At 41.1% G+C, this 72,089-nt stretch overlaps 2 protein-coding genes across 2 annotated transcripts; both read left to right on the forward strand.

Annotated features, from left to right (window-relative positions):
• The first annotated feature begins 23,709 nt into the window (after positions 1-23,709).
• On the forward strand, positions 23,710-53,135 carry LOC136881147 (hemolymph lipopolysaccharide-binding protein). The gene is made up of 5 exons (XM_067153811.2): positions 23,710-23,825; positions 27,668-27,764; positions 31,682-31,763; positions 38,521-38,766; positions 52,696-53,135. Exons 2-5 carry the CDS (start codon positions 27,678-27,680, stop codon positions 52,851-52,853), a joined length of 573 nt encoding a protein of 190 aa, XP_067009912.2. The 5' UTR covers positions 23,710-23,825; positions 27,668-27,677; the 3' UTR covers positions 52,854-53,135.
• Positions 41,383-47,428, forward strand: LOC137502180 (uncharacterized). The gene is made up of 3 exons (XM_068229225.1): positions 41,383-41,932; positions 42,328-42,622; positions 46,445-47,428. Exons 1-3 carry the CDS (start codon positions 41,828-41,830, stop codon positions 46,705-46,707), a joined length of 663 nt encoding a protein of 220 aa, XP_068085326.1. The 5' UTR covers positions 41,383-41,827; the 3' UTR covers positions 46,708-47,428.
• Positions 53,136-72,089: the final 18,954 nt, after the last annotated feature.

The raw sequence follows: 72,089 nt of genomic DNA on the forward strand, positions 1-72,089 counted from the left end.
TCAACAGCTGCCTCTTTTCTTGGACAATGTTCATTACCTCAGTGCAGGTCTTCTTCTCCACCCAACTTATCCATTGCAGCCGACGCCAACACCACATGTCAAAGACATCTACCCTCTTAATATCACTCTTGGTTAACGTCCAGGTGTCAGCACAATACAGTGCAAAAGACCACACAAATTTAATTTATTAAGAAAGGCTTTCCTTGATTGTGATAGCCTGCTTTCTATGTCCTCCTTATTTCTGCCATCGTTTGCTGATCTTTATTTAAGTAACAATATTCCTCTAGCTCCTTTAAGACTTGATGACCTAATCTAATGTCGTACATCAACAGACTTCGTTCGGCTGCACTCCATTACATTTATTTTGGATTTATTTACTTTTATCCTTTAGAGTTTCTTCGAAATAGCATGCGTACCATCCACATCTTCCGCGAAGTCAGATAAAATAACAATGTCATCAGCAAATCATATTGTTTGCTAAATACAAACTATTGTTATATGCCAGTTCTAAAGGGAAATTTTATATTTTCATCTACGAACAATATTTTCATTGCCATCTCCGAGTTCAATCAGTGCTTGCAAATAAAAATATTTTGGCTCTGCTATAGTACACTGGGACTGAACACTGGTCAGTCAGTTTTGTGTATACGCTACTGTCCACAGACATAGCATTAGTTATGCTTGGAACATGATGACATTTGACTTCGAAGGATTTTAAAAAGTCTGTCAGTTTTAACATTTACATCAAATTGATTAAGATGGATTTGAAGTTCAATGGAGTGCACGGAATTTTTCGGATTTGTTTATGTTGGTAATGGATTGTTTGTCCCATTGTATAGTAATTCCTTTACGTCGATTGGGAGCTTATGTTCGTGTTCGTTGGATACAAGATGTAGTCCAACGAGATCGGTTAATCATACAACAAACAAACAAACAAACAAACAAACAAACAAACAAACAAACAAACAAACCCCACGGTGCACCCCTGTGGGTTGAGGCGGTAGAATAACACCCACGGTATCCCCTGCCTGTCGTAAGAGGCGACTAAAAGGGGCCCCAGGGGCTCTGAAATTTGGAGCGTGGGTTGGCGACCTCGGGGCCCTTAGCTGATTCCTGGCATTGCTTCCACTTACTTGTGCCAGTCTCCTCACTTTCATCTATCCTATCTGACCTCCCTTGGTCAACTCCTGTTCTTTTCCGACCCCGACGCTATTAGGTTTGCGAGGGCTAGGGAGTCTTTCATTTTCACACCCTTCGTGGCCCTTGTCTTCCTTTAGCCGATGTCTTCATTTTTCGAAGTGTCAGATCCCTTCTATGTTTTCCCTCTGATCAGTGTTATATAGAGGATGGTTGCCTAGTGTAACTTCCTCTTAAAACAACACTCACTCGTCACTCCGGTGCTGTGACAGCTGGTCTGACAATCGCTCTGTCTGCCCGTGCTGTTGCGGCCCTCGGTTGACCACTGCCGTCCTGACGCTGATGCCTGCCGTTGCCGACCCACACTTGCCAGCACCGTCTGATCGCCGCATCACTTCGATCCAAATGTCAAGCGACAGCTCGATTCGACCAACCAGCTTCTTTCAACCCGATCGCACAATCTCTTTCAAACTCTGACATCTGCTCGTAATGAGCACGAATCCTTCGGCGTGGCATTCTTACAGCCGACGTTAAGATAGCGCAGTCGAATGCAACAGCTACTTTGAGCATGCGCTTCATATTCGCGCCTTATATACTGTACACCTGATGCATGCTCCTTTCGGATGCGCGGGAGTTCTCGCTATCCATTCATTGGACACGAAACTTTAATCATTTGCATGTTCGGTCCGAATGTCTTTGCATACGTAATTTCCTTACAATCGGACAACGCCTTCCCGGTGCGTCTTTTTTTTTTTTTTTTTGTTATAGAGTGTATTTTGAAAAACTTTATAATGAGAATGACTGCTCGGAGGAAGAAGGAAATACGAAAATGGAAATAATAAATGGAGAAAAAGAAGAGAACCCGATAACATGGTTGGAACTTGAAAGGGCAGTGAAAACAATGACCAAAGATAAAGCAAGTGGAATAGACTAATTCAACGCTGATATGATTAAGGCAGCAGGAATCAGTGAACTACAGTGGCTATACCGAGCTCTCAGTGCCATATGGAAGGATGAAAGGATGCCTGAATATTGGCAACAAGGAAGCACTGTACCATTGTTCAAAAAAGGATATAGAAGAAATATGAAAATTATAGAGTTATAACCCTATATCAGTCTAGCTCGAGCGGTCGAGGAGAGAGGTTGCGTAGTGAAGTGCGTGCTGTAAACATGGTCGGCATTGAACAGTACCGGGCCGCTATTGGGAAATGGCAGGCAAGGCAGAAGAAGGAGACCAGGAGTGGATTGGTGATAAGTACGGACGGATTGAAAATGAGTGAAGCGGTGCTGGTGGTGACAGTGATAGCAGTGCTACTGGTTATTGGGGGGGGTGGAAGTAAACCCAGGCCCAAATACCAGTGGAAAATATAGTACGGAGGATTTGGCCGCACTCAGGGTGGTTGTAAGTGAAGTTATGCAGGAAAAGTGTCAATGGGATAAGGTGCAGGAAATAAAGGACATGATGGAGGAGCAGAGAAAGGAGATAGGGAACATGAAGAAATGGCTTGAAACGAAGACAGAGGAATCGAGCAGGAGAGTGGTCAATAACGAGAAAGAAATCGAGTTATTGAGAGGGGAAGTGAAACATCTGAAAGAGGAGGTGATGAAGATGAAGAAAGAAGCGGAGGGGTACAGGCAGGAGAGATTGAAAAAAGCCATATTTATATATGGAGTTGAGGAAGGGGCGAGAGAGAGCAAGATTGAGCTGATATATAAGGTGGTGGAAGTTATACGTGATGCAATGAAGATAAACTTTAGTGAGATAGACATAGATGATGTAGAGAGAGTTGGTAAAATCAAAGGTCGGAGGCCAATTAGGGTTAAATTGTTCTCAACCTTAATGGCAGAAACTGTGTTAGGTAACAGCAAGAATTTACAAGGGCTGAAAATAGGGGTGAAAGGAGACATGGGAAGAGAAGGAAGTGAAAATATGAAGATCTTGAATAGGCACCTATGGAGAGCGAGGAACCAGGGGCTAAAGGCCCGAATAAGAGGTCTGAGGTTGGAGGTGACAAACGGGCGATGGGTTAGAGTACATGCAGTGACGAAGCTAAAGGAAATGGACGAAAACGAGAGGGTTGAGGGTGGTGAGAGGACAAGGCAAGATGGGAAGAAGAAAGAAGAAAAGAAGAGGAGGAGGGACGTGGCAGGAGAGCAGAGCATCTCGGAAGAGAATGGGCAGTGCAGCCGGGAGACAGAAGATCAAGATAGTGAAGTGGACGGTGAGAGTGAGCAGCAAGAAACTGGGAGAGTAGAGTGTAGAGGTGCAGTGAGCAAGAAAGGACAAAGGAAGGTGGATTCAGAAGTCCAAAATAGTGAGGGGGTGAGTGGGGGTGAGCAGCAAGAAGGGGTGAGAACAGGGTGCAGTGGTGTAGTGAACAAGAAAGGTCAAGAGGAGACAGATCGACAAGAAGGTAAAAAAATTATGAGTAAAGTCAGAAGTAAGAGCTTAAAAGACATATGGGGAAAAGTACGTAAAGGGATGGAGTATACAGAGGAAGAGAGGTCGATAAATACAAGAAGTAAGAATAGAGGGGGAGACCTAGAAGGGAGGGAGGGAAAGTTATAACTATATTGGAAGATAGGATGTGTGAATATTGAGGGACTAAGGAACAAATTAGGAAACAAGAAAGTTCGGGAAGTAATTGAAAGTTTTGATGTTGTGGCACTCTTGGAGACGTGGTTGGAAACAGGGAGGGAGATTTCATGGAAGGGGTTTGAGATAAAATATAAATATAGAAGAAAAGAGAGGAATAAGGGACGAGCACCAGGAGGGATGATAGTTCTAATTAGGGAAGAAATTAGTGAAAGAGTAGAGGATATAGAGACCGATATGATGGAAACCATATGGCTGAGATTGAATTTGGGAGGGAGTGAGGGAAGGAGGAAGAAAATAAATCTAGCTTTTGTTTACTGCCACCCTAGTAATTCAGCATATGCAAATAAATATTTTTTTGAAGAGTTATTGGTGGATATTGGTAGGATAAGGGGAATGTATCCAGGTGAGGAGGATATGTTGTTATTTGGGGATTGGAACGCGAGAATAGGAGAACAGAGCCCAGTTTATAGTAGGGAGGATGGAATGTGTTTGTTGGAAAGTAGAAGGAGTGAGGACAAAATTACAAATAGTTATGGAGAGAAGCTCCTAGAGATGTGTGCTGTGGGAAATTTGTATATTCTGAATGGGTGGATAGAGGGTGACAGGACGGGGAAATTGACATATGTTACGGAGAAGGGGGGTAGTGTGATAGATATGGTTTTAAGTTCGGAAGGGATGATTGAGGAAGTTGTAAGTATGGAAATAGGAGATTGGATTGAATCACACCATTTCCCGGTGAGGGTTATGCTGAAAAGGGAGGAAGAGAAGTGTTCAATGAAGGAAGATGAGACAAAGGATAAACGAGGGAGTGGTTATAATAAGTATAAATGGACAGAGAAGGTGGGCCGGGATTGGAATAGGGTAGTAAAGGAGGAGCTACATCTTCTGAAATATGGGTGGGAAGGGGCGTTAGAAGAGAATAATACTGATAAAGCCTTGGAATTGTTGCTACATCTAATAAAGATGATAGCGCAGAAGGTGAAAGCTAGAAAAGGAAATAAGAAAGAAGGAGAAGAATGGTTTAATAGGGAGTGTGAAGGATTGCGGAGGAAGGTGATGGACGCGTTAGGAGAATATAGAAGGAAAGGTGGGAGCCAAGAAAGGGAGTTTTTCTGTAGATTGAGGAAGGAGTATAAAAAGAAAATCTCTGAGACAAAAAAGACGTGGTTAGAGGAACAAATGGAAGCCATAAATAATGACTGCAAGACAAACAATTTTGAGAGAGTTTGGGATAAGATTAATAGAATTATTAAGGGTGGAAGGAATATAGAGAAAACGAGTATTGAGGAAGTGCAATGGGTCAGGCACTTTGATGAATTACTAGGAAAAAAGGGGGGTGTTAGATGGAGAGGTTCGGGAGAAGAAGTAATTTGGAGGAATAGGGGAGTGGCAATTTATGACCTGGATAAAGAAATCACAAGAGAGGAAATCCGGAGAGTGATAAGCAGAGCCAGAGCGAAGTCGGCCGGGGGGTGTAATGGTATAAATAACAAGTTTTGGAAGGAAATTAGTAAAAATGAGATAATGATAGAGGGCATGGTTAAACTATTCAATAGGATATTTGAGGGAGGAAATTACCCTAAGGAATGGGAAACAGGAATTATATGCCCTATATACAAGGGGAAGGGTAGTAGGAACAATGTGAACAGTTATAGAGGTATATCTCTGTTGGATTCTTTGAGTAAAATATATACTGGGGTGCTAGCGAACAGAATAAGCGGGTGGGCGGAAGAAAATGAAAATTTGACAGATTACCAAGGGGGATTTAGGAAAAAGAAAAGAACAGTGGATAATATAATGATAGTAAAGACTATTTTAGAAAAGTATAAGAATATGGCTAGAAGTACGGTTTATGTAGCAGCAATAGATTTTGAGAAAGCTTTTGACAAGGTGAATAGAGAGGCCCTACTAGAGAAATTAGGTAGGTTAGGGATTTCGGAGAAGATGTTGAGGGCAGTGGAAGGAATATATAGGGACGTCAGGTTTTGTGTAAAATTGGGAGAAGGGAGAATGAGTGGACCATTAGAGTCCAAGGTGGGTTTAAAACAAGGATGCAAGTTATCGCCAATACTGTTTATTTTATTTATCAACGATATTTTAGAGGGGTTTGGGGCAGAAAATTGGGCTGTACCAGTAATTAATGGTTTGGAAGTACCAGGACTGATAGTTGCGGATGATGTGTTATTGATGACGCTAACTTCAGGGGCGATGAATGGGGCCTTAGAGTCAGTGATGCTATTTGCGAGGAAATGGGGATTGAAAATTAATGGAAATAAGTCTAGAATATTGGTAGTACAGGTGGACAAAAGAAGAAAGATAGAAGGGAATTGGGTAATTCAGGGAGAAAGATTGGAACAGGTAAGGAAGTTGGAATATCTAGGAGTTATTTTTAATGATAAAGGAACTTGGAGTGACCAGATCAAAAGAGTGAAATATAGAGGATTGGCAGCCTTAGCCTCAGTCAGAAATTTGCTACTCAAGTACCCGGGGATCAGTTATAAAACACTGAGACTCGTGTTCAGGTCGGTAATCGTTGGGAGGGTATTATACGGTGCAGAAGTTTGGGGGCTGGATGAGAAAAGAGAGGAACTAAGAAGGATTGTTAGTAGTTTTGCTAAGTTAGTGATGGGCTTACCGAGGTGTACAGCAAATGTAGGGGCGGAATTAATGTGTGGGGAGGATTTGGAATCAGAGGGTGTGAAAAGAATAGTTAGATACTGGATGAATTTAAAAAGACAGGAAGGTGGGAGAGTATTACAGGCAGCATATGTACAGCAATTTAAGAGCATGTATAAGGGTGGATGGTTAGAAAAAATAAAGGGATATTTGGAGAGGATAGGATTAGGACACCTGTGGGGGGAGGTTTGGTCAAAGACAGAAGTGAGAGGGATGAATATACTGGAAAGGAGAATTAGAGATATCCATAGGCAGAAATTATTGGGGGAAAGCAGACTAAGAAATTCGCTGACTGTTTTGACGAAAATAGAGGAGATAGCAGGGTTGAATATTAGATACGTCGATAGGTCAAAATGATATGGGATGATGTGGTGGCTTTTAGGTTTGCCAAGGAATACAGGCTGGTTACAGGGGAGGGATAAGACAAGGTGTGTACTTTGTGGAGATGTGAATGATGAGTTTCACTTGCTAAGAGACTGTGAGGTAACGAGGGGGTTAAGACATGGATTATTGAGTGCCGGGCATCGGGAAATATTGGGGAGAGGGGATGAGAACGCAATACTGAGATGGATTATTAAACAATGGGAAAAAGGGGGTGAATTGAACAGGTATTTTTGTGAGACAAAAAAGGCCTGCGAGAGTAAAATGAAGGAGAGTGAGATAGAGGGTGGGCAGGGGAATAGGGGGGTGGAATAGTTATCTGTATAAGGGAAGGGGATAGTATGTTAAAATTCTAATGGATTAGGGAATATAGGGACTGAGTACTTAGTTAGGTGGAGTTGGGTAAGAGGACAGGATTGCATGGTCTGTTTGTTTTAAAGTTAGCTGGAATGCAAGTGCTGAAATGCTGAGTGTTGTTGTTTGATTATTGAGCAGGTGTAGGTCAGTAACAAGAATGTGACGCAAGTACAGAGCATAATAAGGACACTGGATGAACACTGAGTGAGTGAACTGCTTCAGCTAATGACTGCTAATTATTCTTATTATTATTATCCTTATTATTATTATTATTATTATTATTATTATCCATTTTATTATTATTATTATTTATTATTCATTTTATCATTATTATTATTATTATTATTATTATTATTATTATTATTATTATTATTATTATTATTATTATTGCATGTGAACATATATAGGGGCGAAGTCGCCTGTTATGTTCAATAAATGTATGTATGTATGTATAACCCTATAATCACATGGGCTAAAAATAATGGAGAAAGTCATAGACCAAAGACTGAGGGATATAATAGAAAGGCAGTTAGAGAAAGAACAATATGGCTTTAGACCAAACAGATCAACAATAGGCTTGATATTTAGAATGCGAACGACAATGGAACAACACCTGGAAAGGAACAAGAAATCATCGTCGTATTTTTGGATTTGGTAAAAGCTTATGATAAAGTTAAGGGAAAACATGTATGGGAATGCCTACTGGAAAGGAATGTACCAAAATCACTAATTAACAAGATAAAAATGTTGTATCATGAAAGTAAAAGCAGCGTACAAGTGGGGAGTGGTGACTCTGAAACATTTTATACAAAAAAGGGTCTTAAGCAAGGAAGTGCACTGTCGCCATTATTGTTTATTATATTGATGCATGAAATCATAAAAACGTTTAAAACAGAATATCAATCCTGATGAAGTGAATGCTTTGGTATTTGCAGATGATGTGGAGATTTGGGGAAAGGGAGGAAAGGAAGTACAAAGGAGACTGGACATTTGGAAGGAAAATCTGAAGAAGTTCGGAGTGGTAATTATAATTAGTAAAAAGAGAACTGTAGCCATTCACTGTGGAAGAGAGAAAAAGAGCAGCCAAGTGAACATGGACGGAGAACGGTTAGAGAATGTAGAACAGTTTACATATTTGGTTAGCATTATTAATGGAAGTAATTAAATCAACCCTGAACTTAATAACAGATAAGTAAAGGTACAGCATTTTATCATCAAGTCGGAGAGCTTTTATGGGATGACAAAGTACCCAGGAGAACAAAATTAAAATTAAATAAACAGTATTTCATACCATTTGTAACATACGGACTACAAACGCTAGAAAGTAATAAGAGACAAGATAGTAAGATCCAAGCAGTAGCAATGAAATTTTAAGAACATCGGTTAAAAAGACAAAAAGAGATAGAATCCAAAATATTAAAATCAGAACATGCAGAAAGCCAGATTGAGATTGTTCACACATGTAAAAGAATGGGAAAGAAACGGGTAGAAAGAAAGGAATTAGAAAGAGAAGTTAAGGAAAAGAGACCAGTTGGAAGACCGAGAAGAAGAAGGATGGAACAGATTTGGAAGGACATTAGAGAAGCTGGATTGGATGTGGTGGAAGTAATGAAGCATTAAAAGTGGAAGGACAGAAAGGAGTGGAGGAGGCTTGTTACCCACACCCGGGCGACTGGAGTGGGACATTGATGATGATGATGATGATGATGATGATGATGGTGATGTTGATGATGACGAACACTCCAGGTACTAAAAGTGTTGCATGAATGTGGATTTGTTGTTTTGTCACTGATATATTGTCATAACAGAATGAACCCTAACAGATTTAGCCTGCACCGTGATGGTACTATCACACCATATATTGACAAGCCTTTAAATCGAACATAAAATAATTATATTATTTGATACAGTACACCTATTAAAGAGTGTTAGAAATAATTGGGTAAACCAGGGTAATGAAGAACAGAGATTCATTTTTCCATACATTGAAGACACAAGAATAGTTCTATATGCTAATTTGAAGGATTTAAAAGTTCTTCATTTTTCAGAAGAAATAACTTTAGTGAAGTTTTGTCAAAGAAGGTCTTGTATCCTTCAAATATCGAACGCCAACATGTCTCACTGGCTGTCCGTCTTTTTGACGAGAAGAAAATTGTGGCATTGCAGACATTAAGGAACATTGCATTGTGGGTCCAGCAGAACTCATAAAGACTGTCCTCACATGGTGAAAAATTATCAATGTAGGAACCCCAAAAACAGCAAAACAACTTAGAGATCCATTACGGACGCCAATTCAATGTGCTTAAGATGAAAGTGTATTATTTCGTAAGAAGTTCTGGAGTTATGGCAGAGTTTGAGTGTACAGACGTCTTCTAAGCATACAGGGAAATTAACCCAGGACAATTTTTTCTCATTAAGGCATACAACAGAAACTCTCATTAGATTGACTGAATATGTCTTATAACATTTCAAGACTGAAAATATTTGCTGTTAAGGAAATTTCAGACTAACCCACTTGAAGCCAGATTTGGTCGATACAGGCAAATGTGTAGCTCTTGTTACCATGTCTCTGTTTCTGAAGTGCTTGATTCAGAAAAAAACCGGAGATCTAAATGAATCTGTGAAGGAAGTTTCATACAATGAAGATCTAAATTTGGCTATCACTAAATCAAGGGAGAAATTGATTTCAGTACTGCATCAGTATTGTTTTACATAGAAGGGTACATTTCACACTGTTTATTAAGAAATGTCACAGGGTGTGCTGATTGTAAAGCACTTATTACATTGGACAAAGAATTGTCAGCAGTAGGAATGAATGATGAAAGAAATTCATACTTGCTGAAGCTCTGCAAAGGGGGGTTGAAACAGCCTATAGATTTTGTTTTTCAAATTGCTGTGGAGGGCTAAACTTTATTTCAGGCATTGATATCTAATTTTTAAGATTCCTTTTTGTGCCACCGGAAGTCACAGGGATTTTTTTACAAACCTTTTGAAAATGAAAGTTGATGAAACTGGCAATTACTGTGATAAGTGTGTGTATGTGTGTGTGTGTGTGCGTGTGCGTGTGTGTGTGTGTGTGTGTGTGTGGTATAGAGTCCATTAGTATTGTGTCCATGATCTGCCACATTTTGGGAAACATTTTTGGTAACAATTATTCAAAAATAATTAAATACAATACTGTGCGAACGAACAAGCATAAGATAATGACATTTTAGAGGTAACAGTTCACCTAGTGCAAATAACCTCAATCATTGCGGGTGGGTTAACTTCCCATAAGTAACCAGGGAAACCTGATCCCTACAAGAGCGCGTCCCCAGGTGGCGGATAGGGGGCCCCTGCAGTACGTAGAGCTGCTTGAAATACCCAATACAACCCGCGGACCAACAGGTAGCCCCATTCCCAGGGGGTTTAAAATACTGGAACAGGGCCCTTGCCGTGGGTTGTGGGTGAAGACCTCAACAGCTTCTACGGCGGAGAAGATGGACTGCGGAACGGTGAAGATGGCGGAAGGGGCAAACCCGTAGCTCCTGTACTCCAGATAAGGGGCGGCCTAATTTGAACCTGGCAGAAGGTAAAATGCCTTTGGGACTACCCATCGTACAAACAGCCTATAAAATGAGTGCGAGTGAATCAAGGCCTCGGAAAATGCTAGGGCGTCACCCGGACATGATGCGCACTTCCCGGTGCTCTGGGGAAACTGTGAGAAGTGGGCTACCAAACATCACAAGAATCAGTCTCATCAATGTCATGACTTTGAATGGCAAGGTAGAAGAACTGATAGAGTATATGAAGAAGAAGGACATAGCAATGATGGGAATAAGCGAGGCAAAATGGAAGGAGAAATGTCAAAAAGAATTGCAGAAAGGGTATGGATTATATTGGAGTGAAGGAAAGATGGCAACAAATGGTGTTAGTGTTATTTTGAGAGAAGACCTAGCGCAATATGTGGACAAAATTAACCAGATCATTGACTGGAAAATTAAAGTTAGACTTGGACTTGAGAGTGGAATCAAGGATTTTATACAGGTATATGCTCCCCAATCGGGTAATGCAGATGAATGTTTAGAAGAGTTTCTAGAAGAACTGGAAAGTTGTATTGAATAATAATGGGTGACATGAATGCACATGTTGAAACACACAGACAGGGAAAGGAGGAGATAATTGGCCCCCATAGTTATGGAAACCAAGATGAAGAAGGAGATTTGGTAATAGATTTTTGTAGAAGGAATGGTTTAATAGTTAGCAATACGTGGTTTAGAAAAAAGGAACTCACGAAGAAATAACTAGATATGTTTTGGGAGATAGAAGGACAAAGACAATGACTGATCTTATTCCGGCGGAGAAAGAGGAACGCAGACAGCAATGCCAAGAGCAGCTTTCGAAGGAGACCATAAAGTGGTTGCAGCCAAATTAAGACTTGGAGATATAACGAAGTTTATAGAAAAAATGGAAAGAAAAATAAAGGGATGGAAGTTAAAAGAGAAAGAAGTAAGGGAAAAGTTTCAAGAGGATCTGAAGAAAGAAATTACCGAAGATGACTTGAACAGTGTGGAAGAGGAATGGACATGTTTCAGAAATGGAATTGTAAAGTGTGCAGTAAACACCTGTGGAAGACTCTCAGGAAGGAAAAAGGAAAAGGAGATTCCTTGGTGGAACACCAAGGTAAAGGAAGCAGTTAAAGAGAAACACATAGCTTGGAGGAAGTGGATAGGCAAAAACAGTACAGAGAATTGGCAGAAATATAAAGAAGCCAAAAAGGTGTGTAAGAAAATAGTACAAGAAGAGAAACGGAAGAGCTGGGAAAGTTTCACAGAAACTTTTCAGGAGTATATAAAGGGAAGTGAAAAATGTTTTGTTTGGTTTGGTGAAGAATAGTGTACGAAATAGGGAAGATACACAATTTGTAAAAACTGAAACAGGGAAGATATTGATGCAAAGAGATGACATACTAAAAAGATTGGAAAAATACTTCTCAGAATTGCTAAATATTAAATACTGTGAACTGGTTGAGGAGAAGGAGCAAGAAGAAACTATTGGGAAAGAAGAAGAACAAGAAAAGGAGATGTCGATGTTAGAAATAGAGGAAGCCATACAAAAGATGAAGAGCGGCAAATCAGCAGGAGTGGATGAAGTAACTACGGAAATGATAAAAGCAGCAGTACCAATAGAGCTACAGTGGCTGTATAGATTATTTGGAATAATCTGGAGGAAGAAAGAGATCCCAGAAGATTGGAGAAAGGGTTTAATTATCCCGATATTCAAAAAAGATGATAAAAAGGGTTGCAATAACTATAGAGAGATCACCAGTTTTGCGCAAGTAGCTAAGATATTTATTGGAAGAAAGATTGAGGAGGAAGCTAGAAGGAGAAATGGAAGAAGAACAGTATGGTTTTAGGAAAGACAGATCAACGTTTGACCTGATCTTTACATTAAGACATATAATGGAGAAAAGATGGGAGTTTGGAAAAGACCTAGTGATGATATTTATTGACATTGAGAAGACTTATGACAGTGTGCCCAGACAGTTGGTATGGGACACATTAAGGAAAAACATTCAAAAACAAGTAGATGTATGGAACCAAGAAATGGAAAACTTTGTGATGAAAGTAAGCACATAGAAAAGTAAAACAATAATGATGGGAAGGGGAAGGAAGGAAAGAAGGAAGTAAGAGGAAAGATAAAACTGAATGTTAAAATTCTGTAAGTGGTTAAAAGTTTCAAGTACTTGGGAAGTGTGATCACAGGAGGTGGAAAGATTACCGAGGACGAGCAAACGGCTTCTACCAGAGTGTACGGCGTATTTTTTGGAACTAAGATGTCCCGAAAGAATGTAAAAGAAAAGTATTAAATTCAACCTATTATTTGTTATGGAGGGCTACATGTTAATTCAGGCGTTGATGAAAAATGAAAACCTACAACCTGTTTTCCATTCATTTACCGGGTCAGAGATGTACATCCTAATGAATGAAACGTATATAGGCTGTTATTACAATGGGGTCCCAAGGTGATTAATTAATGAGTGATAAATGCTATGAAATGATAATGGAGAGTGTTTCTGGAATGAAAGATGACAGAGAAAACCGGAGTACCCGGAGAAAAACCTGTCCCGCCTCCGCTTTGTCCAGCACAAATCTCACATGGAGTGACCGGGATTTGACCCACGGTATCCAGCTGTGAGGGGCCGACGCGCTGCCGTCTGAGCCACGGAGGTTCTCAGGCCTTGATATCTGATTTAAAGATGCATTTTTATACCGTGGAAATCGTAGGGATGTTTCTTTCAATTGTTTGTTAATGAAATTTGAAAAACCCATTACAAGTGTCGGTATGTGCTGCTGAGTTAATGAGTGTTGTGACCAAGATCTGTCATATTTTGGAAGATACGTTTTTTTAACAATTATTCATGTACTCAGACAAGCATAAAAGAATGACATTTTTTCGAGAGAAAACCATTCGCCTAGTCACCATTATCGTACAGTCCAGGTGAGTAGCCTTCAGTCGAACATTTTACAATATGTAATATACTACCTTGAGTGCATATATTTATGTATTCGTATGTATTCTTTTGATAGTGTTTCTTTGGTGTTATGTGTCATACGCTTATTCTGCATTCTCTTTGTCACACTACGATAAAAAGTATCGTATCAGCAGTGTAGCAAATACACGCGAAGACGGAGACTCAGCACTACATGCGTGACGTCACAACTGTTGATAGCAGGCCTCTATATATCAAGATGGCCGTGACTGGGAGCGATTGTCACCCGTTTTAAGCTGGGAGCGATTGTCACACGTTTTAAGCTGGGAGTGATTGTCACACATTTTAAGCTAAGAGTGATTGTCACACATTTTAAGCTAAGAGTGATTGTCACACGTTTTAAGCCAGGAGTGATTGTCACACGTTTTAAGCTGGGAGCGATTGTTACACGTTTTAAGCTGGGAGTGATTGTCACACGTTTTAATCTGGAAGTGATTGTCACACGTTTTAAGCCGGAAGTGATTGTCACACGTTTTAAGCTGGGAGCGATTGTCACACATTTAAGCTGGGAGCGATTGCCACACGTTTTAAGCTGGGAGTGATTGTCACACGTTTTAAGCTGGGAGTGATTGTCACACATTTTAAGCTGGGAGTGATTGTCACACGTTTTAAGCTGTGAGTGATGTCACACTTTTTAAGCTGGGAGTGATGGACACTGTAGCGAATGAAATGTATTCCTGTTAAACAACTCTGACGTGTTAGACAAATGGCAATAGCCAGACCGTGCGCAGACCAATGAAGAAAAGCAGCAGCACAAGAAAATTAGTACCGTACATTTTCTCTGCTACACGGAAAAGCATAGAAACGTCGAGATGCTTTTGAGCTTAGAAGACGGGAGAGCACAATACTAGAGCGGGTTTACATGGCAGACGAATTATAGAAAACAGGTTCTTCTTCCGCTGCATCGAGTGCTGTACCGAATTGGGAATCGGTTTGAGGAACAAGAGATTCCGCTCGATACAGCCCTGCAAAAGGGAGGGAAAGGATAACAAGTTAATGCCATTTGGAGCGTTTGCAGAGTTGATTATAGGATGACAGGCTCAAAGGCGACCCCACAGTGTTCAAATCAAAATCAAATCAAAGTCTCTTTATTTGCAAATGAGATGTCTACCTCGGTGGCAAATGGTACACTAAAATACATTATTGTCAATCACTAAATTTTAAATTAACAAGACCGAGCTGGATAGCTGCAGTCGCTTAAGTGCGGCCAGTATCCAGTATTCGGGAGAAAGTGGGTTCGAACCCCACTGACGGCAGCCCTGAAGATGGTTTTCTGTGGTTTCCCATTTTCACACCAGGCAAATGCTGGGGCTGGACCTTAATTAAGGCAACGGCCGCTTCCTTCCAACTCCTAGCCCCTTCCTGTCCCATCGTCGCTATAAGACCTATCTGTGTCAGTGCGACGTAAAGCAAGTAGCAAAAAAGAAAGAAAAAATGAACAAGAGAAGAAGAAAATTTTTCTAGAAAACAATATTATACAATTTACGCTAACATTTTTTCTATTAAACACACAGCTCATCCTTAATAAATTTATATTGTTTACAAAATTCTACTTATAATATCTCCGGTACTTACAAACATAGTCAACTCATATACAGTATGTGGAATTACTGCAAATAGGGAACTGGTATAAGATAAAAATTTACTTTTTTTAACCCATTTTGGAACCTAAGTAGGGTTAAGATTTCTTCTTGCTCCAGGATATCAGAGGTCAAGCTAGCCCAGGCATTACTCCCTCCTTTTATGACCCCACTTTTATATTATTATCCACATTTCGATGGCAATCTTCATTGTATTCTTGATCAATGTGAGTTCGTTCGAACTCCACTCTCGGCAGCCCTCAAGGTGGATTCTGGTGGTTTCCCATTTTTACACCAGGTAAATGCCTTCTCAGTCCTAGCATTGCCCTATCAAATCATCTCCATAAGATCTATCTATGTCGATGCGATATAAAACCGATATCAGCATAAGACATTATTATTTCTTCTTCTTCTTGCGTTCCGGCCTTCTAAGGACCACGTTACAATTTCAATTGTTCCTCCTTAGTTGTTCTTTCCTTTTCTTCCAGTATTCTTTCATTGTTTCACTGTGTTTCTTTTTCCTGTCTTCAGTCCACTTTGTGGCTGTTTTCCTTTACTTCCTCCCTTGGAATCCTTCCATTTGTAAGACTTTCTTCCTAAAAATCTTTCTTTCCAATAATTCTTCTTCTCGTATGTTGTTCCTTTCCAGGTCTTTCTTGACTTCTTGAATCCACGTGGTAGTTGATTTCTTTTCCCAAAGGTACTTGAAGATTCGTTTAGTTAGTCTATTGTCATCCATGTGTCCAAGAAATAGCAATCTCCTTTTTCGTATTGTTTCTGATATGTTTTCTAAGTTCTGGTAAATTTCATTGTTACTTCTTAATTTCCAAAACTCCGCAATTCTTAGAGGACCTAATATTTTCCTTACAATTCTTCTTTCTAATATTTCTAATTTATCAAGCTTGTAGTTCAGTGCTAGACATTCGCTGGCATAAAGGCATTCTGGTTTCACTACTGTGTTGTAGTGCTTTATTTTAAGTTTTCTTGATAAGCACTTTTTGTTGTACGTATTCTTAGTTATACCGTATGCTCTTTCCATCATTTGTATCCTCTCCTCTATAGCAGATTTATCTAAACCATTTTCTTGAATTGTCTCACCCAAATATTTGAATTTCTTTACCTTTTCTATTTGACCAATATCCGTTACTAAAACTTTGGAGCACTCTTTATATTCGTCAAAAATTTTGTTTTCTCGGCAGAGATTCTCAAGCCTGTCATGTTGGCTGTCTTTTCAAGGAGATTGACTTGCATTGCTGCATCTGTGAGGCTTTCTGAAAGTATGGCAAAGTCATCTGCAAATGCTAGGCAATTTATTGCAACACCTTTGTTCTTCTTCCCCAGCATGAGTGGCAATATTTTAGATTCTTTCAGTTTTTCATTCCAAATTCTTACAATTTTCTCCATGACACAATTGAAAAGGAGTGGAGATAGATCATCGCCCTGCCTGACACCTGTATTTATTTTGAAAGGTCGAGATACTTCACCCATAAATTTTACTTTCGAGATAGTGTCTAAGTGTTTCACGAATTAGGTTTGCCAATTTAGTTTTAACTCCAAATTCACATTATTATTATTATTATTATTATTATTATTATTATTATTATTATTATTATTATTATTATTATTGAGATACAAGACTAAGGAATGGTTCATCGAAAGGGGGTGTAGCAGCATTTCGGAAGTTGCAAGGACAGCAGTCTGGATGATTGACTGATATGGCCTTGTAATAATACTCGGTTTAGCTGTGTTGATACTGCTACACGGATGAAAGCAACGGGAAACTACAGCCGTAACTAACTCCCGAGGACATGCAGCTCTCTCTGTATGAATGATGTACTGATGATGGCTTCCTCCCGTGTAAAATATTCCGGAGGTAAACTAGTCCCTCATTCGGATCTCCGGGTGGGGACAACACGAGAGGGGGTGATCGTCAGGAAGATGGATACTGGCATTCTGCGAGTCGAAGCGTCGAATGTTAGAAGTTTGAATCGTTCTTGTAGATAAGAGAATCTGAAAAAGGGAGATGGATAGACTAAAATTAGATGTAGTTGGTATAAGTGAAGTACGTTGGCAGGAAGAACAGGTTTTTGGTCAGGCGACTACCGAATTATCAACACAAAATCAAACAGGGGAAATGCAGGAGTAGGTTTGATAATGAATAAGAAAATAGGGCGTCCGGTAAGCTACTACGACCAGCATAGTGAAAGAATTATTGTCATCAAGATAGACACCAAACCAATGTCCACACACAATAGTGCAGGTCTATATGCCTACTACCTCAGCGGATGATGAGGAAGTCGAAAGAATATTTGAAGAGATAGGCGATTTAATACAATATGTAAAAGGTGACGAGAATCTAATTGTGATGGGAGACTGGAATGCAGTGGTAGGCCAAGGAAGAGAAGGTAATACAGTAGGAGAATTCGGATTGGGACAAAGGAACGAAAGGGGAAGTCGGATGGATGAATTCTGCACTGATCATAATTTAGTCCTTGCCAATACATGGTTCAAACACCACAAACCACGGCTTTATACGTGAACGAGACCTGGAGAAACTGGAAGGTATCAAATAGACTTCATTAGGCTATGATTGGGCAGAGATTCAAAAACCAGGTGTTGGATTGCAAAACTTTTCCAGGAGCAGACGTGCACTCTGACCACAACTTGTTGGTCATGAAATGCCATCTGAAGCTGAAGAAATTGAAGAAAGGAAAGAATGCAAAAAGATGGGATCTAGACAAGTTGAAAGAAAAGAGTGTGAGAGATTGTTTCTAGGAACATGTTGCACAAGGACTAAATGAAAAGGCTGAAGGAAACACAATAGAGGAAGAGTGGATAGTCATGAAAAATGAAGTCAGTAGGGCTGCTGAAGAAATGTTAGGAAGGAAGTAAAGATCAACTAAGAATCAGTGGATAACTCAGGAGATACTAGACCTGATTGATGAAAGACCAAAATACAAGAATGCTAGAAATGAAGAGTGTAGAAAAGAATACAGGCGATTAAATAATGAAATGGGTAGAAAATTCAGGGTAGCTAAGGATGACTGGCTGAAGGAGAAGTGCAAGGATGTCTAAGGTTGTATGGTCCTAGGAAAAGTATGCTGCATACAGGAAAATCAAGGAAACTTTTGGAGAAAGGAAATCTAGGTGTATGAATATTAAGAGCTTAGATGGAAAGCCACTTCCAGGGAAAGAAGACAAAGCAGAAAGATGGCAGGAACAAATCCAACAATAGTATCAAGTTAAAGATGTAGATAATTTGGTTCTGGAACAAGAAGAGGCTGTTGATGCTGAAGAAATGGGCGACCCAATTTTGAGGTCAGAGTTTGACAGAGCTGTGAGTGACCTAAATAGAAACAAGGCACCTGGAATTGATGACATTCCCTCTGAATTACTGACTGCCTTAGGAGAAACCAGCATGGCAAGGTTATTCCATTTAATGTGTAAGATGTGTGAGACAGGAGAAGTCCCATCCGATTTTCAGCAGAATGTTGTTATACCTATTCCCAAGAAAGCCGGTGCTGACAGGTGTGAAAACTGCCGCACCATTAGTTTAGTATATCATGCCTGCAAAATTTGAACACGTATTATTTACAGAAGAATGAAAAAACAAGTTGAAGCTGAGTTGGGAGAAGATCAGTTTGGCTTCAGAAGAAATGTAGGAACACATGAAGCAATCCTGACTTTACGTCTGATCTTAGAGGATAGAATCAAGAAGGACAAGCCCACGTACATTGCATTCGTGGATCTATAAAGGGCATTCGATAATGTTGATTGGACCAAGCTATTTAAGATTCTGAAGGTGATTGGGATCAGATACCGAGAACGAAGAAATATCTACAATCTGCATAAAAGTCAGTCTGCAGTGATTAGAATCGAGGAGTTTGAAAAAGAAGCAGCAATCCAGAAAGGAGTGAAGCAAGGTTGCAGTTTGTCTCCCCTCCTTTCCAGTGTTTACATAGAATAGGCAGTAAAGGAAATCAAAGAGGAATTTGGAAAGGGAATCACAATCGAAGGAGAGGAAATCAAAACCTTGAGATTTGCCGATATCATTGTTATTTTATCTGAGACTGCAGAAAATCTAGAGAAGCTGCTGAATGGTACGGACGAAGTCTTGGGTAAGGAGTACCAGATGAAAATAAATAAGTCCAAAACAAAAGTAATGGACTGCAGTCGAACGAAGGCAGGTGATGCAGGGAATATTAAATTAGGAAATGAAGTCTTAAAGGAAGTAGATGAATATTGTTACTTGGGTAGTAAAATAACTAACGATGGCAGAAGTAAGTAGGACATAAAATGCATATTAGCACAAGCAAGGAAGAGCTTTCTTAAGAAAAGAACTTTACTCCTTTCAAACATAGATATAGGAATTAGAAAGGTGTTTTTGAAGACTTTCGTGTGGAGCGTGGCATTGTATGGAAGTGAAACATAGACGATAACTAGCTCAGAAAGAAAGAGAATAGAAGCTTTTGAAATGTGGTGTTACAGAAGAATGCTGAAGGTGAGATGGATAGATCGAATCATGAATGAAGGGATACTGAATCGAATTGGCGATAGGAGATCGATTTGGCTAAATTTGACCAGAAGAAGAGATAGAATGATAGGACACATCTTAACTTTTTTTTTTTGCTATTTTGCTTTACGCCGCACCGACACATATGTCTTATGGTGACAATAGGATAGGAATGGCCTAGGAATAAGAAGGAAGCGGCCGTGGCCTTAATTAAGGTACAGCCCCAGCATTTACCTGGTGTGAAAATGGGAAACCACGGAAAACCACCTTCAGGGCTGCCGACAGTGGAGTTCGAACCCACTATCTCCCGATTACTGGATACTGGCCGCACTTAAGCGACTGCAGCTATCGAGCTCGGTGGGACACATCTTAAGACACCCAGGACTTGTTGAGTTTATTTTTGAAGGAAGTGTAGGTGGTAAGACCGGTAGGGGGTAGACCAAGGTATGAATATGACAAGCAGATTAGAGCAGATGTAGGATGCGGTAGTTACGTAGAAAAGAAAAGGTTAGCGCAGGATAGGATGGCATGGATGGCTGCATCAAACCAGTCTATGGACTGATGACTCAAAGAACAACATTATTATTATTATTATTATTATTATTATTATTATTATTATTATTATTATTATTATTTCGTTATGCCCATTCATAGAGATCGTTGGAACTTTTTAATTGGCTTGATGGAAAAAATGAAATAGCTTATGGCTTTTAGTGCCAGGATGTGTCGGGGGACTTCGGCTCGCCAGGTCCAGGTCTTTTGATTTGACTCCCGTAGGCAACCCGCGCGTCGTGATGAGGATGAAATGATGATGAAGATGACACATACATCATGTCCCCGTGCCAAGCGAATTAACCAATTGTGGTTAAAATTCCCTACCCTGACGGGAATCGAACCCGGGGTCCCAGTAACCAAAGGCCAGCACGCTAACCATTTAGCCATGGAGCCACTGGCTTGATGATTTTCGTTCCTATTCGTCCAAAATCTCTTCATGAACTCAGTGTGTTGCCTCTTCCGTTCTTCTGACCACTTTGTAGCCGTCCTGCTGCTAGTTTTCACCACAAATGTGTGTTTATTTACTGAGGTCTTGAAGACTTTCGCGATTTTTCATGTCGTCTTCCCCGATGTTCAATTGAGGTCTCCTCTTGCTTACTTCAGCCAATCGATTCTCCTGTTTTGGGAATTTATTACATTGAATAATCTTTTCGTGAGTCTCTTATTATCCATCCTAATGGATATAGAGCTTCTAGTAGAATAACTGTTTTGTAATTATTATTATTATTATTATTATTATTATTATTATTATTATTATTATTATTATTATTATGCCCGCCTTGTGGCTATGATCGTTAAGGCGCTGAAGTCTAAAGGTCTGACACCGAGGTTAGCCGGTTCGAGCCCCGTTGGTAGAAAAAATTTCACCATCAGAATGTTGGGCGGCAGGGTAGGGGAGGTGGTAGTATACAATTTCTAATCACCAGATTGAGTACCAAAAGCCTGGATTAAATTCCAAACCTCTACGCAGTGCTCATATGGAGTGAGGGCATATGACGCTGTTGATGGTGATTCGTCCGTCGGATGGGGACGTCAAGCCTTGGGCAGACCCCTTGGTGCTATTCGATAGGAGTAGGCTATGTGCCGGCACCGGGTTTCACCCTCTCCCTATTACCATATATCACGTCATTCATTTCATCTCATTAATTCCTCTGATGAGGTTGAAGTCAGGAAGGGCATCCGGTCATAAAAACCCGCCAAGACAGATTCACCTCATCTCATATCCGACCCGTAGTGTGACCGTACCGGTCATATACATTTTATTAATTATTTTAGGCAGTGAAAAACCTTTGTTAAGCTCCCTCGTACATGTTACAGAAAGTTCCATTAGGTTGCACATGCTTACACAACCTTTCTAGCCTGGTAAACACCACTCCGTCTTAACTAAAAGAATCAACAGATAGAGAGAGAGAGAGAGAGAGAGAGAGAGAGATGACAAATGTCAAGCCAGAAAAATCGATAATGATACCTCCACCCGTTGAAAAAATGGCCGAAACGCAGCGATGCCAGTATGCAAGCTTCATTTGTATGATAAGATTTCGAGATATGGATAACAACAAGTATGGGAAACCTCGGGATGTTATATGGTTTCATAATAGACATCTGCCAAAATTCCATTTTTTATAATATATTAACGTGTGAAAAAATTGGCGATCATTTGCATTATATAACAGCTAAGCGTCAGCACGCTTGATATGTACGCAGCACCCTCATGGAGAACTCTGTAGGGGCATTATTTTGATAATTAATTTTAAATAAACGGCCGATCGACGCAGGTTGCGTACATAACTAGACTACTTAAGAATCTGAGTCACACGTTTGAGTGCATTACCGATGTCATACGACACGTTGAACTATTAATTTAAAAAAGTAGTGGGGATTTGCTACTGTCTCTGGCGTGAGTGGGCGAAATCTTTTAAAAGGGATGGCGGTGATGACACCAGTATCCACTCGACGCGAAGGATTCAAGGCAGAAGCACGGTTTGCTGGTGTTCTTATTTTATTAGTATTTCAGACTGGAAATATACATTTTACATCTTCGAGACTGTTGTAAGTATCTACACATGATAGTATTAAAAGGGTTGAAGTAATGTGACCGCAAGAACAGTGTTATATTAGTTTTTTTAAAAAAAGTCACGCAATATATGTTAATATCATTAAAGTGTTACAGTATTTTTTTTGTTAAAGTGATGCAACATATGATATCATCAAAGTTGTGATAAGTGTAGAAGAGGACCATGGATTATGAACGCGCTCAGCAGGACTAGCAGTGGACACGAACCTGTGACCAACGCCACTGCCATGGAAGCTTAAAAAGAAAATGAGGGCCTTTTCTTGGGCTCTAGCCTTGGATTTCACGACATGATGATAAGTACTAAAATGTACATGCTACAAGTATGATCTCATCGACTAGTATTCACTTATTCTTTTGTTTACTTATTTGTAATATAATTCATTTAGCTAGGTGACCACTTCCAGTTATCTTCAATTTTTGTTCTTGTATAGATAATTGTTTCTTCTGATAGTGAAGAAAGTTCTTAATGATAACCGTCGCATTTATAAGGATATTTCTGATTTTAAAAAATATGTTATACAAATTTTAATGTAATATTTATCATCATGTCGGAAAGAGGGAAAGGAGAAATCAACTTTGACTTTTCACAACTTTGTATTTAGTCCATTGGACATTGCATATTATATTAAGATTATATTATAAGTATTCAGGGTCAATTTTAATTAATTTGATTTATCAAGGATTAATAAGTAGGTAATTAAATTTTGTTTGCCTGTTATTTTGCTGAAAAATATTGTATCCCAAGTTTCCTTCCGTTCACTTATGCCTTTAAGCTAGTTATGTGTTATTTTCTTCGATCTTTTGCCGCGAGCGCACCATGGCCCTGGGAGGTCGATGGTTTGATTCTATGGAACGGAAGGGTGCAGTAGATCCTTGCACGGTCGGAAGAGCTTTTGCTCACCCATCATTCTAAAAAATTTCTTTTTCGTTCTTTCCAGATGAGGTGGCATTTGACTCTAGGCTAAAAATGTCCCTTTCCAACGAACGCCTTGGCGTATGGTGCTATATGACGGTATCCCGATATTTTAGGGATTTTCATGCAGTCATTTGGTTCTATGGGGCAGATGGCCTGGGGTGGAAAGGTTGCAGTAGGAAAACGGGACAAGTGTTGGACAAACATTATTGTTGTTATTGTTGATGTTGTTGTTTTCTTGCTCCATTGGCTGTCGTATTTGTTCGTGTTGTAACACAATCGTAATTGGCCACGTCTGGCAAAGCTGCTTTTCAAGGTTCAGTGCTGCAATTCACTCCTGGTCTTCAATAATATACGGTATGACCTTCTCATGTTAGTGACATGCTATAGCGTGTTCTTGATCTTCGTGCCAGGCACTTAGAACGCATGCATTTAATATACCTCATTCTTCATAGTACCTTTAGTCTGTCTACACCATTTCTTGTTAAACAACGTGAGGCGTTACCAGGTAATTAAATTGTTGAAGTTTTAATACTTTGCAAAATATTTTCGAACTGCAGTTGCTTTGTTGTTGTTTTTATGTACAGTAAACTAATAAGGGTTCCATTCAATTTGAATCGTGTGGAACAACTGAATTACTGGAGATGCTACTGCTCAATTAAGGGGCTGCCTGGTCGAGGCGATAAAGGCATGCTCGGTTCACCTGGAAGGACACGGGTTCAAATCCCCGTCAGAAAGTCGAAAAATTAAAGAAACGTGATTACCAACTTGGGAGGGGAAAATGGCCCTGAGGTGCACTCAGCCTGTACCAAAAATGAGTCCCATCAAGTGCCGAGGTTACGGATACTGGAAGTCTTTACCTTCCACCCCTCCAAGGGCCTTCAATGCCTGTACGAAGATGACTTTACTTTTGCAATGCTTTGCCACTGTTCAGTTGATACATACGTGTTTATTTACCGAGCGAGGTGGCCCAGTGGTTAGGGCAGCACAGCTGTGAGCTTGCATTCGAGAGGTAGTGGGTTCGAATCCCACTGCCGGCAGCCCTGAAGGTGTTTCTCCGTGGTTTCTTATTTTCACACCAGTCATATGCTGGAGCTAATTAGGGCAACGGCCGCTTCTTTCGCACTCCCAGCCCTTTCCTATCCCTTATGACCCACCTGCCTTCATTATGGACTGTTATGTCTGTAAGAGTTCAGTCTGCAAGGCCTTGTGAATTTACTAATAGCCTCCACAATCCTCTATTTGTAACTAGCTCTGTGGCTTCGTTTAATTCCATATTCCTTATCTTTAAATCATTAGAAACTGAGTTTCACCATTGTCGTCTTGGTCTCCCTCCACTTTTTTACCCTACTAGGTAACCTCTATCCTCCTCCATTCCCCTCATAAGACCTCACCACCGAAGCCAGTTTCTACGTATAGCTTCATCAATCGAATAAATTCATTTCTAACTTAGCCTTGACCTCCTCATTCCGAGTACCCTCCTGCCATTGTTCCGACCTATTTGTACCAGCGATCATAATTGCTACATTAAAGTCTGTTACTTCTAACTTATGAATGAGATATCCTGAGTCCACCCAGCTTTCACTCTCGTACAGCAAAGTCGGTCTAAAAACAGATCGGTGTAAAGATAGCTTCGTCCGGGAGCTGACATCTTTCTTACAGAATACTGTTCATCGCAACTGCCAGCTCACTGCATTAGCTTTGCTTCGCCTTGACTTAATCGCATTTACTATACTACCATCCTGGGGGACTATACATCCTAAATACTTTAAATGATCTACCTGTTCATGCTCTGACATAGTTGAGTACTGGAAAGGCTAATTTTCTTATCATACTCATTATCAAGTTTCACGATATTAGACTGCAGACTTTGAGCACAATCTACTGTTAAGATCAAGTCGTCAGCATAGGCCAAACTGCTTACTACATTTCTAGATAAACATAACTGTCTATTTCTCTCGTAGCATTTTTCAGTCACCAGAAAGTTTGATCCTGACAGCCCCTCTGTGTTCTGAAACCACACTGGTTTTCATCCAGCTTACTCTCAATGACTGATCACACCCTCCCTTCCAAAATACCTTTGAACACTTTGCCTGGTGCACTTTTCAGTGAAATACCTCGATGCAATCCTTCCTGTTCCTTAGCTTATAGATAGATGCAATTACCGCTTTCGTCCATGCTAATATTATTCTACAAAACCGTTGCATCCCTGGCTTCCCACTCTATTTCATCTTTTCAGTCTAATTTCATCTATTCCTAATTCTTTGTGACTATGGAGTTCATTTTCCACCTTTTCTACTTTTTCAAGCATAATTTCACCAACATCATTGTCCTTCTCCCGGTGAGCTATGTTATTCGCGACGTCACCAGCAAGATTTCCTTTTACTTTGAGAAGATTTTCAAAATATTCCTTCCACAGTTCTAGTGATACCCTGGGATCTGTTATGAGTTCACTTAATTTGCCCAAAATACTATTAATTTCCATTTTACCCTCCCTATCTAAGATTATTATTGCCCAGGAAGGCTTCTTTGCCGCTTACTTCTTTCACTCTGATTCTTTCATCTGCATTAGTCCTCGTTTCGAGCTATTCCTTTTCAGTTTACTAGCTTCATCATTCCACGAAGATGTTCGCTTTTTTCCATCTTTACACACAGTTTCCTTCTAGGTATTCTCATGTCGTTTCTACTACCGCATCCCTGTATGCCACCCATTCTCTTTCTATATCCTGAACTTGCTTACTGTCTACTCTTTGGAACTTTTCACTAATCATATCCGTGTACTACTGCCTAATTTCTTCGGCCTGGAGAATTTCTACCCTAATTCGTCTGCAGACACATTTCACTTCCTCTAGGCCTAAAATGCTTAGTACCGGGCGAGTTGGCCGTGCGGTTGGGGGCGCACAGCTGTGATCTTGCATCCGGGAGATAGTGGATTCAAACCATACTGTCGGCAGCCCTGACGATGTTTTTCCGTGGTTTCCCATTTTCCCACATGGCAAATGCTGGGGCTGTACCTTAATTTTGGCCACGGTCGCTTCCCTCCCATTCCTAGGCCATTCCCACCCTATCGTCGCCATAAGAACTATCTTGGTAAACAATCGATAGGGGATCTGTCACCTGAAGGACAGTCCCAAATGCAGATTGATTGATTGATTGATTGATTGATTGATTGATTGATTGATTGATTGATCCAAACCCTATGGCGCAACAGCCTCGAAGGGCCATGGCCTACCAAGCGACCGCTGCTCAGCTCGAAAGCATGCAGATTATGAGGTGTCGTGTGGTTAGCACGACGAATACTCTGGGCCGTCATTCTTTGTTTTCTAGACCGGGGCCGCTACCTCACCGTCAGACAGCTCCTCAATTGTAATCACGTAGGCTCAGTGGACCTCGAAACAGCCCTCAGATTCAGGTAAAAATCCATTACCTTGCCGGGAATGGAACCCGGGTCCTGTAGGTAAGAGCCAGACACGCTACCCCAACACCGCGGGGCCGACACTGAACAATTCAGCACTTCTCCTTATTATTATCATTTTGGTTTTTGACTCTTTCCCCGGCGTGTTGGGTAATAATTTTAGAGTAATTTGACCTAGTGTTACGCTCGGATGCCCTTTCTGCCACCAACCCAATGTGGAGGGATGGACTCACAATTGCGTGCTACTATGGTGGTTTGTTGTGAGGTATATTACGTGAATATGAAAAGAAGTGTATTCAACGCTCAGTTTCGGAGGAAGGAGAGGAATTAACAACTCCAAAATTCTGAACCCGGTCGAACTTCTGACCCTCTGGACGAAGGAAAGAATGATGACTATTTCAGCTTAGGAGCTGGATACACACACACACACACACACACACACACACACACACACACACATCTAAAATTATAATATTTCACGAGGAAAATGTTAGAAATATCACAAACATGTTCCTATAGTCAGGAGCTACCATTGTGTATTTGGAACACAGCACCATTGTATACTATTTCCTGAAGCTTCCTGTTGCCAATCACTTTAGTAAACTAATGGTATTTATTTAGCCCTGCGTTTCACATCACAAAACAGAACACCATGTCAAGCTGTAGTGTCAACACGTGACAAAACCAACAATGTCGTCAGCTATTTATATATCTCAACGAGTGAAGTGTTCTCTGCTGTGATTGGCTGTTTGGTAACTCTAATGGGAACAAATTACAGAAATTAAAAATACATTTTCTTTCCAGTATTTAGTTACGTGCCAGTGAAAATAGAAATTCAAAATGGTAGGGTTTTCTCTCTAAATATCTAGAATTAAAACATCAATGCCCTATTATTATTTATCAATATCTACCTTAAAGTGGTTTGCTACTTTCAGGAACAACGAGATGGTGAAACTTTGGATCGCTGTACTCGTCATCGGGATGATTATTTCCCTTTCTCTTTCCACAACCCAGCGGCCAGTACGAGATGGTGTAAGTATACCTTCAAATATAAGGTACAGGATATGCCGACTATGAAATGTTTACGATTGCGTACGATGGCGCAACAAGAAGTATAAGTGCCTTACAGACGCAAAAATTTGTTGATGAACAAGTTTGTGCCTACCGTGAATCTCCTAATCAATAATGTTTAGTCTCTTCATATCTCTTCAGATACATAGAGTCGGGAAACATATCTTCACGAATATTATATATGATCAGTTACGAGGGAATATGGCAAGGACTTGACGCTGAAGTAAATAAATTATTGAACATAACATTTGGCAAACTATGTTGAATTCTTAACACTATGACCTGAATATTTCCCACAGGCATAAAAAGTATAACTTACTCATACGAAATATAGCATTCTTTGAGGGAACATCAACTTGAAAGAAATCGTATTATTTTTATGTATGTTTCTGACATGCTCATGTACTAGGAATGATAAATTTGTTATTTTTAATCATCGATGCCTGTTCTGAAAAATAACTCAAAGTAATACATCGAAAATTTTGGCATATCAAGGATTCAATGCAATAATAAAGTTACAGGATGTAGCTAACTGTATCATAGAGACACAAAATCTGAAACTGTAAACTTTTATATCTCCAAATGTAAAGGTTAAAATTTGTTGGTTTTCTTTAGGTAAGGTTGTCCCCTCTTCACTGTGGAAGGCCTCCTCTGGCATTATTCGGGTCAAGATAAGTACGTTGACGTCATCTTGAGGAAGAATGTCCTTTCCCATCTGGGCAACTCTAAAGAGGTCTTGCAGTCTGCGTGGAAAATAGTTGTGCACGCCACGGCTTACATTTTCCACTCCTGCTGAATTTCAAACCAGAATTATGCTCATAAAATCCAAAAAAGTGTCACCATTCTAGAGTGAATAATCAAATAATTTTAATGACAATATTGCAAATACGGGTGTCAAAAGCGTCACCTGTCCTAATTCGGGTTCCATGACAAACGAAGCACACCCATGAACTCGTTAGTGTGAGCCGCTTCCCATTTCTCAGGGTAAGCGTGATTCCATACTGAAAAATACACTCATTTTCTTTGCTTCCTACCTTGTAAATTTGAGCTTTTACATATGCCACAATGGCTTCAATATTATTGTGAAAAGTCCTCCGAATGTTTCCATCTAAAGGCGTGTACCGATCATTCACAGCCTGCTTTCAGGCAAGGTAATTTTAGTTCTGGAACTGATACGCAAGAGGTCTACAGAATGGCGCGCTATTTCAAAGCCTGAATATAATGGGTTCAATATATAACAAAACCAACACTTTATGGCTATTACTACAACTACAGTCGAAACCGGTTATAACGACTCCGAAGGGCCCATCAACTAACGGTGGTAGCAACAATGTTAAATGGTCAATAATGTTACACATGGTCTTGGCTAACAAATGAGATGTTCCTCCTGTCCTTCCAAATTCTAGAAATCATTGAGTGTGTTACACAATTTCTTCGCGATTTTGACTTTCGTTTCCCAACTACCAACAAGTAAGAACATTTTTACGGGATGACGTGATTCCAAAACCGGCCAAACTGATGATGTTTAACAGCTATCTCATACCAATATTGACCTATGGTATTGAAGCGTGCACCCTCGCAAAAAGCAATTCATCAAGACTGCAAGCACCAGAGATGAAATTTCTTAGATCCATCATTCAGAAGACCAAGATGGACAAGTTAAGAAATGTAGAGGTGAGGAAAGAACCCGGAATAAAGACATCCCTATTAGACCGAATCGACACATCCAGACTACGGTGGTACGGGCACGTAATGACGATGGAGCCTACAAGAACAGCCAGAATAAATTTTGAAACACAGGTGGAGGGAAAAAGACCTGCAGGAAGACCTAAAACCCGATGGATGGGCATGATCAAGGTTGATTTACAGTAGTGACCAGGTGATGGACAGTGCATGATGTTCTACATGACAAGTGGTATATGGACAGGAAGAAGTGGAAGAGACTAATTAAGAGTACCATGAAACTGGAACTGTACAATGATGATGATGATGATGATGATGATGATGATGATGATGATGATGATGATGATTATGACGATGATTTCCCCATTTTCTAATCGCCATATTATATGTGACTTTTCTTTCCATATTGAACACTTCCATTTTTTTTTGGACACCTTTACAGCGATGCTTGCCTTGACTATTTAACAGGCAGACTGATTTAAAATCCACTGAAAACAAGAATTAGAAAATAAGTTTTACACTGTTGTCAGCAATATCCAAATATGTAACAAACAAAAATCAAGTTTGGACATTATAATCAATACATTTCTCCGAAAATGTAATAAAAGGTTACCCGTTATATATGATATGTCGCATTAAGCGATGTTTAAAATGCAATGTTCATGTAGGATTTCGACGGGACCGTTAGATTTCGACGTAATATTCAATACTTCGTTAAAAGCGATGTCGTAATAAACGCTTTTGACTGTACACACACAATGCACATACTAAACTCAGTCTGTAACTCACATTTAGCGACTACAACCTTCACTCTCGTTCGCTCGCTGGCTAGGCTCTTCGCTATTCACTAAGTCCCACTCAAAGTAAAAGTAGAACAATAAAACTTTGATTTCCACCTATTCAATACTTTAAAACCAATTATAAAATTAGGATCTCATCCTTACTTTATTGCTAAATTATTAAAAACATAGGACATGTTTCGTTCAATTATTGAACATCTTCAGCTATACACATTTTTAACAAGGTTAAAATCGGTAACATTATTCTAATAATTTGCAACTTATTGTTTAACTGCTAACAGACTTAATCATAATAACTATTAAAATTCTTTTGAATATAAAACATTATCTATTACGTCGTTTTATTAAAATAATATCACTATTTGTAGTGTTCGAAAGTTTTAAAAACTTTGTTCTAAATTTGAAATACAATGTCACAAGTTATTCAGATATAAATACATTTATAATCTGTTGAAGTTGTTGAATATACTAAAATTACTTGTTGGATACACATTAAAATCTTTTTGCTACCATTGGCGTGAACTTTACCACAATTTGTACCTTATGAATATAAAATCTTAATGCACTCTCAAAACAGTTGAGTTTGGGTGTGACTAACATTCTTTTCATCCGTAAATTAACCAAATGAAGCACACTATTGATTATTTATACATTTGTTGTACTTTAAATCTTTAATGTCCAATTGTTGAAATTGACGACTTGCTTGTAGACTTTAGCAGTGTGGAGCAATTCTTCAAAACGTTAGCATGAACTCTGTCGAATGCTGACAGTTAAGTTATGATGATATTCAAGTGGTAACTTACTCGAGATTCACAAAAGTAAGTTTGTTGACATCTCCCTTTTACTTCTGCCTGTATTTACATTTGTGTACTCAACTGTTTGACGACTACATTGATAGCTGAAGATGTTCAATAATTGAACGAAAAATGTCCTATGTTTTTAATAATTGTTATACTTTAACTGACTTTCAATACGGAAAAATGAGGATAGTATCATGCAAAGTCCCACTCACTCACTCCTGTCTCATATACCTGGACCAGTCGTTCCAGAACAGTCCGGAAGATGGATGTATCCAGAAATCTCACGAGGTGGAAGACTCCAGCTTAATTATCTCCTCATTTCCATAGTCCTTACGCCGCCACGGACGAAATAGAGAGGGGACCGGCCTAGCACCTTAGTCCGACCATGAGTGGTGTGGTTTGAAGGAGCGGACTGTCCCAGTGGTGACGTCACGCGCTGTTACCTTCCAGTGCTGGACGTTGAAATGGCGGACGTAGAGGCTTCCCACGCTCCACTATATTCATGTTATAAGTAATTAAAATATTTAAACGTTTTTATGTACTCCACTAATGGTATGCGAGTAGTCTATGTGAAGCCTTGTTTTGATGTTTCCAGGGGCAAGGGATCACTGAGGCACATACAGTGAAGATTGACACAGATCGTCATACTCCAACTACAAGACCCCCTCCAGTGATCAGTATGTACATATGATTATCACCAGCATAAATTATATATATATATATATATATATATACACACTGACTGACAGTGACAATGCAACACCAAGGAGGAGTGGTTCGAAAGGGATGAAAGTTGGGAAAAAAACAGAGACGGCACGGAAGAATAATTGATGTTTATTTCAAACCGATATGCAGGTTACACAATGCGCACGGCATCGACTCAGTAGGATGTAAGACCACCGCGAGCGACGATGCACGCAGAAACACGTCGAGGTACAGAGTCAATAAGAGTGCGGATGGTGTCCTGAGGGATGGTTCTCCATTCTCTGTCAACCATTTGCCACAGTTGGTCGTCCGTACGAGGCTCGGCCAGAGTTTGCAAACAGCGTCCAATGAGATCCCACACGTGTTCGATTGGTGAGAGATCCGGAGAGTACGCTGGCCACGGAAGCATCTGTACACCTCGTAGAGCCTGTTGGGAGATGGAGCAGTGTGTGGGCGGGCATTATCCTGCTGAAACAGAGCATTGGGCAGCCCCTGAAGGTACGGGAGTGCCACCGGCCGCAGCACATGCTGCACGTAGCGGTGGGCATTTAACGTGCCTTGAATACGCACTAGAGGTGACGTGGAATCATACGCAATAGCGCCCCAAACCATGATGCCGGCCGCGTTGTCTAGCGGTAGGGCGCTCCACAGTTACTGCCGGATTTGACCTTTCTCCACACCGACGCCACACTCGTCTGCGGTGACTATCACTGACAGAACAGAAGCGTGACTCATCGGAGAACACGACGTTCCACCATTCCCTCATCCAAGTCGCTCTAGCCCGGCACCATGCCAGGCGTGCACGTCTATGCTGTGGAGTCAATGGTAGTCTTCTGAGCGGACGCCGGGAGTGCAGGCCTCCTTCAACCAATCGACGGGAAATTGTTCTGGTCGATATTGGAACAGCCAGGGTGTCTTGCACATGCTGAAGAATGGCGGTTGACGTGGCGTGCGGGGCTGCCACCGCTTGGCGGCGGATGCGCCGATCCTCGCGTGCTGACGTCACTCGGGCCACATGTCCCTGCGCCTACCATCTTCGCCACAGGCGCTGCACCGTGGACACATCCCTATGGGTATCGGCTGCGATTTGACGAAGCGACCAACCTGCCCTTCTCAGCCCGATCACCATACCCCTCGTAAAGTCGTCTGTCTGCTGGAAATGCCTCCGTTGACGGCGGCCTGGCATTCTTAGCTATACACGTGTCCTGTGGCACACGACAACACGTTCTACAATGACTGTCGGCTGAGAAATCACGGTACGAAGTGGGCCATTCGCCAACGCCGTGTCCCATTTATCGTTCGCTACGTGCGCAGCACAGCGGCGCATTTCACATCATGAGCATACCTCAGTGACGTCAGTCTACCCTGCAATTGGCATAAAGTTCTGACCACTCCTTCTTGGTGTTGCATTTGCTCTGTCAGTCAGTGTGTATATATATATATATCGTCGTTGTGACTAGAAAAACCGCTATGTGATGATATTTCATCTTAGAACTCTCACCAGGAAGGTCCTGTCATCTAAGGTTCAGTATTGCATGAACTGTGTCAACGAATTTTCGTTCTAAGGAATACGTGTGCTGCGGGTCAGTATCTCTCCCCTCAACACTGTCACATAGCTGCATTTCGAGGCACAACGACGATATAATATAAATAAAAATATCATTTTACCTGCACACTTCAAAAATTTACCTGAAACTGCCTTATTTACCTCAGATTTGATACAGGGAAGTAGGAAACAGGTTCACTTCAATTTAAATCTCTCTTTTCCTTAGTCACAACATCACTGGAGAATGTCAGTAAGTATCTTAAGACAGCAATAACACAAGGTCTATTGGACGTGTGTGACTTCACAACGCTCACCGTTACGATTACTCTAGCAACATTCCGAAAAGCTATCCTGTAGAGCTCTGTCCCCCACACCATCTTGTTTTAGCTGTCCCAGTAGATCATGATTTCGAGTGTGTTCTAAACACAAGATATGACTTTCTATAAGATCGAAAGTTAAAATAAAAAAATCGAGTGTTCTAGTTAGCAAAAGGAAAACATAAGGTTACACGTAAACACTAACTCTAGTACTCGCAAAGCAGGCTACGTCATAGCCGCAAGAGTTTTGTCTCAGCGTTAAGAAACACGTGTAAAGAGAAGTTTCTCTGTTCGATTTCCCGCCTTCATATCAACCTTACCCTTTGCCTGCTCCTCCTCAGATACATCCCTCACATACGGCGGCCTACTCCACCACCTCCACCTGTACCTCCACCTATCCTCACCCTCCGCCTACACCACTGCTTATCCTCACCCTCCGTCTCAACCACCACTTCCGCCTCCTACATTCACCTCAATCTCCACCTTCACCTCCACAGGAACCACCACCTCAACCTGAACCTCCACTTCCTCCTCCCACATTCACCTCAATCTCCACCTTCATCTCCACCTCCGGCTCAACCACCACCTCAACCTCAATCTCCACTTCCTCCTCCCACATTCACCTCAATCTCCACCTTCATCTCCACCTCCGGCTCAACCACCACCTCAACCTCAATCTCCACTTCCTCCTCCCACATTCACCTCAATCTCCACCTTCATCTCCACCTCCGGCTCAACCACCACCTCAACCTCAATCTCCACTTCCTCCTCCCACATTCACCTCAATCTCCACCTTCATCTCCACCTCCGGCTCAACCACCACCTCAACCTCAATCTCCACCTCCGCCTCATCCTCCACCTCAGTCTCTGTCTCCAACTTCACCACAATCTTCACCTCCATCTCCACCTACGCCTGTTCCTCCATCTCTACCGCTACTTTTCCACTTATTAAGACATCTAAGTAAATTTTTACCACATAAAGTAAAGATTACGAAATATAATAATCTAGATACATTTTAGATATTTAGGTTTTATCGAAATTCATCCGCGGCATTAAAATATATCTTAAGTTTCTCTTATGTCTTCTCTTCCTTGTCAGTATAGTATGTATTTCTGAAATGGTAAAATTAATATTGTAATCTCCTAGATGTTAAGTTTTAGTACTTTTTATCATCAGTAGGAACATTTATCGTACGTTCCTTTATGTGTTCTTGTTGTTAAATTTTGTATATTCATTATATATTTTATATATATTAATTGTATGTTAATTGTGTGGTGTTAGTTCTAGCTTGTAAGATAAGATTAAAATATTTTTCTTGTATGTACAATCTTAATTAATTGTGTACGGGACGACCATGAATCCAAACTTCGCCAGTACGAGTAAAGGCGAATATATCAATAATAGTAGTAGTAATAATAACAATAGTTTTAGTTACGATGGCAGTTAGTTACAGCCAAAGGGACCTCTGGTGGTGGTGGTGGTGGTGGTGATTATTGTTTTAAGAGGAAGTACAACTGGGCAACCATCCTCTATATAACACTAATCAGGAGGAAAGTATGGAAGGGATCCGACACTTCGAAAAATGAAGATATCGGCCAAAGGAAGACAAGGGCCACGAAGGGCGTGAAAATGAAAGACTCCCTACTCCTCGCGAACCTAATAGCGTCGTGGTCGGAAAAGAACAAGAGTTGACCAAAGGAGGTCGGATAGGATAGATGAAAGTGAGGAGCCAGGCACAAGTAAGTGGAAGCAATGCCAGGACTCACCTAAGGGCCCCGTGGTCGCCAACCCACGCTCCAAAGTTCAGAGCCCTTGGGGGCTCTTTTAGTCGCCTCTTACGACAGGCAGAGAATACCGTGGGTGTTATTCTACCGCCTCCACCCACAGAGGGAGGGACCTCTTGTCCTACTTGTAATTTAGTTTAAATAAATGCATTTCTGATCCTTACCAGGGCTCGATTCTCAGACGGGTTAGAGAATAAATTATTTAAATTAAATTAAAACCATAGCACCACCATAGCGTCCGAAACAAGCATTAATAGCTCTAAAAAGAAGATTTTTATTGACTAATGAGGTTCTATAGCCACTGCAACTTCGTGCATGAGCTTATGAGAATAAACCGGCACCCTTCCCCACGAGTGCTCAAACAAAGCCCAATAGCACTCAAAAAGTACTATACTGCCCTAGGTAAATCACATAGCAGCCAAAAGTGTTCTCATAATGTCCACTATAACTCCCAAAAATCCTAAAATGCCTGGAAAAAACCTTGTGATACCTAAAACGGCCCCAACAGTACTCAAAAGGAGTCTTACAATAAGTCCTATAATGTCCTAAACAAGTCCCAAAATGTCCAAAACAAGCCCCATTGCGCACGAGTATGTATTTTGAGCATTCAGCCCGAAGGCTGGTTTGATCCTCAACAGCCTTGCCATCAGCTGTCATAGACGGCCGAGGCATCACTGAAGAGGCATACTAGGAAAAATGAGGAGCGACGTAGTTTTCCGTTACTTTCCTTACTGAGCCAGAAGCTGCTGTTACATATCAGCCTGCCAAGCCACAGAAATGCATGCACTAACCGAACCAATCAGCGACATTTTCACATCACTTATAAGAGGGACTGGCTGCATTGGGAATGGCATTACTAGCATCACTCATACCTCAGTCACTTTCATATTGTCGACGCCAAGGATGAGTCTGAGACAGGTCAATGAAAGGAACAAATTATTCTAGCCCACACCAGAAGACATAGTTGTACATTAGTAGTGCACTGTAAACACTAAGGCTGCGTGCACACCGATGGCGCTTCGCATAGTGTGTCGCGTGTTGCTCGATCCTAAGCGTCAACCAGTGCTTTGTTCCTAAGCTAGGTGTTCACACCGTCCGCGCTCTACTGCGCTGTACAGCTACCATACAGCTAAGCGAGGCGCCAGACAACGCGCAGTGTCGGTTAATTGCTTAGCGTTACCTAGCTGGTTCTGAAGCTATGGATGAATAAATTGTTCCTGCGGTGTTTCAAAGAGAAGAAATTTGGAACCAAAGACACAAAAACTATAAAAATGTAACTGTTTTGCAAAATAAGTGGACATGAATTAACAACAGTTTTATCGCATTCCAACAGTACAGTAAACATATACAGTAATATTACTTCTACTGTCACATTTTACTAGGCTTAACGTTGTGACAGGATGAAAATGCGTATGGATTTTGGTGTCGGAAGTGTCCGAGGAGAAGTTCGGCTTGACAGGTGCAGATATTTTGAATTGACTCCCGTAGGTGACCTGCGTCGTGATGAGGGATGAAATGATTATGAATACGCACATATACCCAGTCCCCTTACGAATGGAATTTACTAATTATGATTACAATTCCCGACTCTACAGGGAATCGAACCCGGGTCTCCTGTAACCAAAAGCGAGTACGGTAATCATTTATCCATGTAGCCGGACACTTTGTGACAAAGTGCATAGAATCTCCCAGACTCTCTCATATCGGTTTATAATTTTGCCAATGGAAGGTGATAACATGTAGAATATCACTCTGTAGGCTAGTAGTGGGCTTGAAAGTAAATATTTATGTTTATGAATTATATTTGTCACACATTTACTCCAATTTTGTTACGATGATAACTTGTGTATGCTAATTGTAACAATATTGCTACATACTATTTATAGTTATTATATAAAGAGCGTGATTTAGCCGGAAATTTAATTTCCCCGTGTTTGCTGCCCGGTGCTCCTAGACAATTGGGAAAATTGAATTCCTTCCAATACTTCCCTGCTACTGTACTTGTCACATTTCAGTTACATTGTTTGGAAGGTAACCGAAAGTAATTCGTTCTTCATTAAATTCACGGACCCACTTTCGGTTCTTCTTTCTAATTTTCAATTTTAGGTAACTGTTATCCATCAGTAAACTGTTTCTAGTGTACTGGGATAACGGCATTAGTTTGTGACCATCCTAGAACGCCTCGCGCCAAACTAAGCTGAGAGCACGCCGTAGAGTTTTCGGTGTGAACAGCAAGCACGCCTTGCGTAATACATAGCATTTCACACTACATGCGACACACTCTGCGAAGCGCGCTCGGTGTGCACGCGGCCTAAGTCTCACCAGAAAACGCATAATCTTAGAGTAGCCCTCCATAAAGGTAATATATAGCAGCCATCTCGCCTTCTAAGACAGTTAGGTTAAGCCTGGGGTAGAACTAAGCCTACAAAGTTAACCTTGCTTCCTTATGGACATCGAAATTGGATCTGTAAGTTTGGTACCCCTGTAAGGTTAAATCGAATCCAAGCTTCTATGTTTAAGCTTGAACACATAGCCCACCCCCCTACTCTTCAAATCACCATCCAGGTAGCGTCACACCCAACTCACGTGCCCACTTTTCAAATCTCTCGCGCTGTGACGTCAAACGGTCAACAGCAAATCAGCGCTTGGTCTCGTATAACCCCAGGCTGACTCATCGAAATGTTGGACATCTTCCAATATCCTTCCGGTTAGTGCTAATAGAGGATGGTTCCCAAGCTGTACTTCCTCTTAAAACAACAATCAACACTGCCACCACTAGCAGATTAAACACAGCTTCCAGTACACGTACAGACTAAAAGATACCTCCCCACCTCCCACATTAAATGAGCGCCTGCTTCTCGGTCATTCAACTGAAACAGACTGTCTGCGAAGTTTCCATTTACACATGACCATTCTGGACGTCCATAAATGTATTTTGCTAAGGCATTCTATAGTACATTCCTCTAAAATTCCAATGATTGAATCCGGATCTGAACTTGAATTCTAAATTCACTGAACATTTGGATATTGGCGCTTATGGAAGGAATTAATATTTATTCTGGTGTATAATTGTGTTCGCAGACAATTGTACATTCTACTACAGAGATGGCTACAGACTCCCCTATCTGAGATTTCACATCATGAAGCAGACATGGGCTCAGGCAAAGTCAACTTGTGAGAGAGAAGGAGGTCACCTTGCGTCTCCTCGTACTGGTCAGGAATTGGAGATATACATGGACCATGTGAGCCGCCTCAGACAAACAGATACGTGGTATTGGATTGGAGTTAGTCGAGATTCCGTTAGTAAGCCATGGATGACAGCACAAGGTAAGAACGTACGTGTAATTGGTGGAGGGTATAATTAGAAACGGAACTTACAGGATCCTTATTTTGTAACTGTGCAACAGTACCCCTCAAGACACGTAAGTAGCCGTAGTGGATTGTGGGAAATAAACTTGTGGATCAAGCTGCAAAAGAAGCGGCAAATTTATCACCTAGACCCATGAACGTAGCTGCTACGTATACTTGTTCTTAGCTGCGTTGAACCATCATGGCGTCCTGAGAGTCGGAGTCGCTATCTATCCAAACTGCCAAAAATCTAGGGCAATTAAGAATACTACTTCCGTGTGGCGGTCCTCTATCCGGCCTTCACGGTAAAAGGCCGTGATTTAGGGTAAGTCGAGAATAGGTCATGGGAGTTCCTAAAGAGAGAAGACTGCTCCAGCATTTTCTTCACTAAGGCCCACATCCTCACAGAGTGCGCCGATCGCTTTGTCCTAAGATGGAACCTCGGCTTGCAAGAGGCACTCGAAGTCAAGCATGAAATGAAATGAAATGAAATGAAATGGCGTATGGCTTTTACTGCCGAGAGTGTCCGTGGACAAGTTCGGCTCGCCAGATGCAGGTCTTTTGATTTGACGCCCGTAGGCGACCTCCGCGTCGAAGTGAGGATGAAATGATGATGAAGACGACACATACACCCAGCCCCCGTGCCAGCGGAATTAACTAATTATGGTTAAAATTCCAGACCCTGCCGGGAATCGAACGCGGAACCCCTGTAATTAAAGGCCAGCACGCTAACCATTTAGCCATGGACCCGGGCGCTTTAAGCATGACACTGAATTAATCAAAGACGTATTAATTACGAGTCTTCAGTGTTCTTTCCCAAAACAGAGCAAACCAAAGCCCATGCTGCAACAGCTCCGAAAATCTAAGGCCTAAAAAGTGACCGCTGCTCAGCCCGAAGGCCTGCAGATAAAGAGGTGTCGTGTGGTCAGCATGAAATGAAATGAAATGAAATGAAATGAAATGGCGTATGGCTTTTAGTGCTCGGCCATTATACTTAGCTTTCTAGACCGGGGCAGCTATGTCACCGTCAGATAGCTCCTCAACTGTAATCACCTATGCTGAGTGATCATCGAACAAGCCCTCTTCTTCTTCTTATTCCTCCCCTTCTTCTTCTTTATCGTTTTACATTCCAGGGTCGGTTCTTCCCTCGGACTCAGCGAGGGATCCCACCTCTACCACCTCAAGGGCAGTGTCCTGGAGCTTCAGACTCTGGATCGGGGGTACAACTGGGGAGGATGCCCAGTACCTCGCCCAGGCGGCCTCACCTGCTATGCTGAACAGGGGCCTTGCGGGAGATGGGAAGTTTGAAAGGGATAGACAAGGCCGTGGCGTTAAGTTAGGTACCATCCCGGCATTTGCCTGGAGGAGAAGTGGGAAACCACGGAAGACCACTTCCAGGGATGACTGAGGTGGGAATCAAACCTACCTCTACTCAACTGACCTCCCGAGGCTGAGTGGACCCCGTTCCAGCCCTCGTACCACTTTTTCAAATTTCGTGGCAGGGCCGGGAATCGAACCCAGGTTTCCGGGCGTGGCAGCTAATCACACTAACAACTACACCACAGAGGTGGACAACCAGATCTAGGTAAAAGGAATCGCTGACCTGGCCGGAAATGAACCCGGGGCCTCTGGGTAAGGGGCAGGTACGTTACACTTGCACCGTGGAGCCTGTTCAGTATTCTTTTCGGCTTTATAACATTTTTGTTTTGTTTTATAGTTATTTTAGGGGTTGCCTGGCCGAGACGGTAAAGGCGTGCTCGGTTCGCTCGGAAGGACGTGGGTTCGAATCCCCGTCAGAAAGTCGTAAAATTTAAGTAACGAGATTTCCACTTCCGCAGGTGCACGTGGCCCTGAGGTTCACTCAGCCTCCACCAAAAATGAGTACCAGTGTCGAAGTTACGTATAGTGGAAGCCCTTACCTTCCACCCCTCCAAGGGCCTTCATGACCTGTACGGAGATGACGTTGCTTTGCTTGTTTTTTAATGGTTCAGTTTCAAATTCCTCCGTTTACATTGATAGATACATGGTTTATTTTCACTGGCAAATTTAGCGACAGGTGTCCCTCTGTAACACTTAACTTTTCTTTCCACATACTTTGTTCAGAAAGGAAAGTTACCTAGTTGTACATCCTCTTAAGGTTTTCATCCACCCTCAATACAATTTTTTTCCAGAAATTTTTCCAAGGAATAAAAATATATCGGACATACGAAAATACGTTTTCTCTAGTTTCCACAAATGTTCTTTAGCTTACTTACATTTATTTAAATAACCTGTGCCCACGCTTTCCAGCAGCTGTCATTTCGACGCCTTGGCATATCTGGCTTGATATTTCAAAATCTCTTTCACTGAAACTAAGTGATGTGTTTGAACGCTTTATTTCTCACATTCGGAAGTGAACTTTTCCTGGTGGGCAGCAGATGGAAGCGCTTTTTTTTTTGCTTTACGTCGCACCGACACAGATAGGTCTTATGGCAACGATGGGACATGAAAGGCCTAGGAATGGGAAGGAAGCGTCCGTGGCCTTAATTAAGGTACAGCCCCAGCATTTGCCTGGTGTGAAAATGGGAAACCACGGAAAACCATCTTCAGGGGCCTGTTTCATAAAACTAACTAATAATATTAGCTAATAATATTAGAACTCATAAAACAAATTATTAGTTGTCAAAATTCTGTTTCATAAAGATGTATGCCTGACTAATAAAATGGCTTCACTAATAATATTAGTTCATTAGTCAGCTGATACAGTTTGAGGTTAGAATCGATTTGTTGCATGTTCTTACAGTAGTTTGTTTTCGTTCCTTGCAGTAGGCTAGCGCTTGACCCACTCATACTCTGTGCTTTTTGTGTTTGACTACAACCGGAACCGGCTATTCAGTGCAGTTTCAGATTCTTGTCAGTTTATATAGGCTACAATGGGTAAAAGAAACGACAATAATGTCACAGGAAAGAAAGTTTCCTTAGAAAAGTGCTGGAGTTGAAGGGGCAGTTGTTCGGAGCCTTTTCACTAACCTTGACAAAGGACACGAAGAGGCAAGCATGGATGGAACTGCGGGATTATGCTGCGGCTATTGGGCTGGTCACAGCCGACAAAGATCACACTTATGTGCGGGATGCTACTTGGCCTAACATGAGGAGCAGAACAGTGGTAAGTTTTAACTGTTGTTTTTCTCTTAGTTGGAGGTTATGTCAGTGTTTATTTACTAACTTCAAGCCACCCTTTTCTCAACTGGGTGTCGATATTTTTTAAAGGGGGAGAGGGGGAAATAAGGAGACTATTAGCTCCGCAGTATAGTTTACTGTGCTGTATACTACCCATAGTCATTTAACATTATGCATCATACAGCCATCCTTTGTGTTTTTATGACTGTGACTGAGCAGAACATAACCTGAAATGAATTCCAGTGATATTTATAAATCTTTGTTTTAATATGCAAAAAAGCATACTAAAATTATTGTATACAATAGATGTAGGTAGTACTTTAGTATAGACAGTTACAACAGGATGTCCTTCTAGACTTACATGGTTTCTTTCATTTACAGGCAAAAGTTGATAATGCTTATCAGACAGGAAGTGGGGGAGGAAGTAGCAAAAAATTAGATGTCATAGACCACCTGGTTCTTGACATTATCGGAAGAGAATCTCCTGTTTTACAGGGATTCGGAACAGAAGATTATCTTGGAGAAATCGTTCTTCCTACAATGGGACCAACTTCCGCTTCAACCAGTGACTATATAGTGGCGTTGGAAGAAAGTAGGCCTATATCTGCCACTGAAATTGATGGAAGCTGGCAAAATGGAGAGCTCCAGCATCAGCAGGAGACACCTAAGGCTAGAGGTAAGCTGGAAATGATTTAACTTAAGACTGTATTCTGGTATCTAATTCCACCTCTTGACTGCGACTTCTTTGTGTGACTTTAAACTTACAGGCTCAGGCTGCCCGCTAGTAACCAAGATCTGTTTTCCCTGGATTACATTTAGTGGAACACTGTACATAATAATGTGATGCTTGAGCATGTTTATCATACTCTGGTATAGTCATCTTGAAACATATTTTGCATGAACACTAATGGCATAAAGAAGTTGAAATAAATGTATCATATGTCAAAAAAGCTACACTTCATCATAAAATATAAATCTGTGAAGTGGATCATCGGCAATCCCATTGTACACAGCCACTACAACCAACAAAAATTGACTACATTGCTCACAGCAAGCCATCAGTCATTCCTCTAATGCCTATGCTCATCAGGGACCCTTTCTTGAAATTGGCACGAGTGAGCATGCCAGTTTTAAACATGCTCATAACAGAAACGTGTGGATTATTGTTCAGAAACTTGGGTACATTCCCAGTTCTTGTCGCAAATGGAAGTGTCGTTAAATATGTAAGCTGGTCAACTAGTGTGTACAAAAGAAACACACCACTGACACAGTACTTTATTTGTAGAATTCTTTTCTGTGATAATTTCCTTTTTCTATAATATTTTCTCCTTAATAGCAAGGGAAAATCTGGAACAAATATTCGTTTATAGGAAGGGGAGTTAGGGATTGGAATAACTTACCAAGGGAGATGTTCAATAAATTTCCAATTTCTTTGCAATCATTTAAGAAAAGGCTAGGAAAATAACAGATAGGGAATCTGCCACCTGGGCGACTGCCCTAAGTGCAGATGTGCAGATCAGTAGTGATTGATTGATTGACAATACTTGAGCACCTCTACGGTATGTAAATTATATGGGCAGATTTTAAAACATGGGGCGTTTGAAAAAAAACATTAAGAAGATAAGAGTTATTGTCTTTTTAATCTGTAATATTATAATTTAAATTTTGGTTCAACGATTACAAGGAAATTAGGCCTACAAATTTGTATTATTATTCCTAGCATTTACCCGTTGGTGCAAGGTCCGCCATTTTGCACGATCTTGGGCATCGTGTGGTCTTAACATGAGAGTCTTCGTATCATTTACTGTGTCATGCCAGCTTTGCTCTGGACGTTCGTGTGGACGTTGCCCATTAATTTCAAAGGAGTGAGTTAAATTGGCTCCGGGCGAGTTGGCCATGCGGTTAGGGGCGCGCGGCTGTGAGGTTGCATCCAGGAGATAGTAGTTTCGAATCCCACTGCGAAAGCCCTGAAGATGGTTTTCTGTGATTTCCCATTTTCACATCAGGGAAATGCTGGGGCTGTACGTTAATTAAGGCTACGACCGCTTTCTTCCAACTCCTAACCCTTTCCTATCCCATCGTCGCCTTAAGACCTATCTGTGTTGGTGCGACATAAAGCCGCTAGCCAAAAAAAAAAAAAAAGTAACAAACTGTTCCAGATGCGGCACACAGGACATGACCATACCATTTGAGATGCTTTTCCTGTGCTTTCTCAGTGATGGGTACAATGCTCATTTGCTAGTGAATGGTGTCGTTTTTGACATGATACAAGTGTGATGCCATTTCCATATTATACAATTTATTAACTTCATTATATATACCCGCATTGACTTTTGCTCACCTGTAATGGAGTGTGTTCCACCTTCCAATACCTATTTTATTGTAGGCCTTTATATGTTTAGGACTAACACATTACACATGGTATTGATAATAATTAGGACAAAAAATAGCTGAAGATGTCTCTAATAGAGACTAAAACATAATAGCCGAATATGTGTCTATTACAGATTATTTATAAAGGCTGGTGTTTAACAATTTATTCCTGTCATTAGTCTTAGGGTGCCCATTTTCTGGAAAAATAGGGAAAGCATGGAAACACAGGGAAATGACTTGTCACATCAAAATTAATCTTTCAGTGTAATACTGTACCCAAACGTAATGATCGAGTGAGACTGATATTAGGCGCGACACGAGCCGAACGCAGTGAGTAGTATTTTGAGAGAGAGATAGAGACAGATACTGAACACATGCGGTAATGAAGAAGAGTGAATGAAAAAGAGAGACATACTTGCACGAACCGCTCAAATGTTCCATCAGCCGTATTGTTCCAAATACAGTGTGTCCCACTCCCAGCATGGCCGGGAGACTACATGCATGTTCTGAGCGGTATATTCATAACCTTCTGCGTATTCTGTGTCCACTATTACTACATTTATTGCTTACTCATGCACCCAACAGCCTTCATCATGAGTACTAACCTCTTTAATTTCACTATGCACGGAGGATTTTGAGATACCGACTTCTTGTGCAACACATTGTACAGATGTAGTGGGAGATCGTACGAATGATGTGTTAATGTCGATATTTTTTTCTAATAGAATCCCTCGTTTCAGTTTAGGAATCACAACATTAAGTGATCCTGTTAATTTATTCACGAGATATCTGTTTCTTTACCTGGAAGAGGAACCCCGGGAAATCTCTTCTGAAATTGCCTACTCACCTCTTTATGAGTCGGTTTTTACATATGTGTCATACATAATAATTCTTTGTTCTAGTATGAATTTAACTGGCATTTCAATATTGTAGTAATGTAATTAATCTAATTAATTCTACTGTAATTCAGCCCCACACAGTCTTGTAACAAATGTATCGCTTCACGGCTTCCCACGACACACAAACTCGAGTACTATACGCGAACTTTTTCTTGAGCCCAATTTTTACGGGGTGAGGGGTAAGGAGGGAGCGTTGACGGTTCCGGTAATACTGCCAACTGGATGGAAATGAAATCTGAATTGAATCGATAATATGATCGATCGATATGAATTTTCTAAACATTTATTATCTTACGCCAACAACTGTGTTACACATACATTATTTAACATTATATAACATTTCTCGATGCAAATCTTGTTCCTAGCATGAATTATTATATAGTTTGGCTTTGCTGTGTAAACAACATCAGTACTAGTTCGTCAAGTGTACGCCAGATGTCGCACAGCAATGCATAGTTTGTGTTTCAAAGGTTGCCAATATGGATATCGAAGATAACCGAGGTCTACCGATTCAGCACTAGGGAGCTCAGGGCTCAAGAAAAGGTTTGCGTATAGTAACTGACCTCCTCATGGCAATGCAGTGAGTTAGCATGAGATTATGAATACACCGCCCGGAATGTGCATGTCGACTACCAGCTCCGCTGGGAGCGTGACACACTGTACCAGCTTCTCCACCGTAGCTACCATTGTGGACTTCACTCATAACCCTGGCTGGGGCCCTCCGTATTTATTTGGGGATGCAGCCTCTGGAGGTTGGCGGGCTCCCCCGAGGCAATCACAAATCAATGGGGAAAAGTTATTATCTATGAACATTTAATTTTACTATCAAGGTCTGGAATTAAGTTTCATTAAGAGTGAATTTTAAGCTACACCACATGTAATACTAGATACATCACACGTCTCTTGCACTGCCTCCTTTAAGCGGTTACCACAAGTACCGGTATGTCTTTTTCATTAAATGTTTTCGCTACCACACGTGCGCACTCTATCTGTCTCCATCTCTCTCTCTCAAACTACTACTCGCTGCGTATGACTCACGTCGCATCTAATATCAGTCTCTTTCGATCGTTCCATCTGGGGTACAGTCTTAGATTGAAAGATTAAATTTGTCCATAAAATGGGTACCCTGAGATCAATAGCGAGAATAAATTATTAAACATTAGCCGATATAAATTAGCTTAACTGTAGTCTTAACTTTCACCTAATTTTCTCTTTTTTTTTTATAGGTACTGTCAAGAAGAGGGTACTCGTCCAGCATCCCCAGGAAAGCAAAGAAATAGAGTCCCTCAAAAAACGGCAGCTTCAACTTGAAGTCCGGAAGCTGGAGCTGGAGGTGTGGGAGAAGGAAAATTTACTCAATATTGAGCATTCACCCCTCACAAGTGGTGTTCAGGAACGTGGAAAAAAGGAACTTTCTGTACCAAACAATGAATATTTAATTGTAGAAAACAATGATGGTAACTTTGTTGTAGTTCAGCCTCAGATGTAAAAAGTGTAAATAAAAATCATAAAAAGCACAAAATTACTGTGTTGGGTGTTCATATGATTTGTCTTTTATTCATCACAATGTCTGTTCACACGAAGTGGTCGTAAAGGAATTGCAGTTTTTCTTGAGCCTGGACTGGAACCTCCTCACCCTCCTGAATATCCTCTTGCTCCAAATGATCCTCTTCCATTTCAGGAGCCATGTAGTTATCTAGACGTCTTGACAGGTTACAAAGTACTACACAAGCATTGATAACTTTACAAGCAAAGGTGGGATTTAATCGCATACCAATGCTAAGGACAGGAAATTTTTCTTTAAGGAGTCCTATTGCACACTCTATAACCCTCCTTGTTTTTTTATGTGCTCTTAAAAATCTTTGTTGAGACTGACTAGCAAAATCTCGGATGACTGGTGGTATGAGCCAAGATTTTAAAGGATAGATGGAGTCTCCAAGCAAAACTGCACCAGGGAAAGGTCTCCAGCCATTAGCCATCCTATTGTTCAAGCCACTTAATCTTAGAACCCTAGCATCGCTGACACTGCCAGGCCAGTTTGCACATACATAGTAGAATTCTAAATTTGGCCCACATACTAGCAGAACATTCAAGGAATGTTTCCCATGTCGATCAACAAATGCCGGTTCATATGCACTTGGTGCATCAATTTTGATAAGTGTTCCATCAAGTACTCCACAAATTAAAGGAATACCACCAAGTTCAGTGAATCTGGCAACTGCTTCACCACAGTCAGCTGGCCAACGTACAACATCCTGAAGAAGAGTGTCATTTATCGCAGTCACAACTCGGTGCACAACTCTGCAGACTGTTGCTTTTGAAACACCATGCATATCAGAAATACAATGATACTGTGCACCACTACCTAACCAGTGTAGTGCAATCTGAAGCTGCTGTTTTGAGGTTAGTGCTTCATTCCTTGCAGTGGGAGATTGTAAGATATTACCAATCCTATCAAGCACATATTCAAATGTTCTGTAATCTAACCTAAATCTCTCATTGTATTCATATGATTGTTCCATACCCGTATAGGCTGTTCTTGGCCTAAAAGTTCTTGGACGGCGAATATAAACTCTCTCCTCATCACTATTGGAATCAGAGTCACCCATTTCACTGATCTTCACAATTTTATGCCAATATATCAGAATACCACACACTTTGGTTTCACTAATAATATGAAATATGAGTCAAAATACACTAATGGAAATCATCCTAATAATATGAGTAAATTTTATTAGTTATGTTGTCTATGAAACACTTTACTAATATTATTAGGAACATCTACTAATAATTTTGACTCAAACTAATAACTAATATTATTAGCTAATAATTTTATGAAACACAACACTAATATTATTAGTTAATATTATTGGTTTTTACTAATAATATTAGTGAAATATGTTTTATGAAACAGGGCCCAGGGCTGCCGACAGTGGGGTTAGAACCTACTATCTCCCGAATACTGGATACTGGCCGCACTTAAGCGACTGCAGCTATCGAGCTCGGTAGATGGAAGCGTTAACCACGTTGTATTCTTTGACTAAACGAAGAATGTTATTCTTCAGTTCAATCTGGCCATGTGAATGATAGGTTACTATTCTGTACATGTGGTCTTCATTATGTGTTTTGAAAGATGGGTTCCAAGTCTCGTACGCAATAAACAGTAGAAAATCACACCTGGCCATGTGAATGATAGGTTACTATTCTGTACATGTGGTCTTCATGATGTGTTTTGAAAGATAGGTTCCAAGTCTCGTACGCAATAAAAAGTAGAAAATCACACGTGTTTCAAGGGAAGCAACACCGTAAGACCCCTTAGGAAATTATTTTTTTCTTTGCCGTGACTATAATATTACGGTCTTTGTAAGCATCAATCTAAACAGTATATTTCGCCATGTTTACTGAAAAATTTAAGGGCACATATATCTTTATTCTTTAAAAACATCAGAAAAGCAAAAGACACAAATAAATAAGGGGCAGTCAGATGAAAACCGAACGCCCGCCATAACATACATTCCGCGCGCAAGGTAGCAACACTGTTGTTACGTATTGATACTGCCGTCGGTGTGGTAGGAGAAATGCATAGTGACAACTCATAAGTGCACGCAATTGTTGTGTTGTGTGTTTGCTGGTGCGCGGACTGGTCTATTGTCGCGGCCACGAAATTAGGCGGGTCAGAGAAATTACGCTGTTGCCAAGGTTATGTAGCAACTGGCGAAGAAATGTCTAACTGAACACACCATTTCGGAGGGCGAGGCAAGTTGTTCTCTCTCAAGTTCCTGATGTTACTTCATACAATGTTTCAAAACAAATTATACTACAAGCTTCAGAAAAGACTGCTGATTCCAGTGGTATTACTATTTTCCATATAAACCACTTTAAATAATTATGAAAAATAAAATCTTGAACGAGTAAGTTTAAATCCGTAGAATCATGTATTGAAAATTTCAGTAAGCAGCCAAGTTTTTATTTCTTCAGCCAATAAAATTTTGTCTGCGGGAAAAATGTAAAAAATTGCCTGACTTATACTTTTTATCTGAAACATATTTCCGTGAGTCTTGTAATTTTCCTGGAAAATGGCCCGGAAAACTATCATGTAAATGTCGCAAGCTGAGGCAGCTCGGGGCGCGCGAACCAGCACAGGCTGCAGAACCTCGTAAATACTTTCGGATTATATATTAATCTGTATCAGTTTTATTACATTATAACTTTAAATATTTGAATACTGTATATTGTACCGAGTAATATAGAAAAAGAACTACTTTAAATAATAGGTTTACATTAATTTACAATGAAGTAAGAATCGGTTTCTGGCTTCAAGGCATTCTTAGTCACTGTCATCACTCATCTCACTATCTGTTGAGTCGTCTTTTACACTGATGATGAATGGCTCCATTCTTTCGTCCCTTACTATTTCCTTGGCCCAATCGTCTGTTTGAACATTTTCCGCGCGATTGAAGCATTTTTCCCAATCTGCAGCAGTCACACGGTCGATGGCTTCTGACGTGAGTTTTTCTACGCCCATTATTTTGAATGTCTTGTTCCTCTCTGCCACTTCTCTCTTGACTTGAGCCAAAATCAATTCACATTCACTATCCATCTTTAACTGCACTTACGATGCGAACTCAACAGCTGCTTGACAGGGAATGACTCGGGTAAGGTGGCCTGGAGCGGATGGGCCTCAGTTTGACAGCACTGCAGGATCGGCGTTGCCAATCCGTGCCCGGGGGTAAGCGACTCTCGAGCATCTGTCGCTTCGCCGTTCCCATATCTGACGACAGCGCAGTTTTCCTCACCCGCCTAATTTGGTGGCCGCGACAATAGTGTGTTCGTCCAGCTGTAGAAATGCAAGCAAGCAAAGAAGAGCAGAGAAGTGAGGTTCGTTTTCTGGTGTCACAGCGCTATGAACACTTTGCAGAAACTGCGCCGCGCCTCTAGTTCGGCTTCGGTTAGTTCGGCCGCCGGGAAGTCTGGACATCCGTATCCTTGAGTCACGTAGAAATTGTGCAAGCTGTTATTCGGCAGGACAAAGAAGTAGAAGAAGTCGATGATGATGATGATGAAGAAGAAGAAGAAAATGAAGGGGGAAAATGAGTTACGCTGATGGAAGTGCAGCTTTACAATCGGCAGCGATTTATATCGAGCAGCAGACAGAAACAAGAGCAGTTGTAACGTTTGTAAAGAATTGGCGTGATCCTGCTTCTTAAAAAGCAACTGACACAAAGAAACAGAAAGAGATAACCGATTTCTTTTATTTTTTTAATTTTTGCCGAGTTTATGACACAGCACCACACTGTAATGTGATTTCCTTTTGTTTACGATAATTTGTGATGTTTATACGAAGTGTTAGTGTACCTTTACAAATTAAATTCTGAACTTTCGTAATCTGTTTTCTACATTTAATTTTTCTCCTCGAGTGTTTATCACTCATCGGGAGTGAAATTTCAATAGTGTATGGAGACATCATAAAGACAACATCAACTCATTTCCGGTGAAAACACCTCGTACTGCTTGCCTTACAATTTATTTTTTTATTGACGCACTTTATTTCACTTAAACTAAATATTGGTATTTATAGCATAATGTCGGTTAGTCCGTCCTTTCATTAGTCCGGTCTAGGTTCCTGTCCCGAGGTGGCCGAACTAGAGGGAACCTACTTTAGTCTAAACAACCTGGAATGCTGTCGCCAGAGTCATACTGTTGCATGATAATATTCACCCCCATACTTCCAATTTGGCGGAGGCTACGCCTCACCGACTCTGTAGGGAAACACTTCAACAACCTCCGCAGCGCTATGAAGAAACTTTGTAGAAACTGCGACGTGCCACGTACACATGAAATATTTAGTATCTCGTGGCCAAAAATATTCATTTCTGGCAAGAAATCAGAACAGCCCTCAGAACCAACCAGTACCTGCTTACACACTTTCTCTCGGTTGTCACATCCATCAGACGCATCAACACATGCAGACATCTGAAGACTGAGGGGAGGTGAAGAAACGGAAGTACGAGGATATCTGGCATGAGCGAAACACACGCGGAGGGGAAAGTACTTGCTTTCCCGCCTGCCCACGCGTCCCACTGGCTGGAAAATGAAGGGAGAGGGGAACGAAGGGAGGAACCACACGCCTCCTTCGAAGCAGCAGACGTAATGTGTATGTCAACTCACTGAGGGTCAAATTCTCCAGTTTCTTTGTGTGCGAGGTCTGGCTGAAATGTTAGCAGTCTCGAGTAGACTTTATAATCAAATGACATCGCGCTCAACCACTGTAAGAAAGAATGACCCTTATTTTCATCAAGGTTGACCCTGTTAAATACTACTTCTTCACTACTACTACTACTACTACTACTAATAATAATAATAATAATAATAATAATAATAATAATAATAATAATAATAATAATAATAATTGTTAGCCTAGAAAAGCAAAGTAAAAATAACCTGGCATTAAATAATTATGATTATCATTGACGCAAGGGTGTTTAGAAAATCGTTCCTATGAAGTTATTGTCGGCGCTGATCAAACAATTAAATGCCATATAATGGAGTGGGATTACATCGTGCACCCTTCATCGCAATTAAATTACAGGTAATTAATTGTTCCCCTTGATTAGAAAAAGCTAGTATAGCCAGAATGTTTAACCATAGAAACATCTTAATCATTTCCCGAAAAAATTGAGTTGGGAGTGTCGCAAGCCACACCTCCTCGCAGACGAACACATGTGACGTTGCCTTGGTTACTTCTTCTTCATCCTAAGGGTTGGCCAAAATCTTCGCCCAAACCTTACCTGTTTCCTTTTCCATCCGGAATTCTTGTGATCGCGATTGTAGAGTACACTCTCTCTAGTTCGGCTTCGGTTAGGTCGACCACCGGGAAGTCCACACATCCGTGTCCTTGTCACGGTGATACAGTTGGCAGCGGCTTATATCAAGCAGCAGACAGAAGCATTGTTATATTCACATTTTTGGCGACATGAAGAAAGATATTCGTGGACGTAGGACGAGGAAGTGCAAGAGTAGGTACGGTTGTTGATCCGTCAACGACCTACCTCTTTCTACAAAACTGAAATTGATCGTCCCGTCTCTCAGTGGGATGATTGTATTAAAGCTTTTGGTAACTATTTTTTTAATAAAATCATTCCATGGTCACGTTGTACTTTGCGCTCGGTTTTCATTTGACTTCCCCTTATAGTATTAAATCACGGGAAGAGCGACTCTCAACTCCAAAATCAGAATTTGGTAAAGATTTGTTCATGATATTTGTACGTACCAAGGTCGCTTTCAAGAAGTTCGAAAAATAAATATTATGGGTATTTTAAACAGATATTCAACTAGATAGGAGACACACTACAAAGTTTGAATTGATCGTTCCTATGTTTGTTCAATAAATTTCTTGTGTTTATTTTGTTGATGTCGTGCACTTCACTACCGAAGTGAACCCCCAAAAGGCTTACAAATTCATTGTTTTGTGTTCCAGGTGACGAGCTCATTGACGAGAAACTCACGGATGACACTTGGTCGCTCCCTGGCAATCCACTTGTTGAAATCGGATGCTGGATGATCTATGCAGGAAATATCAATTACACAGATTGTTTAACTGAAATCTCTTTCCTGTGTGAGAGAGAACTATGTTAATAATGGAGAATTCAAACAGCAGAAAGAGGTAACTATATCTTCACAACCTGGAGTTATTCAGATATTTCTTGTGGTGGGTTGGTGGAGGGGTTGGTTGCTTATCACAAACTGTGTTTAAATACTGCAACATTGTACTGTATATCAGATGTCTGTCTCATTTTATGGTGCCGTCTACACGGCATCTTGACATCCGCCGCTCTTGCTTTGACACTATTTCCTGCTTATAGCTACCTTTGTGAAGCAGTCTTCTCTTAAAATATATTAATAAATCAAAACATAGAACGTGTTTCACTGATGAACATTTGAATTCCTACCTGCTCGGGCGGCAGCGCGTCGGCTTCTCACCGCTGAGTTCAGTAGTTCAAACCCCGGTCACTCCATGTGAGATTTGTGCTGGACAAAGCGGAGGTGGGGCAGATTTTCTCCGGGTACTCCGGTTTTCCCTGTCATCTTTCATTCCAGCAACGCTCTCCAATATCATTTCATTTCATCTGTCAGTCATTAATCATTGCCCCAGAGGAGTGCGACAGGCTTCTGTAGCCGGCACAATTCTTCCTCGCCGCTAGATGGGGGCTCCATTCATTCCATTCCCGACTCGGTCGAATGACTGGAAACAAGCTGTGGATTTCCACTTTCATAGTGCCATGGTTGAACTGCAAAGTATAAAATTATAAAAAAGAAAATTATTAAATAAGTGGGCTGAAATTTTGTTTCTAATGATATATTAGCAATCATATTGAATGATGAAAAATCCCCCCAGTAAATAAATAAATAAATTGTGGGCTAAATATACGTCTACTCTTTTACAAAATTACTTGTTTTATTTCTTTTAACTTCCCCAACTGCGGAATACCCGTAAGGATAAAATATACAGTAAGTGCGCGTGTGCATCTCCCACTTGCTCAACAAACGAAGGTTCGCCTGGACGCTTTAACGCAGGGCCTTTCAAAAGCCCAAAATCTCACGCGTGCAAACAGCGGCGCAGAGTTCCTGTGCACAATGCATCGGTTCCACTCGGCTCGGCTCGGACCATCGCTTCATCTCTGGGCTTCTCGGCGAAGTTCGGCTCAACTCGGCTCGGATTTGGAGCGCTACGGAGCAAGTGAGGAAGAGGGAGACAGGCGTACGGAAAGAGAGAGACAGCGCTATTGCTCCAAATCGAGGAGTGGGGGTTTGCACTCTGGGTAACCAAGCGAAGTCGTCTTTTGTACCGTGCACAGTGCATGCACCCTGAAAGGCCCTGCAACGTATGCACAACAGAAAATGGGTAAGGATACAGATGCAGGTCGCGACACGACGATCCCTTCATTGCACGGATAAACGGCGCTGAGATTTCGTCGGACTTCATTCCAGGCATTCCTTCACTTCAGCATTTGTTTTCTGGTGTTCGAAACCTTTTCGGATAGTTACGGTTTTTATTCGCTACCGCACCAGTTTCGTGCCATTTTCGCACTAAATTTTGCACTGCACACTTTGCTGGAGGTTTTGTCAAAACACTTCCATTCTTAAACACTTGTGCAAACGGTTCCGCACGGTTCAGATAACACTCGGTAATGAACACGCCCTGTTTCATCTTGAGCACCAGTTTATGTTGCATTCAACTGGTCACTAAACACGTCACTCACTCACAAGTAATGACACAGCGACGTAATAGCGACAGAGCATGCGGGAGATGCGCATGCGCAGACACGTGACAACAACCGATTGGTGCATCGAAATCGCGGTTTCCAGCATTTCCTGTGGCCGGCAGTTCTCCTGTTCATATGAGAGTCGATTCCGCGTAAGTCTGATAAATGTTTTCCCTGCCTGTTTTATTTTGCCCACCCTGTGTTTAAGGCCAGTAGATAAGCTGCTTCCACTTCTGGCATCCATACACATTCGCTTTAGTTTCAATTCCGTTTTCCTGTTTTATTTCACAGAGATATTAAAACAGTGCACCAAGCTAGTGGCTGAGTGGTGTGGGCCACAAGCTGTGAGTTTGTATTCGGGGGGTAGTGGTTTCGAACCTCACTGCTGTTGGCCGTGAAGATGGTTTTCCATTTTCATTTCAGACAAATGCTGCGGCTGTACCTTAAAAAAGGCCACGGTCGATTCCTTCCCAGTCTCAACCCTCACCAGTCCTGACACCGCCGTAACACCTATCAGCGTCCGTACTACGTAAAGCAAACTGAAAAAAATTGTAAAAAAATGTAATATTGTTAGATTTTTCGTATTGCATTTTCACGTATCTTCGTGCTTCTTCGTTGCAGGTAAAGTACAATGTTTTGTTTTTTCGCATGATATCTCGAGACTGAATTCCTCTGGTGTTTGTTTTACGAGTGTGATATATTTATGGATTATTGAGATGTCGCAAGTTAAGACTGCAAGTTCATCTACAAAAGATAGGCAATTTTTCTGTTATTTTCCTCAGCTGATTAATTATTGGAATTACTCTTCTGTTACTCTTACGAGCACACAGTCCGAGCGAGGGCGGTAGAATAATATCCACAGCATCACCTGCCAGTCGTAAGAGGCCACAGAAAGAGGCCCCTGGGGCTCTTAAATTTAGAGTGTGCGTTGAAATCCATATGGCCTTTAGGTGAGTCCGGGCATTGCTTCCTCCCATGTGTGACAGACAACTCACTTTCATTTATCCTATCCGACCTCCTTTGGTCAATTCTTCCTCTTACCCAGACGGTATTAGGTTTTCAAGCTCTGGGAATCTTTCATTTTCACGCCCTTTTCCGCCTTTACCTTCCTTTTACCGAGACCTTTACTTTTCGAAAGATTTGACCTATTCCTTTTTCATCTCTTAATTAGGATTAATATATAGAGGATGGTTGCCCCACTGTACTTGCTCTGAAAACAATAATCAACACTACCCCTTGATATGAGCTGTCGATTGACATTGAGAAATAATTTTGTACGAACCGGAACTAGTGAGATTCCCTGATTATTATTATTATTATTATTATTATTATTATTATTATTATTATTATTATTATTATTATTATTATTATTATTATTATTATTATTATTCCCTTAGGCCTACGTTGGACCACGTTGTTCTTAACTCTGGTGAGCTCTTTTCTTCTTCTTAGCCCAGTATTCCTTCATTCTAGCGCTATGGATGTCTTTTCTTTCTTGAGTCCATTTCACTCCTACTCCTGGACGCAGTGATTTAGTTGCTAATGACTGGAGTCAGATGTCTTGACTAACATTCTGAACTTATTATTTATTTATTTATTTATTTATTTATTTATTTATTTATTTATTTATTTATTTACCCTCCAGGGTTAGTTTTTACTCAGGACTCGGCGAGGAATCCCACCTCTTCCGCCTCAAGGAAAGTGTCCTGGAGTTTGAGACATTTAGTCGGGAATACAACTGGAGTGGATGACGACGAGTACCTCACCCAAGCATCCTCACATGCTATAGGCCTATAGTCCGTTTTGGTTGAAAGCGTCCTGCGCGAGAAATGGTTGCGCATGCAGTGGTGGGAGCTATCGTCCCCCCACTCCTACAGCAGGTCCAGTCGCCAGGCTACCGTTGAAGTGAAAACGTCTCTCAAGCGGCGCGTGTTGTTACGTGCAGGCTAAGTTGAAATTACTGAAGTGACGAGCATGGCTTCTAGGTCCCCTTCTAAATCTGGGAGACCACTGCGAGGCTAGGCACGTGAAAGTGTTCATAGCATGAGTGAACATATGAAACATATCATCCAGATCTCAATCACACTGAGTCGGTTTGGGGAGATATCAAAGGAGAGGTCCGTGATAAGAATATATCTCACCGGGCGAGTTGGCCGTGCGCGTAGAGGCGCGCGGCTGTGAGCTTCCATCCGGGAGATAGTAGGTTCGAATCCCACTATCGGCAGCCCTGAAGATGGTTTTCCGTGGTTTCCCATTTTTTTCTATTTGTTTTACGTCGCACCGACACATATATGTCTTACGGCGACGATGGGCTGGGAAAGGCCTAGGAAGTGGAAGGAAGCGGCCGTGGCCTGAATTAAGGTACAGCCCCGGCATTTGCCTGGTGTGAAAATGGGAAACCACGGAAAACCATCTTCAGGGCTGCCGACAGTGGGGCTCGAACCCACGATCTCCCGATTACTGGATACTGGCCGCACTTAAGCGACTGCAGCTATCGAGCTCGGTGGTTTCCCATTTTCACACCAGGCAAATGCTGGGGCTGTACCTTAATTAAGGCCACGGCCGCTTCCTTCCAACTCCTAGGCCTTTCCTATCCCATCGTCGCCATAAGACCTATCTGTGTCGGTGCGACGTAAAGCCCCTAGCAAAAAATATATATATATCTCAATTAATAGTAATACAGCATAATTAGTTTTTTAGCATAAAAATGTGTGCCATAGCATCTCTAATGCCTTCACTGTTCATAAATGACGCGCTCCTATTCCCAATATAAATAAAAATGCTTATTCTGTACGAAATATTTCTCTGTCTTATAGATCACTCGTGACTTGACAGCAGACACACTCGACAAAAAGGAAGCTCTTTGCGGATATTGCTTGCACAGTATTCGCAAGACAAACGGAAAAAATGTTGCGACCACGTAAAAGACACTGAGCAGGAATACTGGGAGCGTGACAACAACATGCATAAGGAATTAGAAATAGACCAGTCCGACATCAACCTCGGTGAAACTTCAGATGACACTGATTCAGACGAGAGTGAAGATTATTCTGAATAATTTGTAAATAAGATCCCCGAACTCCGAATATTAAACAAAAGTGATCATGGAACACGTAAGAAGTCCGATAATATTTTTGCTCTGATTTTATGAGACAGATTTATATTGTCTATTGTTCCGGAGCATTTTATTGCTGTTTTCGTTGTTTTTGTTGCTGCTGTTGCTGTAGGAGACCTGTTCTCTGTCATAACAATAGCAGGTTATTCAAGAGTATTATATATTATTATATTTCTTCTGATGGACAAGAAAAGTAGACATTGTTAATGTTATTATGAAAGTAGCTGAAGTATTTCTACTAATGCTTCTTCTCTGCTTTTTCCCGACAAATTTGCATTAATTAATCTCTTTTATACGTATTTCACTAGAAATCACGTTAAGTAGATTATATCTCCAGGCTGTCAGTGGAAACAACTTCCTCCTATTCGTTAGGCGATTGATGAACTGATAGCGCGTACCGATGCGCCTTTCCTTGGTATACAGTACAGTACAGTTTCAAACGAACTTCCTTTATTCGCAGTATTACCAGTTGCAAGTTACTGTCTTATGTTCAATTGATTTTCTACCAAATGGTTCAAACCTTTCAATTTTATATAACAGATTTCAAATTCGTAAGGTCCGGCTCCATGGCTAAATGGTTAGCGTGCTGGCCTTTGGTCACAGGGGTCCCGGGTTCGATTCCCGGCAGGGTCTGGAATTTTAACCTTAATTGGCTAATTTCGCTGGCACGGGGGCTGGGTGTATGTGTCGTCTTCATCATCATTTCATCCTCATTACGACGCGCAGGTCACCTACGGGTGTCAAATCAAAAGACCTGCATCTGGCGAGCCGAACATGTCCTCGGACACTCCCGGCACTAAAAGCCATACGCCATTTCATATTCGTAAGAATGTATAAGAATAAATTAAAGGCTACAGAGTGCCAAAATATTGACCTCCACTTTTACTATACACTGAGATTTATTTCACGTTGTGTCGAAAGCATCATCCGATATGAATTCTTTTAGGCATGACCCTCTGATTTCTTGACGTCACCAACATTTACGACGAAAGTTACGAAGTATTTCCGTACTGGAATAGAACTGAAATTTTAGAATGTTATGCTCAAAGGCCTGTGTAGTTAATTGACAAGGTTTTAAGGCAGACAATCGAAATATAAGACTCGATTTGTACAACGTACGGTACTATTTTATTTTCACTAGTTTATCATATTAAGTAATTCCTACACCTTTGAGTTAGTGTGATGTATGTACACCAATGAGCCATTGCATAATGACCACCCCGACCCGAGAACGTATCGCGCCTAAGCTTTCCACACTATTTCAGTCAGTTGTCAGTTCCCAGGGCTACGTCCGCTGCCTGAACTCGACTGTGTCAGCTGGAGGAAAGGTTCAAGTTCTTCCCCCACCACCAGCGCGAACGCTCCCATAGTTCCTCGCACACGAGGCCAGGCCACACCTCCGGTCGTCCAGAAAGACGCTTACTACGAAGATGGACTATACCTTATGGGGGATGCTTAGATTGGAAGGGATAGACAAGGAATAGGAAAGGAATTGGCCGTTGCCTTAAGTTATGTACCATCCCGGCATTTGGCTTGAGAAGAAGTGAGAAACCGCGGAAAACCACTTCGAGGATGGCTGAGGTGGGAATCAAAACCCCTCTACTCAGTTGATCTCCCGAGGCTGAGTGGACCCCGTTCTACTCCTCGTACCACTTTTCAAATTTCGTGGTAGAGTCTGAAATCGAACCCGGGCCACCGAATGTGAAAGCTGATCACACTAACCACTACACCGCAGAGCGGACATTACAGTTTTATTATTATTATTATTATTATTATTATTATTATTATTATTATTATTATTATTATTATTGAAATCGTCGTATTTATTCATGTTTAACAAAACAATATATTTCCCAATCGACCCAAATGAATATTACATAAATACTTGCTGAGGGTCTGTGCTACTGATTCACTATTGATCTTCGATAAGAATGGCCTTACCTTGACAGCAACGGAAGTTTATCTGTTTCTAACCTTTGTACCAGGAATAAATATTTGTAGCACATACCTAAACTATACAGTAATTGCTCATCTTTCAAACTCTCTTTGGTGTGTCTACATCGCCCAGCCCTAGCGTAAAAGGAGCGTACCAAGTCATCAGGTAATTTAATGTTAAAATTTCCTTACTGTATTCTCGTGGTTGTTGGTTTATTGTAATTGCGTAAGACATAGGGTAACATATTTGTATAATAAAAAAAATCGAAGTCAATATACCATTTCTTTCAGAAGAGGAAAGCAAAACCTAGCATTAATGATTCTGGAGATGGCAGGAAAACTCAAACTGGTTCTGCTGCATTCAGCGTAACACGAATACGCCATTACAAATGTTATACCGTAGTTTATAGTTGACTGCAATATGATGCTTACAATGAACAACGCATTCATATATTTATTATTAGTTGTTATGGCTACTTTTGATGCATGTCTGCATGCCCCCCTAAACCCTTTCTAACCTTTTCGTTTCTACTACACTACATACTACAGCTACTCTAATCTGTTCCTCCTGTTCATCCCCTGGTCTACCCATGCCTTTCTTAACGCTCAACTTTCACTCAAAACCTAACCGAACAAGTTCGTATTATCTGAAGATGTGTCCTACCATTCTATCTCTTCTTCTGGTCGGTCAAATGCATTAAATTGTTTACCTCTCAACTTCGATTCATTATATCTTTATTTGTAATTCGATCTATCCATCTCACCTTCAGCATTCTTCTGTAACATCACATGTCAAAAGCTTCTCTTCTCCTCCGTCTTGAGCTAGTTATTGCCCATATTTCACTTCCATATATTGCCACACACTGGCCGAAATTCTTCAAAGACATCAATGGAATTCCTTTATCAACGTTGGAAGCCGTCTTCTTCCCATTCTTCTTCTTCTTATTCATTTTTTTGTAATTCAGTCTAATGACTTATTTGCCCCTACGACGATTCTTCTTCTATTGCGTAGTTCCTGTGCAGCACATTTTACGTCTACATAGCTCCTGCAACGTGATTTTCCAAGAAATGTCATCATGAATGTCTTTCTAGGTCTTCCAAGAGGGCGTTTCCCTTCCGAAATTTCCATCAACACAATCCTATGTCGAAGCCTCTCTCCCATCCAAGAAAGTTTTCTCTTCCTAATCTCACTCGACAGCGGTCTGTTTTCTTGGACAATGTTCAATACCTAAGTGTTGGTTTAATTCTCCACCCAACTTATCCGTAGCAGCCGACGCCAACACCACATTTCAAAGACTTCTGGCCTCTTAATATCACTCTTGGTTAACGTCCAGGTGTCCGCACAATACAGTGCAAAAGGCCACACAAATTTAATTTCTTAAGAAAGGCTTTCATTGATTGTGATAGCCTGCGTTTTATGTCCTCCTTATTTCTGCCATCGTTTGCCGATCTTTATTTAAGTAACAATATTCGTCTAGTTCCTGTAAGACTTGATGACCTGATCTAATGTCGTGCATCAACAGACTTCGTTCGACTGCACTCCATTACATTTATTTCGGGTTTATTTACTTTGATCTTGTAGTCCTTCTTCGAAATAGTATCCGTACCATCCACATCTTCCGCGAACTCAGATAAAATAACAATGTCATCGGCAAATCTGATAATTTACTAAATTCAAAATATTGTTACCTACCAGTTCTAAAGATAAATTTTACATTTTCATCTACGAACATTGTTTTTATTATCATCTCCGGGTTCAATCAGTGCTTGTTTATAAAATAATTGGCTCTAATATAGTACAATGGGACTGAAGTAATATGTACCAACACTGCTAAGTCAGTTTTGTGTCCACAGACATAGAATTAGTTATACTTGGAATATGATGACAATTGAATTCGATGGACTTTAAAAGGTCTGTCAGTTTTGACATTTAAATCAAATTGATTAAGATGGATTTGAAGTTCAGTGGAGTGCACGGAATCTTGCTGATTTGTTTATGTTGGTAATGGATTGTTTGTCCCATGGTTATAGTAATTCCTCTACGTTGATTGGCAACTTATATTCGTGTTCGTTGGATAAAAGATGTAGTCCAACGAGATCAATTAATCATATAACAAACAAACCCCACGTTGCAAGAGCCCCGCTGGGCCTATCCAGAAACCGCTGCAAATTACAGGGTGCCGCGTGGTTAGCGCGAAGTATCCTTTCAGCCGTTATTCCTGCTTTATAGACAAGGGACGCAACATCACCGTCAGATAACTCGTCAATTGTAATCAAGTAGGCTGAGTGAAGCAGACCTTATATCCAATTAAAAGTCCATGACGTGTCCAGAAATTGAACTCGAAGCCTCCGGGTGAGAGGTAAGAGGGATACACAAAGACCACGAGGCCGGCAGGTAATCGTACATCTCCAAAGCTAATAATGTACCCTCCCATGGCACTACAGCCCTTGAAGGGCCTTGGCCTACCAAGCGGCCGCTGCTCAGCCTGAAGGCCTGCAGATTACGAGGTGTCGTGTGGTCAGTACGACGAATACTCTTGGCCGTTATTCTTGGCTTTCTAGACCGGGACCGATATTTCACCGTCAGATAGTACATCAGTTCTAATCACGTAGCCTGAGTGGACCTCGAACCTGCCCTCAGGTCCAGGTATATATCTCTGACCTGGCCGGGAATCGAGCCCGGGGCCTCCGGGTAAGAGGCAGGCACGCTACCCCTACACCGCGGGGCCGGCTCCAAAGCTAATACACAGTTTTTAAAAAAGGGGTACATGTTTTGTAACGTCTGGTATGTGGACTTTAATTGGTAGATGGGGTTCCAATGGTCGTACAGCATACCTTGAGACCTTAGCTACTCAGGGTATGTGAAATCGAAGTTATACTCTATCTGTAAGCGTAGTCATGCATTAAACTGTCAGGTGACCCCTCAATACAAAATGAACAGCGGTGCGTCCGTGTGCCGTTGTGAGGTACACAGACTTCTGCGGTCATTTGAGCACGTAGTACGTGAACCAGCACATCCCATGAGACATCCTAACGAGGTTCAAGTCGCAAGGGCTATCACTTTCATCCAGGAAGGATGGACTTTCCGCCGCGTTGCTGTAGATCTCAATGTCTCTCCGCCAGTTATTCACCACTTGCGGAATCGATACAATGAGACAGGCCAGTTCACAAGGAGGGTTGGACAAGGTCGTGGACGCATGACCATCCCACAGGATGACATATGCCTGACCATCTGTGCGTTGCGGCGTCGTTCAGCAACTGCCAGAGCAGTGCAACAAGAACTCACGAGGTTCACTGGAGTCACGGTGTCTGACCAGACAGTAAGGAACAGATTAAGGGAGTGTCCTTACGACCCAGACGTCCTGTTCGAGTGCCCCGTTTAACACAGCAACATCGCGCAGCTCACCTTCTGTTTGCTCGTACCCACGTCAACTGGCAACTTCGCCAATGGAGACCTGTGTTGTTCACAGACGAGTCCAGATTTCCCCTGACACAGCGTGATGGACGTCAATGTGTATGGAGACGCCGTGGTTAGCAGCACATGCCAAATGTTGCCCAGCAAGGTGACCGATTCGGACAAAGTTCTGTGATGATGTGGGGTGGCATCAGTATTGATGGCCGTACGGATCTTGTCGTCATCCGTGGTAATCTTACCGCTGCGGGGTACATCGAGCAGATACTGCTACAGCATGTGTTGGTTGCTGCATACGGTGTTGGCCCTGAATTCGTATTCACGCGTGACAATTCCAGGGGTCAGGTAGCGCGCATCACCAGAGTTGCCTTGCGAGAAGTGGACATTCAAGAGATGAAATGGCCAGCAGTAATTCCCAACCTTAATCCCATCGATCATGAGTGGGATAGGCTTGACAGAAATGCTCGTGGGCGTCCTGTTCCACCACAGACTCTCTACGACCTCGAATAGGCTCTCATTGAAAAATGGGACCTGATACCGCAACGTGAGCTCCATCGACTTATACGGAGCATGTCACGTGGGTGCCAAGCTGTGATAAATGCTCGTGGAGGACATATACCATACTGATACTCTCCAACTGTGTTAAAAATCCACCTTTGAGGACTGGTATCTCTTTGTTTTCGCCTCTATTTGGACATTTCCTTTTGTGTTGTGAAAATGAACGTGAATCTATTGATGTTCTTTTGTATAATTCGAGGGTAAAGAGTAAAAGTTTAGTTGGTAACATACCTGGAGGTGAGGTTTTGTGGAGCATGGCATACGTTCAAAAACATACTCCCCTAATTTTTTTGAACTGTGTATTTGAGTCATTTCATGTATTGCACTGTTTAGGTGATATAGCTGTCAGCTTGCATTCGGGAGATAGTGAGTTCGAACTCCATTGTCGGCAGCCCTTAAGTTGGTTTTCCGTGATTTCCTATTTTCACACATTAATTACGGTGTCGGTCGCTTCTTTCTCACGTCTATTCTTTCCTATCCCATGGCCATATAAGGCCCATCTGTGTCGGTGCGACGTGAAGGAAATTGTAGTTATAATTGAGCACGTTATCAGCACGACCTATCCTCTCAGTCGTTATTCTTTCCTTTCTAGACTGACGCCGCTATCTCACTGTTAGATAGCTTGTCAACTGTAGTAACGTAGGCTAAGTGGACACTGAATCAGCCCTCAGATCCGGAAAAAATCCCTGATCTCTCCAGAAATCGAGACTCGAACCGACTAAACATGGTGTCAGACCATATACAACAAACGCCTTAACGATCATGGCCACGTGTAGCAATTTGTCCTGGACAAATGCTGCCACAAATACTTGGCACTGAAGACCGGACTTACTGGAGAGTAGCTACAAACCAATCTTCGGACTGAACACTCTTCCATGAATCCGTGAGCCTATGTTCACGATGAACAACACACAGTGAGTCTATATTTCTAATATTTGAGCTACATTTTTAACTGAACTCCATATGAGGGAAACATATATTTTGTCAGTGATCAACATCATTTGCTAATCAAAATTATATGGGTCTCTCTTATAAAGCCAGACCGATCGCACGGTGTTTGTATTCTGCGCTACGGCAGCTGCCTCAGCCGAACTTACGTCGCGTGCGGCCGCCCTGCTTTAAGCTTTACCTTATAAAAGATTATATAAGTGTCGTCCTTCCAGGGTTATACAGGCATTGGATCTGGTAACCACATGTTGGCTGATGCGAGTGGCTTCTGCCACTGTAATGTTTCTGATTTCATTCGTAATGTTTTCTTTTAGCTCCTCCAGTGTGTGAGGAATTGTTCGATACACTTTTCCTTTCAGTTTACCCCACAAGAAAAAATAACACACGGTTATATCTGGAGAACGAGGGAAAAATACGTATATCAGAACTGATCACACTCTGTCTGCGAACACTTCCGATTTCTTATTTCCGTTAACTGGTGTAAGAACGGCGTCAAAATGCCATCTTATTACCTCTCTGCATTTACTGTCGTCTCGAAAAAAGTGGCCCAATTACTCGTCTAGCAGTTGGGATTGTCTGCACACCAATAGCGAGAGTTATGACTGTTCACGCGACCATTAAGATGAAACCATAACTTTTACATACGAAAATAAGGTGTTACAATATAACTGTCTCACCATGTTAACAGCTGATATTCAGACTGGCGACTCATGCTTGCCAGGTCGAACACGTGCAGGCTGCTTGCAAGGTCTAAAACATGCGCGCGCGCCTCACATACTGCACCTGTCGCAGCCCAGAGTACAAACACTGGGTTTGTAAGAGAGACCCTATATGTTTAACTTTTCTCTTCTTGAACAGGGTTGCTTCATGTGATCAAAAAGAAATATTTCGGTAGTGATCACTGGAATTTGCTAATCAAAATCAGATCATATTGGTTTTCTATTTAGGACAAGAAGTGCATATGGGCAATTTTTCTACCAGTAGTTTTCTTCGCTTATCCGACATTTCGTTTCGTTCGATTCATTCATAAAAAATCTGCTAATGCAAATATTACACTCAAGAATTGGCACGAACTGTAAATTCTTTCCTCGTGCTACTTATATAGTGCAATATGAAAAATATATTGCCTTTTCTTAAACAGATCCCTGTATGTGCAAATGCGACATATGAAGACCTCAATGAGTGGTTCGTCCTCAATGATCAGGTTGAAGTGTCTTGTGAAGACACTATCGACACTGTTCACAACTGCGAAAGGAAACTGAGGACAGGTATAAAGCGTAATTGTTGAAGGAAGTGACAAAACGTGGAAAGAGGTCGAATATCGCAAATTATCTCTCGGTCACTATATTACCTGCTTTATCAATCATTTTGAAAGGATCATTCTCCAGCGTTTGCTTGCATTTACAATTCCATACATAATCCCCAGAAGCATTTTTTCCTCCCTGGAAGTTCCCTGGAAGCCCCCTGCGTAACTAACTTGGCTATCCTCCTCCATCCAGGCGGGCTCTCAACTTGATGTATGTTATATCGACATCGCGAAGGCCTTCGATACCGTGGATCATACGCTTCTTGCACACAAAGTTTCTGAACGGTTTAACGTGCATGGGAGACTGCTAGCTCTAATTAATAGCTTTCTGAGTGAAATACTACAACGCGTGGTCCTTGATGGATGCAGTTCTTCTCCCACCACCACCACCACCCTCTCTGTTGTCCCGTAGGGGAGTCTCCTACGATCCCTTGCTTTTGCCCTGTTTATTGATGACCTTATCGATACTGTTTCCCACCATACATGAGAAATCCTTCTCTTTGCAGACGATTGTAAAATCTTCAAGCAGATTGATTCTCCCACAGATACAACCCAATTGCAAAATGCACTTGATTCTCTGTCAGGTAGGTGTACTACATGGTATTTTAAACCTCATCCCCCCAAGTGTTCCACCATTTCGTTCACACTTCGTAAATCCCCCTTTCTACAAGAATATCACCTACTGAACCAACCAACTGCAGTTATTGACAATCAAAAAGACTTAGCTGTGCATTTTGACAGTAAATTGTTGTTTGTTTCGCGTATAAACAGGTTCGCCTCACGTGCTATGTCATCCTTGGTTTGCTATACAGGTTTTCTGACATCACAGATGTAAATGCCCTCAGAGCATTGTACGTTTCCTGTATCTTACCGATTCCTGAATACGCCTCTCCAATCTGTTCCATTTCTACTTCTTCAAATCTCAGCCACCTTAACCATGTACAATTTTTTTCTGTGCTAACGTCAGAGCCAGGGTCCCTGCATGTCGCAACTTAAACCCTATCCAAGTGATTGGGAAACCGAAACTCAAGACTCCTTCTGCTCGGAGGAAAGTAGCCCACCTAAAGCTGCTATACAAAGCAGCTAATGGTCTATTCAGGTCTCCACATTTAGTTTCCTTATTCCCCCTCCACATCCCCATCCCGTAGTACCAGAATGAAGACGCTATTCCATATTCCTTACTCCCGGCTTTCTCCCACCCAAAGGTCCTTTTCTGTACGTATCCCAGCAATGTTTAATACATTATCTACCAACAAGAACCTAGACATCTTCGTAACGTTTTCCTTCCTTCTGTCATTATATTTCTCATATAACTTAACTTTCCTTCTTGTTCTACCCTGTTCTGCTCCTGTATTTACTGTAAGTATATTTTCTTTTGTTAATGCCGTTGTTTATGTAAATATGCATTACATATGATAGTACAGTTTTTATTGCGCATACTTTTGTCCTTTGTAAACATTTATATATACCTTTCATTTTAGATTAATATCTATTGCACATAGCTCGGATCTTTTTAATTCGGCGTTATGTTGTTGCTGATCCTGAATAAATAAATAAATAAATAAATAAATAAATAAATAAATAAATAAATAAATAAATAAATAAATAAATAAATAAATAAAGAAAGAAATAAAATAACTCACAATAAAGTATTCAAAACCCTTGAAGCAGCACTAAAATACGTGAAACAAAAAGAAGAAATCTCCAGCTCTGATGTGTGGGCAGTAGAATAACATCCACGGTGTCCCAGGCCTGTCGTAAGAGTTGACTAAAAGGGGACCCAGGGGCTTTTAACTTGGGAGCGTTCTTCAGCGAATCTGAATCCTATTATTGCTTCCACTTTATTGTGCCTGGCTCCTTTCTTCCATATATCCTATCCGACCTCTTTGCCGACCCCGAAGGTATTGGCGAGGCCTATGAGTACTTTCATTTCCACACCCTTTGTAGCCGTTGTCTGTCTTCGGGCAATATTTTCATTTTTCGAAGTGCCAGACCCCTTTCATATCTTCCCTCTCATTAGTGTCAATTAACGATGGTTGCACAGTTGTACTTCCTACAAATACAGTAGAGACAATACGCGACACTCAGCGAGATATCGAGGGACAGGTATTAGAGCTCTCTCTAGCGGATTGACCTGAGAACCACTGATTCTGTCATAAGAGCACGTGTATTAGTGTGTGCATTTTTTGGTGTTATTTATGCGTTTTAAGTGAGTTGACATAATTAAATAGTAGCGTGTGTCATTCCTTGATATCTCCCTTCAACATGAGGGGAAAGGTATGTGCTGTGTTGGCTGCAGTAACCATGAAGTAGAGAAGAATGCGCGGTCTTTCTTCAGTTTCCCTCGTGACAAGAAAATGTAAGTAATATTGTGTTTGCATATTTATTCTTCCATTGACAAAGAGATTTTTATAGTACTTCATAATCTTCTGACCTGCTCGACCCATATCTTAAAGGGCTTAAAAAATAATAGGCATATTTTATTGTATAGTGCAGCAGTTAACCTTCAATACCGATGTGTTGTTGTAGGTGTGATCTGTGGGTTTGATTTAATTCAGGAAAATACATATACATGTGAGTGTGGCTGGTTTTGTTGTAAACAAGATAAGGTTTACAAGAACACAACTTATTTATTTGCTTCACACAGAATTCTACAGTATGTACAGGAATAAAACATAAAATTGTCTTGAAGCAAAGTAGATGATTAATCTTGAGAGAGTTTCTGTTTCTATACACTATGTACACTCTGAATGTATTTACACTCACTGCTATCTTGAAAAGATAGTTCTTGGGAAAGATATAGTTCGTGATAGTTGAAAACTATCATTTGCACTAGTATGGATTAGCTAAGAGAGTTCCTTCTAACTTGAAGTGTCTGAGTTCATAAGCTTGTACTAAATGAAAACTATGTTCACAATTAGAGAATCTAATGTGTGTGTCGGAGCTTGAGTGAGCTTGGGGATGTGTGTCATAAAACATCGGGGCTCGACATGGATGAAGGAACAGGAAAGTGGAGTAGTGACCTGAGGTGAAACCTCATACTACCAGAATTCCGTCCACCTGGTCGAGACACATTTTTAAGAGGAGTAGCCTCCGTGTTCGACGTTCAGTGTATTCTGGAGCAGGACACTGGGGAGAATCCTAATGAGTGACAGACAGGGAGCTCCTTATATACTGCACACGACGTAACAGACACGCACACTGAAGACTGCGCGTCGAGTCTCGAATGATCCACGCTTGCGTGCGTGCGGCTGGCTGGCACTTAGCGAAGAGAGCGGAGGACATACAACAGGTTTGTTCCAAGTTACCCCGTTTGCAATGCCGTAATGCGTTGTCAAGCACTGAAGAAAATATGGGTGATTTAAGAAATGTACAAATTTTTTTGAAACAATACGATGATGCAAATTTGCTTTACCCTAATGTAATAGCATTATGGCAAGTATTGGTTATAGGGAAAGTTTGGATGTTTTTGAGGCTAAATTTATAGATTTTCTTTCTGTTAGTAGGATTCAAGTTAGAAGGAAAATTGTCCAGCTCTTGAATGTAAATTCATTGAATCATGTGTGTAAGGAATGTGCCGAAATTTTTGTTGACAAGTGTTTTAATATGATGATACAATGGTTTTAAAGGATAAAAAAAGACAAATCTAACCGTAAAAGTTCAGGCAGGAATGCTAAAGTAAAAAAAAGTAATGCATAAATGAAAGATCAAGCCATTTCACAATAATCCATTTCACACCTTGTTTATATGTCTAATTTCAGTCTTTGAATAACAACCTTTTATATAATTCTTCATTCATTTATCCGGAATTGCTTTAGCAACTTCGAAATTAATATCTCAATAACACTTTCTTTCTAGACGTAATTTATTTATCCATTTTCGTATATGCATTTCCATTGATATTTGAATTTAGCGCTACATTCCAGGTCAAGTCACTAGGAGCGCCACCGTCGAATTGACTCCCATTTTAACAAAGCTAAATCCTAAGTGTCGCGTATTGTCTCTACTGTGCTTGCTTCCTATAAACAAAAATCATCACAACCACTTGTATTTGTTTGGCTAATACCTACATTTTTCGAAGTTTCGGACTCATTGCATTGTTTTTCTCTGATTAGTGTTAATAGTAGATGGTTCCACGGCTCAATGGTCCGCGTGCTGGCCTTTGGCACAAGTAGTCCCTGGTTCGCTTCCCGAATAGGAATTCATCTTAGGCAGTGCCCCTTACTAAGACACAAAGTTCACTTATCCGACGTCAACTGGAAAGACCTGCACCTGGCCTTTGCGGAGGCCACACGCCATTATTATAGAGGATGTTATAAAGTGAGCTTGTATCCGGGAGATAGTAGGTTCGAATCCCACTATCGACAGCCCTGAAAATGATTTTCCGTGGTTTCCAATTTTCACACCAGGCAAATGCTGGGGCTGTACCTTAATTAAGGCCACGGCCGCTTCCTTCCAACTCCTAGGCCTTTCCTATCCCATCGTCGCCATAAGACCTGTCTGTGTCGGTGCGACGTAAAGCCCCTAGCAAAAAAAATACCAAAAATCACCACCACCACTGTACAAAAAATGCCTACCTTGGTGGTGAGAGGAAGACATTCGGCAGGCAACAATCACCTATTAATATTGTAAAATCTGAACATTCGTTACCTACGAGGGTCATCCAATAAGTTATTATGACGTCACACAAATTATTGATAATCTTATTAGAGATTTATACCTGTACATACAACACTGATTTTCAAATTAGAAATCGAAATTTTTATACCTACGAGGGTCATCCAATAAGTAACAAATATTTTTATAAAATTTACTAATTCTGAAAAACTGGCATTTGCCTGTACACAAAAACACAGATGCATAGATTTGTACTCCTTGTACACTATTTGAACCAAGAAACCCGGAAACAATGCAAAAACATGCCTACATTTCCAAAAGCAACAGCAGCAGCCGTGCACCTAGTACTAGGCTACTTTTTAAGCAAATTTTAATTTGAAACAGCATTTTTTCGTGTTCAAATTAAAATTGTATTTTGCAGTGAATATACTGTATGTCTCAACTGCATCGGTAATGTGACACCTGTAAGCATTCGCTAGATTAATTTCTTTTTTCTTCTCTTGTTAAGAAACATTCCCACTAATCCTTCATCGGGCCGGCCAGTTTACGTCGGATAAAGGAGACCAGTTACATGATATGGATACCCTGCGAAGTTAAAAGACTGCTTATTGGAAATTTTGAACCAAAGCTTACTCTCAATAGGGATGCACTTTAAGTGTATGTTGCGGGAAGAGTTGTATTCCCGCCATATTGGGCCGCCCAGAGTTAAGTGGACCCAACGGGTGGCTAACAATAGTACTAAATACTATAAGATTTTGAAGATGGTATTTTACTGGCGTTAGGTTGGGTGGTTGTTAAGAGTTGAAATTTACATGATTTTCGATATATGTGTGAATTAAACAGATGATATACAAATAATATACAAGTAATAATGTACCCGGTCATTTAGTGTGACGTACGAGAGCTAGCCTTGCTCAGAATGCCTACTCCAAAATGTGCAGAGTGGACTCTGAGGGCCGATAGCAGAAGCGGTATTTGGACGATGCTTACGGTCAAACATTGCCGAGAACACTGTTTAACCTCAAATTTTAGGAGTGAATCACAATTAGAGGTTATGTACCATGAAAAGTATGACACAAGGGACAGTCCGGTAACTGTCAAGTTGTCTAAAATTCTTAGCAACCGATATATTGTATTATATTTGGGATGATAACCCTGGAATTATAGGTCACTTCGACTACATCCATGCCAGAATATCTCGTTCCGATTGTCAGAGGGCTGTCACACATCAACCGGGAGGGTTTCAGTTATATTTACTGCCAAGTAAGTACACATAACAGTGACACTAAAAAGTAGATTGTCTGTGTGTGTGTGAGAGAAAGAGAGAGGTTGTTTTATCTTGCGGATGATCGTCGTGCTAATTCAGGTAAGTTTTCAGAAACTATCAGATAGGATTTGTCTGATGTGAAAATGGAGAAACTACGGAAAACAATGTGATGAACGTAGGTTTTCGTGGCTCATATTTTTCCTTACGTGTTAGGTATAACTGACAGAATACGGCGTATTCACCACAGACCGGAAGCTCAAATCCCTGTTTTGAGCATTCAAAGAAAAACCACATCTTGAAACACCGGGCGTGAATGAAGTTCCATGTGGTTGTGGTTGCTCATATACTGGCATGACGAAAAGGCTTGTCAGCACCAGGGTGAAAGGACACATTACGTCGGTAAAGAATGTCGCTCTTTCATCCTCCACGGAGAATGCCGTAAGCCAGTGT

Source organism: Anabrus simplex, chromosome 9, assembly GCF_040414725.1.
Source record: "Anabrus simplex isolate iqAnaSimp1 chromosome 9, ASM4041472v1, whole genome shotgun sequence".
Classification (NCBI taxonomy): domain Eukaryota; kingdom Metazoa; phylum Arthropoda; class Insecta; order Orthoptera; family Tettigoniidae; genus Anabrus; species Anabrus simplex.

What these genes read in the sequence shown, in the direction of transcription:
- LOC136881147 (XM_067153811.2), top strand. Translation starts at nt 27,678, where the DNA reads ATGGTGAAACTTTGGATCGCTGTACTCGTCATCGGGATGATTATTTCC. An exon ending in AGCGGCCAGTACGAGATGGT is followed by an intron (nt 27,765 to 31,681) that starts GTAAGTATACCT and finishes TGATGTTTCCAG; the next exon opens with GGGCAAGGGATCACTGAGGC. An exon ending in GCCATGGATGACAGCACAAG is followed by an intron (nt 38,767 to 52,695) that starts GTAAGAACGTAC and finishes TTTGTGTTCCAG; the next exon opens with GTGACGAGCTCATTGACGAG.
- LOC137502180 (XM_068229225.1), top strand. Translation starts at nt 41,828, where the DNA reads ATGGAACTGCGGGATTATGCTGCGGCTATTGGGCTGGTCACAGCCGAC. An exon ending in ACATGAGGAGCAGAACAGTG is followed by an intron (nt 41,933 to 42,327) that starts GTAAGTTTTAAC and finishes TTTCATTTACAG; the next exon opens with GCAAAAGTTGATAATGCTTA. An exon ending in GGAGACACCTAAGGCTAGAG is followed by an intron (nt 42,623 to 46,444) that starts GTAAGCTGGAAA and finishes TTTTTTTTATAG; the next exon opens with GTACTGTCAAGAAGAGGGTA.